This window comes from Hyperolius riggenbachi, chromosome 2 (assembly GCF_040937935.1).
Source record: "Hyperolius riggenbachi isolate aHypRig1 chromosome 2, aHypRig1.pri, whole genome shotgun sequence".
Lineage (NCBI taxonomy): Eukaryota > Metazoa > Chordata > Amphibia > Anura > Hyperoliidae > Hyperolius > Hyperolius riggenbachi.
This window is the reverse complement of record NC_090647.1, coordinates 325311381-325383469: the sequence shown is the minus strand read 5'-3', so window position 1 is coordinate 325383469 and position 72089 is coordinate 325311381. Positions and strand designations below refer to the sequence as shown.

The 72089-nt window shown below is 43.2% G+C and overlaps 1 protein-coding gene across 1 annotated transcript; it reads left to right on the top strand.

The window, feature by feature from the left end:
* The first annotated feature begins 17191 nt into the window (after positions 1-17191).
* LOC137546606 (lysophospholipid acyltransferase 2-like) lies at positions 17192-62529 on the top strand. Its single transcript, XM_068269268.1, has 13 exons — positions 17192-17426; positions 21789-21934; positions 24635-24712; positions 26135-26224; positions 26313-26368; positions 27927-27981; positions 36448-36577; positions 43951-44125; positions 47303-47406; positions 48972-49036; positions 50136-50268; positions 52602-52753; positions 59361-62529. Exons 1-13 carry the CDS (start codon positions 17340-17342, stop codon positions 59500-59502), a joined length of 1413 nt encoding a protein of 470 aa, XP_068125369.1. The 5' UTR covers positions 17192-17339; the 3' UTR covers positions 59503-62529.
* Positions 62530-72089: the final 9560 nt, after the last annotated feature.

Sequence of the window (72089 nt, the reverse complement as noted above, 5' to 3'; positions counted from 1 at the left end):
GTTGTCTCCTCTTGAGCTATATGTACTATGCCAAACCCAATTCCGGGCATGACCCAGTCATGCTTGGCGAAATAAAGAATTCCTGATTCCTGATAAATTTGTCTCTTTGTGGAATCTGCTCACAATCTTCTGCAGTATGGCTGCCTTAAAAAGTTCACCATTCAATAAATATCTAAATAGAGCGCCCCCCCCCCCCCCCCCCACACACACACACACACACACAATAGTGTGAATGAATTGTTTACCCAAACATGACACAGGGCAGAGAGCTTCTAACCTTCTTGGTTGTTGTGCAGAGCAGTCACCCATCCTAGCACCGCATATGTAAGCTTTAATAAACATGACAGTGGTAGTAAAAAAAAAAAAAAAAAAAAATCTATGTGTCATTACTAACTTCCTCCTGCCTACTATAGGGGATCGCAAAAAAGTCAAACTTTAATGGGTTCCTTTAACAGTATGTTTTTGGGATTTGGGAGGAAACTGGAGTGAACGCAGGAAACCAACACAGACACAGGGAGAACATACAAACTCTGTGCAGGCTGGGATTCAAACTGATGACTCAGTGCATGCTAACCTCCACATTGAACTGTATTCCATCCATACACATATATACGTACGTGCATGCATGGTTTTGCTACACCAAGTGCTGGATATATGCTGTACCAAAGTAAAAAAAACAAGGGTACTATGTGCTAGCTAGTGATTAGTTCAGGTAATATCAAATAAAAAAATATGTAGCAAGAACTATCAAAAATATTGAGGCGGGACACACACACACTCACACTCACACACACACACAATCTGAGGGGCAATAGTAAAAAAAAAGCAGATCACACACAGGGATTTCTAAGGGGGGGATTCCTGAAAGGTCTCTCGGTAAGTTGCGCACTACTACGCATGCGCTGGTGCAGCATTTGCCTACAAACTACACACGCTGCACTGTGTTTGCCCGCAAAATACACAGGGTGCCCCCTCAGTAGAGGTTTTCATCTCCCATATATCCCAATATACATTATCCCCAATATACACCCCTATGTACATATCTTTTCACAGTGCACCTGTCCTGCAACTTCATACCGCAGTGCACTGACTACACTGTAGATTCTAAAGCCCTGATCTAGAACTAGCTCACAGAAAAAGAATTGTTTGTATAAACATGGTGGAACACTGATCATGGTTGCTTTTTGGATTTGCCTTGGAATCGGGTCCAACCGGGAATATAATTATGCGTTTTGTAAAATTTTCCAAATATACTAACATGCCCAAATATAGAAATTGTTTTTCATTACCTTGCAGCCTTCCAGTGGGGCACTCATGAACAAGCCCCTCCTGATGCACGATATGGCAATAGGCTAGCAAGAGAAAGGAAGGAACACTCCTGGTGACCTCGCTGCTCTCCTTCTATTGCTCTCCCTCACTTCTCCTCTTCTTCCTGCAGCCCCCCTCCCAGACACTTTTTTCTTTTTCATCTTCCTCCCCCAGGGGAGGACTGGGACCTTTAAGCCTGGGGGGAAAACACAAACTAGAGTCCCTTTATCATGGCAGCCCCAGCCCAAATGACATCACACATGCACCTCACTTTGTATATCCCAATAGTCACATGGGGCACCCATGCGGAAATATAGCAAGAACACTCGAAGGACAGTGTGACACACTTATGTCCTTCCCATCACCACCATCTCTACTAATCCCTCAAATATGTCCCTCTCCCATCTCTGATATCCCCCTCCCCCTTCACCAGACCACCATCTACCTCAGTCAGATAACTTCACTATAGGATGAAACCCTACAGGCCACATACATACTCAGTACAGACAGGTGGAAAAGCCATTATGATTCAATCGTAGTGAAAGAATCTGTCAGTAACAATTGATGCATGTATGGCCAGCTTTAGGTTAGGATAACTAATAAGACTGGAGATAGGAGAGAGAAGGCGAAGCAGTTGGTTAGAAACTAGGAGCTCCATAGCAGCAATAATATGTTGCACGGGTGTTTAAGGTAATTTGGGGCTTCGGTGATCGACCTTGAATTACATCTCCCTCCGAGTTGCCATGAGTCGGAGGGGGAATAGTATTTAACGCCGCCGGGGAGTTTAGCGGCAGCAGGGAGAGCCGTCATTCGGCTCACCCTGCTCCGAACTCACCAGCAGCGTACTATTACTTATGTGGAGGAACAGTGAGGAGGGGAGAAAAGCTGAGAGGGCAGAAGATATTTGCCTCACCAGGATTACACTTTTATTTAGATTTCCTGTATGACAAGAAGACCCAGACACCCAGCACTAGGGGAAGGGGAAATTAAAGGTGAATGAGGGAAGGCTGGTGCACACCAAGTGTTTCTGAGCATTTTTCAAATCGACAATGATTTGAAAAGCGCTTGGCTATTGTTACTCTATGAGGGTGTCCCCACAGCAGGGTTGTGATTTTTCCAATATCGTAAACACGCTGCATGTAGCATTTTTTGGGGGGAGTGATTCATTCACAAATCGCTCAGAAAATTGCTTCATAAAATCGCACTCGCAGATTGCTAGCAATTGCTATTGCAATTTTGGCGAGCACTAGCCCAGAGAGGAGGAGTGGAGAGACTGAGAATAGCCTGACATGGAGCAGAGAGGTTATGTGTATTCCAGTCCCACATCACACAGAGGCTACTTGCCTGTAATATGACTTCTGTCCCGGCAAGTCTCTTCTGGAGTCTAGGAACTGTCAAAAACTTTTCAAACTGTTTAACACCTTATCCGCACATTCAGTCATTATAATGAGGAGAGACCAGACAAATGTTTTCCCATAGACCCTCAATGCAAGCTCTGCTCTGCATCATGCTGTGTATATTTACCAGCGTGCCCCTCCTCTAATTGCTCTGTAATTGCACTTTTATCAGCCAGGCTAGTACTTCACATTGTCTTATACAAAACCAAACCTGAATTCAACAGGCACTGGACTGACCATAAATCACTTTTCCCTTTGATCTCCCTACAACCAGCAGACACTTTCTTTTCATCTCCCCAGAGCGTACCACCTGGCCAGAGGCAAAGTTCCACAAGTGGTACGCGTACCACAGGTTGAAAAGCCCTGTCCTAAGAGAGGGGATAGAGATAATCTGGCAGCCAGTGATTCCCTGGTAAACTGGTAATCAGACTGTACTGCAGCCAGGGGACTCCTATGGGATAGAGGCCACTGGCTGCACTGCAGGAAGGACTCCCTGAGGAGCAAGAGGTCCTTGCAGCTAACTGACACTTGGTGGATAAGTGTCACGGGTAGTACAGACAGACTGAACACTCGAGGGATGAGTGACAGCCAGAAGGGTCGGGCAGGCCAGGTCGGCAACACACGAGCAGATAAGGTACAAAGACAGGAGGCTGATTCGGTAACCGGGTACAGGCAAGGTTGGCAACTGGTAGGCAGATAGGCAGAGGTACCGAATCAGAAAGCAAGAGAGAGGTCAACAGAGCAAATGGTCATAACAGATATAAAGCACAATCCTAGTCTGAGGTGCGAGGTCCTTGGTCTCGACACCCAGGAACTAGTCTAAGGAATAACACAGTATCCTATGCTTGGGTGTGAGGTCCTTGGTCTCAACACCCCGGAACTGGTCTAAGGTATAACACAGCAATGACACAGTAATCCTAAGCTTGGGTGTGAGGTCCTTGGTCTCAACACCCTGGAACTGGTCTAAGGTATAACACAGCAATGACACAGTAATCCTAAGCTTGGGTGTGAGGTCCTTGGTTTCAACACCCTGGAACTGGTCTAAAGTATAACACAGTAAATAACAAGAGCGTAATCTGGCTAAGTGTGAATTCCCAGGTCCACCTGGTTCTAACACACTGTAGGATCTGACTGAGGTCTGAGTGTTCACACGTAAGTATTCGCAACGGCAGACAACCAGCAACTGACCAGCAAGATCTATATATACTACAGCGCTCCTCAGCGCCGGCCCCAGCCATTCAGCCAATCAGGAGTTCTGCTGGAATCAGCTGATCGTCCTGATCAGCTGATACCTCTCCTGCTGGCATAAAGGTCCTGTCTTCTAGCGCGCGCACGCGTTGCTCTCCATCTGTGTGCACTAGAAGGCCCAGGCAAACCAGACGCATGCTGCTGTGCGGAAACCGCCGGACTGAACGCGGAGACAGTCGCCCTGCCGCCAGACCGCGCGGCGGCATCTCCGCTATTCATTACAGTACCCCCCCCCCCCCCCTGAGGATTGGACTCCGGACACTTCCCACCCGGCTTCCCAGGATGTGAGTCATGAAATTCTTTCTTTAATTCTTCCGCATGCATGCGACAATCTGGCACCCAAGTTCTTTCCTCCACACCATATCCTTTCCAGTGGACCAGATACTGCACAGAATTTTGCACTAAGCGAGAGTCCAGAATCTTTTCAATCTCATATTCAGGTTGGTCATCAACCATCACAGGGGGGGGGGGGAGAGGAATCCACGTGCACTGCCGGCTTGAACAGAGACACATGGAATGATCTCACACCTCTCATGCTGGCTGGGAGATCAATCGCATAAGTGACATTATTAGTTTTTCTGGTCACTGGGAATGGTCCTATGAATCTAGAACCCAGTTTGGGTGACAGTTGTTTCAGGGCCAAATGCCGAGTGGATACCCACACCATGTCTCCCGGAGAAAACTTCCACTCTACAGACCGTCTTTTGTCTGCCTGTTTCTTCTGGGTCTGGAAAGCTTTCCCCAAGTTCCTCTTAACCATTCCCCAAATCTCCCTCAAAGCTCTCTGCCAATCCTCCAAGGCTGGGAATGGTGTAGACGCCACAGGTAACGGGGCAAACTTGGGTGATCTGCCCGACACTACCTGGAATGGGGAAAATCCTAAAGAGGATCTTTTCAGGTTGTTGTGCGCAAATTCCGCAAAAGGCAAAAATTTTACCCAATCGGACTGAGCATCTGCGACATAACATCTGAGAAATTGCTCCAGGGACTGGTTAACTCTCTCGGTCTGGCCATTGGTCTGTGGGTGGTAGCCTGATGAGAATGCAAGGTCCATATCCAGCTGATGGCAAAAAGCTTTCGAAAACTTTGATACAAATTGGACTCCCCGATCTGACACTACATTTTCCGGAATGCCATGCAGCTGGAAAACGTGCTGGATGAAGAGATCAGCCAATTCCTGGGCCTAGGGGAGTCCTTTTAATGGAACAAAATGAGCCATCTTACTGAATCTATCTACTACCACCCAAATGACTGTCTTGCCCTCAGACCTAGGGAGTTCTCCTACAAAATCCATGGACAGATGAGTCCATGGTTCACTTGGCACCGGTAAGGATTGCAAAGTACCCACAGGTGCCTGACGAGAAGGTTTACTCCTAGCGCACACTGCACATTCCCTCACAAACTCCTTACAGTCTGTTGCTAATGTAGGCCACCAAGCACATCTGGCCAGTAAATGCTGAGTTCTGGTGGCCCGGGATGACCAGTATTCTTGTGGGAATGAAACAGATGTAGGAGTTGCAGACGGAAAGGTAGTGGTACAAACATCACCCCTTCGGGCTTCCCCTCTGGAACATCCTGTTGGTATGGACTCAGAGTGACTGTCCAATCCTTCCAGGTCTCAGTGGCTGCTAGGACTACCCTCTGGGGTAGAATGGTCTCAGGGGCTGAGGGCTGTACTGTCTCGGGCTCGAATCACCTGGACAAGGCGTCGGCCTTGATGTTTTTACTACCAGGGGTATACGTTATAACAAATCTGAATCTTGAAAAGAACAAAGACCACCGAGCCTGAGGAGGGCTAAGTCTCTTGGCGCCCTCTATGTACTCCAGGTTTTTATGATCTGTATAAACTGTGATAGTATGCTCTGCACCTTCTAGCCAATGTCGCCACTCTTCAAAAGCTAATTTAATAGCTAACAGCTCCCGGTTGCCTATATCGTAGTTTTTCTCTGCGGGTGAAAACCTACGAGAGAAGTAGGCGCATGGGTGGAGTTTGCCCTGCAAACCCGAGTGCTGAGACAATACAGCCCCCACCCCAACCTCTGAGGCATCAACCTCCACGATAAAGGGGAAGGTGGTATCCACATGTCTTAAAATGGGTGCAGAACAGAACAGTTTTTTCAGTGTAGAGAAAGCAGAATGTGCTTCTGCTGACCAGTGGTAAGTATCAGCACCCTTCTTGGTGAGACTGGTGAGAGGCGAGACCACTGAGGAGTACCCCTTTATAAATCTCTTGTAGTAGTTGGCAAAGCCCAAACACAGGCTGAGGCCACTCCAAAACAGCAGAGACTTTTCCTGGATCCATGGAGAGGCCAGACGTAGAGATAATGTACTCCAAGAAGGCAACGGAGGTTACTTCAAAGAGACATTTCTCCAATTTAGCGTGAAGCAAATTCTGTCTTAACTTTCCTAACACAAACTTAATATGTTTTCGATGTTCCAACAGATTGGAAGAGAAGATCAGTATATCGTCCAGATATACTAAGACGAACTTCCCTAACACCTCCCTGAATACCTCATTAATCAATTCCTGGAAGACGGCCGGGGCGTTACACAACCCGAAGGGCATCACCAGATACTCGTAGTGCCCGTCGGGTGTGTTGAAGGCCGTCTTCCATTCGTCACCATCTCTAATTCGAACTAGGTTGTATGCGCCTCTTAAATCTAGTTTAGAGAAAATCTTGGCGTTGGTAACCTGAGTGAATAAATCATCAATCAAGGGTAATGGATAACGATTTTTCACTGTAATCTTGTTTAAGCCTCGATAATCAATGCAGGGACGAAGGCCTCCATCCTTTTTTTTTTTTTACAAAAAAGAATCCTGCCCCAGCTGGTGAACAAGAGGGACGGATGAAACCCTTGGCCAAGTTCTCTTTGATGTATTCCTGCATTGCCAGTTTCTCAGGCCCAGATAGATTATAGAGGTGACCCCTAGGAGGCATACAACCAGATCTTAAATCGATGGGACAGTCGAAGGTACGGTGAGGGGGAAGTTTATCTGCCGATTTGAGACAGAATAAGTCAGCAAACTCTGCGTACTGAGTTGGCACACCTTTAACCTGAATCTTGGTGTTTCCTATGGTTACTTTCGCTAAACAGTGATGATGACAATGGGTAGTTTTTTTAAAAAAAAGATGAGAAAATATAGGTGTGTGGCACATCCCATAGGAAATATATGTACACTTGAGCCGAGCAGTATAAGTGACACTTTGCAATATACTGATTCAGATCCCTGCACCTTGCCTGCTTGCTTTTTCCATCAACTGGCGTAATGGACGTGTGCACAGCTGTGTGTAGTGAAAAACACATCAACATTCAATCTTCAAGAAAAAAGCAGTTAGCGTGCACCTTCCGTCTGAGAATAGGTGATTTAATGACCAAAAATGGACAGTACATTCAAAATTGCAAGCAGGTTATTCATTTCATCATACAATGACATCCCCGGGTGGGGTAAACAAAGTCAGGCAGATCTTACGTGACCATTGGTAGCAGGGGTGTGAGGGTAGGAGGTGGGTGGAGGCTGTAGCGGTGGAGCGACGGCCGTTTCGCGTCTGTCTGACGCTTGGTCACGCGTAACACTGTGAAGTGCGGAAGTGAAGGACCCGATCTATAGCGGGGAAAAGTCCCCGCCTCTTCCGGTAGCATCACTTCCTGGAATCAAAGGCTAGTAGTGTGTGGAACGCAAACGTGACAAGGCGCTGCAAAAGGCGGAAGTAAACCGCCTTGTTGTCAAGGAAACATGCCAAAGCGGCCCTTTGGACGCCTGATTACTGGCATAATTGCCCCGGGCTGCTGACACCAGTGGGGGGACCGCCTAAGCGTACATTTTTTAAAACGCAAATAAGGCGGAACATAAATCTCCACTGGTGGATGTGTTCAGACAAACATTGCAGTGCCATGCCATTGGTGCCGTTCCGTGATGGTGCAAAAGTGTCTTAAAGTGACAGTGCATTTTAAAATTAATAGCTAGGGAAAGCTGAGCGGTTTAATAAATATTATATGGACATGGTAGGGGGCATATAGCTATATGGGGTAGTACATAACATACATAGGACCCAGATTGTACGGGTGGAAAAACAGTAGCATGATACCAACCATGGCTTAGAAGAACAGCGCCCACCAAAAATTCGGAATTTCCACAAGGATCATTACTGGAGAATTACAACTAGGAATTCAAAGGAATTGTATTGGACTATAAACCAGGTTTCCAAGGTGAACGCTGTAAACCCCCACCATGCCTGTGAATCATCTGCAACACGTACCCAGGTCCTGCAGGAAAGAGGTCTTTTAAATTTCATATTGAGTAAATTTCAGTAATTAATTAAAAATGGTTTTAGAAACTAGGGAATAGGGGATGAGGGGGGAAAAAGAAAGAGGGGAGAAACAGGGGAAGTAGAGAGGGAAGTAAGAAAATCCACTAGCCAAAACGTTAATATTTTCATGGGTCAAGCATACAGGATAATTCAATCCTATCATTAAGGCCTAAAGGCCCATTGCTTCTGTTTTCAAAATGATTTTAGTTTCCTTTCTCAGTAATAGTTTTTCCCTATCTCCTCCTCTTCGTGGGACATTTTGTTTGTCTATACCAGCAAAGCGGATGACTGATCCGTCTCCACCATGGATTTCTCTCATGTGTGTTATAAAACGGGTACAGCCTTTGCCTGATTTGATTGAGGCAACATGTTCACCTACCCTGACTTTCATTGGGCGGGTAGTTTGCCCAATATAGAAAAATTCACAAGGACATAACATCACATATACTACAAAATTTGTCTGACATGTAAAAAACTCCTTCACTCTAAACCTTTCTTTGCCGATGCGGATACATTTGTTCAAGTTGATATTATCACACAAATTGCAATGCCCACATTTAAAGTTCCCTACTGGGAGGGACATACTTAACCAGTCTTTAGTTGTCGGAGTAGTAAATTCGCTACTAGTTAGCCAGTTACCTAAAGTGGGTGCTCTTCTAAAAGCCACCCTTGAGGGTACTTTGGAGATGGTGTCTAACCAGCAACCGACCAGCAAGATCTATATATACTACAGCGCTCCTCAGCGCCGCCCCCAGCCATTCAGCCAATCAGGAGTTCCGCTGGAATCAGCTGATCGTCCTGATCAGCTGATACCTCTCCTGCTGGCATAAAGGTCCTGTCTTCTAGCGCGCGCGTAGCTCTCCATCTGTGTGCACTAGAAGGCCCAGGCAAACCAGACGCATGCTGCTGTGCGCAAACCGCCGGACTGAACACGGAGACAGCCGCCCCGCCGCCAGACCGTGCGGCGGCATCTCCGCTATTCATTACTGCTCCCATGTCTTTCCCCACCTAATACTGCTCCTCTGGGGCCCCTGCAGAGTAGCAGCAGCGGAGTAAACTCACCACTCACCTGTTTGGCTGGAGCATGATGGACGTGCACAGGAGGGAGTGCACCGGTTAGACGGACGAGTGCATTCCACTGCCTCTACTCTGCAGGGGCCTGAAACCTTTTAAAGAGTTGGTGCACACCAGAGCGGTTCTGAAACGTTTTTTAAAACGCTTGCAGGGGGAAAACCTCTTGGCTAATGAAAGTAAATGGGATGGCGCACACCAGAGCAGTTCGTTTTTTCCACAGACGCCAACTTGGGGGCTGCAGCATTTTTTAGATTTCGGAGGCGTTTCTGCCTCAATGTTAAAGGGAACCTAAAATGAGAGGGATATGGTATGGATGTTTTCTTTCAAACAATACCAGTTGCCTGACTCTCCTGCTGATCAATTTCCTGCAGTAGTATCTGGATCTCACACCTGAAACAAGCATGCAGCTAATCCAGTCTGACTTCAGTCAGAGCACCTGATCTGCATGCTTGTTGAGGGGCTATGGCCAAAAGTATTAGAGACACAGGATCAGCAGGAGAGTCAGGCAACTGGTATTATTTTAATAGGAAAAATCCATATACTTCTCAGTTTAGGTTCCCTTTAAGTATAGGAAAGTGGAAAACCGCTCTGAAAAACGCTAGATCAGAGCGGTTTTCCAGGCGTTTTTGTTACAGAAGTTGTTCAGTAACAGCTTTTACTGTAACAATATTTGTAATTTGCTACACAAAAACGCTCCAAAAAACGCTAGGAATGTTTAGAAAACGTCTCTAAACATGCCTAGAATCGCTCTAAAATCTGCTTCAAAAACCTCTAGCGTTTCTATTTTTCCTTTAGAACTTATAAACTGCAGTTGTTTAACACACTCCGGGCTTGATTCACAAAGCGTTGCTAACTGTTTAGCACGGGTGTGCTAAACAGTTAGCACGTGAAGTGCCGTTCGCAGACTTTTGCGGGCGCAAAGTGGCGCGACTTGCGCGATCGCGGACCTTTGCGCGCAATTTGCTAATTGCACGCGCAAAAGTCCGCGGTCGCGAGAATCGCAGCACTTTGCATGCGCAAAAGTCCGCGAATGGCACTTCACGTGCTAACTGTTTAGCACACCCGTGCTAAACAGTTAGCAACACTTTGTGAATCAAGCCCTCCATAGCCTGTTGACTCACCCATTTTAATAAGTGAAAAGATAAGAATTGAAATAGGTTATTTGCCATGCAGTTTTAAGAACCTTAGTATTATTTTTAAATAAAAAAATATTATCAGAGTCTGCTTGAAAGTAGCAACTTAATGTTTACAGAAAAGAGGGTTTAAAAAAGCTCATTTATGGAAGGTACAGAAAAGTAAAGTAAAATTTTGATGGCCGAAGCGATTTTTTTTGTGGGGGCATCAGTCATCAGTTTGATGTCTGCTCAAAGAACAATAACAAGTGCCCATGTCAAAATTTTAGTCTAAAATTTTTGGGTGGGGTGTTGCAGTGCAATGTAATGGAGGTGTTGTAAGTCTCTCCGAGGTTCAGAGTGCTTCCAGTGTGATGTGATCGAACAGACTCTGATATCTCAACGTAGCCCATGCAGGGTGTTACAGCATAACTCGTGTTAACAGTGGCAGTGAAACATACTTTTCATTGACTGTATGCTCCACTGCATGTGACGCAACACTCGTGTAACGTGCGATGCAATTTTTCCCCTCCCATGTGTTCCTGTTTTTACAGTGAACACAATGCAGCTCTTACTGTGAAGTTAGACTCTAGGTAAATGCTGAACTCTGCAGGGAGACTTCTGCTCTCCTCACCCTCCCCTCTACATTGGAGAGTATATGCCGCTTAGCTGAATGCATAAACCGAAGCAGGAAATTTGGGTGGCTGCTATCAGAAGAAACTTTATAAATTGCAATTATAAATTGTGGCTACAGTGTGAAATTTGGGCATCCCCCAACAATATCGTAATTGCGGCAGATTGGTGGTGGTGGGGATTTTCTTTGTTTTCAAAAGCATTTCCTGAACGGCAATTGCTCAGTCCAACTGCCAAATTCTTTTAAAATAAAATAAAAAAAGTCCTGAGAATCCCCTTTGAGGAGATGGACTAGTCAAAAACCTGTCGGTTCCATCAGATTTTAACTGCTTACTTTTTTCGCTGTAGTGGTGCTTTAAAGTTAGGTGTGTGTGTGTGGGGGGGGGGGGGTGGTGGTTAAGATTTGGCATTAAGGGGGGTGTGAGGCGGTTAAACTTAGGCGTGGGGGATGTTTCAAAGGGTTATGTGTGGGGGGAAATGGTTAAGGATAAGCATGGGGGGTGTTTTTAAGAGTTAGGAGTGGGGAGGAGCGGTGAATGTCAGGCATTGGTAAGGGAGGGTTCTGTAATGAGAGTAGTCTTAGGTTAACTTGTAGTAAAATATCAGTATTATTTACCAATATTTTACAACAATAATTTATACTTTAACCATTTACTGCAGCTTGTGCAGTATATCTACACCGTGGGAAACTTCATCTGAAGTCCCAGAGATGTAGATCCTCGTCACCGCGCGTTAGAGGGGAGATCAATGAATGGGAGTGCAGTTCCCATTTATTGCTCTAAGTCCCTGTGTCAATGATCATCAGCATCAATAAAATGCCTGTGTTCATTGTAACTAGCTCATGTTCATTAAAAAAAAAAAAAAAAACGTATCACCGTGATGTTGCGCTCAGTCTCTGATATCCTTATTCTCTTTTAATGCCGGCTGCTGACTATATATGAGGACAAGTCTCAGATCATTTTCAACCAGGTTAGCCGCGCCAGACGTCCATACACAGGCAATCCAAATTTAATGACCTTAAAAATATAAACACAGCGAGAGGTATGCTCTCATAGTGAGTACTGCCTGCACAGTTCACCCTTGTGCAAAACACACACCAGGGAATAACTACCACCGTGAGTGAGGGGATTGACACAACCTCCCTTTCATCCCCGCTCACCGGATAATTTCTTTCAACTTTGCATAACACCCTCAATGTCGTTCTCCTGCATCTATAAAAACCATGTAACTTTCATAGTGTAAAACCGTTTTCAGATGCGCCCAAATGGCCCCAAATAAAAACTGCGTACCTAGGTATACTTGAACAATTGCATATAACAATTTTTATTTGGGGCCATTTGGGCGCATATTAAAATGGTTTTACACTATGAAAGTTGCATGGTTTTTATAGATGCTGGAGAACGACGTTGAGAGTGTTATGCAAAGTTGAAAGAAATTATCCGGTGAGCGGGGATGAAAGGGTTGTTTCAGCTCTTCAAAGCTTAAAAACTCATTGCATGTACAAGTCTGAAACTCACCCAATAATACACAGTGTTTTCAATAGTGGAAATGTTTTCAGAAACACTTCAAAATGTATTAGCAAGATGGAAAAAAACAGTACTAAAAAGGGCTGAACTACAAGAGATTTTTAAATGCTACAGATATTAAAAAGCTCTTGTTAAGGCAATGCTATGGTGTGTTTTTACAAAATCACATCGCTCCAGTGTGAACACCCACATAGGATAACATTAGCAGGAGCTTTTAAAATCACAGTGCTTAGAAACGCTCTTGTAGTGTGAATGAGTCTGAAGTGAAAATAAAAATAAAAAACAGATACTCACCTAAGGAGAGGGGAGGCTCTCGGTCCTATAGAGCCTTCCCGGTCTCCTCATGGTCCCCGCATTCCCCCGCAGGTTCCCCAGTTAGCAGTCTACAACTGATCGGTCAGAGACTGCTCTCTTCCGCGTTGGGGGGGCTTCAGTAGTCTTCGGAAACACTCGGGCTTTTAAAGACAGGCTGCTTCATACTGCGCATTCGCAAACACCCTCTCTCGAGCACTCGCGCGTGCGCAGTACAGAGGCACCCATCTTCAGAAGCCCAAGTGCTTCCAAAGACTCTTGAAGTCTCCCGTGATGGAAGATTTGAACGGGGAAGCCTGCGGGGGGGGGGGGGGGGGGGGACGAGGGGACCGTGAGGAGGACAGGAAGGCTCTATAAGACCTGTACAGATATATTTTTTTAATTTTTATTTACACTACAGATTCAATTGCAATAGTTACTAATAGATACTAATTGCAATAGTTAACATAACTAAAAGAATACCTTTATTTATCACTTGCTGAAGTTTTACAGTAAATGGAGCAAGGTAGTATTGAATGGATAACCCACATAACATGCAGATCTCAGCTCATACACAGTATGGGCTGGTGCACACCGAGCGGCTTTTTGGGCGTTTTCAGATCCGCTTGCGGCTGCGGATCTGCTTGGTCAATGTATCTCAATGGGGTGGTGCACACCAGAGCGGGAGGCGTTTTGCAGAAACGAAAAATGCCTGGGTGAGGCATTTTTTGGATTGCGGATGCGTTTCTGCCTCAATGTTAAGTATAGGAAAAACGCAAACCGCTCTGAAAAACGGCACTTCAGAGCGGTTTTGCAGGCGTTTTTGTTACAGAAGCTGTTCAGTAACAGCTTTACTGTAACAATATATGAAATCTACTATACTGAAAACCGCAGCAGCAATCCGCAAAACGCTAGCAAAACGCCTCATAAAAATAAAAAAAAGCGTTTAAAAATCTGCTAGCGTTTTGCGGATCTGCTAGCGGGTTTTGGTGTGCACCAGCCCTATGGAAGCTGCACTGGATACATCAGAAATGCTAGCGTCCAGATAAAGAGCCACACAAAATGCAATGGCTACTCAGTGGCAGCTAGCAGTTTTAAATTTGTAGGTGTGTGCAGCTTCAAGCACAGAGATTTTCATGTTGTATGGATTCTCTGCTCAACACACTGGAGTTATGTGACTACTTGGGAACAGACTAGGCCCCAATGTTGCCTTAATTAGACAGAAATGCTAAAATGCAGGCTGGTAAACAGCACTGTCCACAGTAACTGGTAATGGGCATGCCTGCACTCCCTTGGCTGCATTAATATAAACTGAACTTTGAATTCCAAGGAATAAATACTTTTATTAGGTTGAGAGTTTCCAGCTCTTTTCAGCAAGCCTCTGCAAGTGTAGAACAGAATTAAACAATAATATTTTGTAACTTTCTATTTCAAAATATATATTGGACTGACTGCGCAATCTACTTCCTTTCTTGTATAAGGTGCACTTCTTTGTTACTTCATGTTCCTTTGCATCATCACCATGGTAGCCTTTTAACCTTCCTATAAAAATGACAAAGTACTCTCAAGAAAGCAGCACATTAAATGTATAAACAGATCAGTGAAACCAATATTGCTCAGAAGATTAACGGTACCTCTGCGCACCAAAGGCGGGTAGATGTGTTCAGTGGCGTAACTACAATTCATGCCAACCCAGCTAAATCTTGATGCCTTCCCCATGTTCACATCCCTTCCCTTGCCTCCTCTTGGTGCCCTTCACTTAGCTGTTGGCCAAGCTCACAAGGGTCATAAAACAAGTGAGGCCATCATGATCTTCACAGCCATAACAAGTGTAGGCAGGGCCGGATTTATCATAAGGCACTGTAGGCACGTGCCTACAGGCGCCTGATGATGGAAAGGCGGCTCAGCCCCCTACTGAAGTGCCTTCCTCCTTCCCTATGCAGAGTCCTGATGAGCGTGTAAATGAGAGGTTACGCACCCTGCTCTCGGCATCCCACTGACAACATCTCCCTTCAGTCAGGGGCAGCTCTAGCTACTTAATACTGAGGTTTCTCAAGCCACCTAATACTTGGGGCACCTCTAGTTACTTACTATTGAGGGTATTTCTGGTTACAAAATATGTAGCTACTTATGATGGGCAAGGGAAGTATGGGAGAAGTGACAGCTGGGGCAGCCAGCACACTTGTGGGGCAGTTCTGCGGGGGTTTGTGGGTTCATGGAGGGGGGGAAGTCTAAGGTGCCAGGAGTCAGGACATCTGTGCCTATAGGCTTTTCTGAGGTAAATTTGAGCCTGAGTGTAGACACAAAAACACCTGTTCTAAAGTATAGTCCCCTGTATCTGAGGGAGTGAAGGTTAGTAGTTAGGTAATATATACACCCAAGCAAATTTCAATAATTTTTTTCATAATTGGGGAAAAATTGAACACGTGTGTGGTACATTGGTCAGATTTTTGAAATGTTACAATCAGTCAGAAAACTTTATTGCAATTCTTGAACTGGAAAGATATTTTAAAAATTGTATAGTGTGGCCACCTTATGCAACTGCCAGGAAGAGCAGAAGAGACACGAAAGTACATACTACACTACTCTGCTATGTGGGGAGATGGGGGGGGGGGGGGGGCGGTGTGTGTGTGTCTAACCAGTTACCAGATGGAAGGGCAGGTTGGGGAGTTGGAAAGGGTTTGGATCCAGGAGGGAGCTGATGCTAATTATTTTTTTTTATGGGGGGGTGGTGGGGGGGGGGGGGTTTGCATAAGTTATTGCGGCACCCCGGTTCAAACTGACAATGTTTTAATCACAAACACTGTCACTGTTGTGTTCCTCCAGACAGGGAGGCAGTGTGCTTTTTTTTTTTTGCTCCTTACAATGATGGATCTTGGAAGCGCTAGACAGCCACATAAAATGGCAAGAAGGGCCACATTCAGCCCGAGGGCTTGAGTTTGACACCTGTGCTTTACGGTATTTGACCCTAGAATTGGGGCCAATTTATTTCTCTCTTTGAGGGCCTGAGCACACCGGCGCAGTTGTGTTTGCTTTTCAGTTAAACATCAAAGTTACAGATGCTGAAAAGTGGACAGAAGCCGACACAACTGCGTTAGGGATCGTTTCCATGTATTGCAAAGCCGCACAGCTCTGCGTTGGGCGTCACTACTGGGGGCGGAGCTTGTGATCCCATTCATTATATTGAATGGGATTGCCGTGCAATCGCTCCAAAATGCAGGTAACCATGCACTGCGATTCAAAAGTGAATCGCACCACGTGTATTGGAACAGCAGACAGTGCAGTCTATGCACTGTCTGCTGTCCCTGCGATCATGTTTTCATAAGCGCGGCTGAAAGCGTGCTATATGTAAATGAGACCTTAGTGGGCTCAGGCCCTGACTCTCTTGTAGGAAATCAGTTTCACCGCCTGTGTATTTGTCTTTTTGTATTTCTTTTCAATCTGATAATTCAAATACATTTTTATGATTGATAGTAACATTTGAAAAATTGACAAATTTATCACATACACACACATGTTCATTTTTTACCCAATTGTGAAAAAAAGATTGAAAACTTTGAAAAACGTGCATGGGTCTTTACGTGAAGAAATTGACAATCTACCCTACACCATTCAAAAAAATTTAAAAATATCCACCACTCCCGATCAACTTATATTAAAAAAAAATAATTTGAAATTCAATCAGATTTCTTGCTTGAATAGAAAAAAAAGTTAGATCAACCGATCATTTTTAGCAAATTGGTCTAAAATTATTATTATTGTATGGTATGTGGCCACCTTACTCAGAAATCCACCCTAAAAAGGTGTGCCCCCAATTGTTATGTATAGAGGGCTTGAGAGGCCCCAATGTAAAACTTGCATCGGGGCCCACAGCTCCTTAGCTACACCACTGTAAAATTGTAAAGCATCATTATGGACATACCACTAATTTTCCATATTAAAGACATAAACTATATGTATTATTAATAGAGTAAAGAAAAAAAATTACTTTGAACAGTAGGGTAACATGAAGCAATGTTCTAGAGTGCCCACTTTATGTTTATTATCTGTATGAATAGAGATACATGTTCTGGTTCTCTGTGTTCTATCTTGCTGGATAGTACATTTTAGCAAGCTATAATTGCTCTTTCCCATCCCTGGAAATGCTGTGATCCAGCTGCTGCAGCTAGGAGAGAATGATGGGAATTCCTCGAGTGTCTGTGCGAAGGCTCCGCCGCTCCTTCCTGCGGCTTTCACGTGCCCTCCCTTCCTAAAGTTCCTCCCTCCATTCACATCTCATCGGGTGCCCTCCTAGCAACCTCTGTGTCACTCGCAGCAGTGTACTGTGCGGGTGTGGTATATGGGCGGGTGTAGTAGTAGGTAAAGTGTCAGAAGTCCCTCACGGGGCTGTGTCACTTGTACATCACTGAGGAGGACTGACTGACTGCTGCAGAAGAGAACATGGAGGCTGCAGCAGGGGTGTCTGCTGATGGGGCACCCCTGCATTCTACAGTCTGGTACATGGTGACGAACCTCCCTACAGAACAGGTCTGTACCCAGAAAAGAGAACGCTGCATGACTTGTGTGTGTCTACTCTGTACAGAATGCAGAACGAGGTGTGACTGCCTATTGTTATTACTGGAGCTCTAAACTATTTGTGTGCGCAAATCAGAGCAAGCAAGTTATACTGCCTTCCTCTACAAAGCAGTGGAAGCACTAACTGCCCTGGCTGATTGTTATGCACTACAGTACAGAAGGAAAAGCGGTTCACAGAACGACTTTCTAGCATCCAAAGCCATACAGTTTGCCTGACTGCATTGAAAGGCTATTGAATTGACTTAAAACGGTTTCGTGAATTCTGGTGTGTTTTGCCTGATAACTGCATAGTTAAAAGAAAAAGTTATAGTGCACATGTCAATATGAAAAGCAAATGTCTGTATCTGGATGACAGCCAGCTGATGACGTCATTGCTGATGGAGGAAATCTGCAAGCTGTTGATCAGGGCGGTACATGCTCTCTCTGTACTCAGTAGTGAGCCAGCATGAAGCCAGTAATGAATGGATCAAGAGTGAAACTTGGCATACCCTGTAATCTATTGTAATTGTCCTTTGTATTGCTTAATATTGTTGAAGGGGAACTCTAGACTTTTATACTTTTATTTCTGCCTGTATCTTTTGTCCCTTACTTTCTGTTTCTGTGACTGTTGCCAATGAAAAGAGGAAGTGAAGAAAACATCTTCCATGGAGACACAAACATAAAACTTTAGTCAAGTGAGAAACAGTTAAATACAATTATCCGATTAAGTAACCAATCCAGATAGAAAAATTATATGGACGGTTAATTGAACGAACTATGACCGAAATACTTTAGGCTAACACATGCTAAATTATGTGGAGGGATCATTTGGCTTGGCGGTAATCAACACGAGTATGTGGAGCTTTTAGGTATCTGAAGTTTATTTCTAGTCTGAAAAATTTGACTGTTCAGTTGAAAAATGGTTGGGTGAAATCCATCTTTCTATTATTATCTGTAATTGTTTTAATTAATGCCCAGCAACTGTTTTAAAAGCGCCACAAATATATCTTATTCTATGCTTTCTGACACTAGACTGGCTAGACGGGAAGGATTGGACAGGACGGGTAGGACAGGACAGGCTGGATAGGACGGATGGACAGGACAGGCTGAAGGGGACTGGCTAGATAAGTACCGGAGTACTGGGCAGGGGATGCTAGATAACTACCAAAGTACTGGAAGGGTCAACCTGGAAAGGACAGCCTGAAGGGAACAGACGGGGCTGTGCTGACAGGTCCCAGGCTGGCAGACAAGACAGGGTAGACTGACTGGTAAGACAGGAGACGAGTAGTGACAGGAAAGTGATAGGGCTGATGTAACAGGCAGAACTGACTGGACAGATGGACTGACAAGGCAATGACAGACAAACTAGCGTGGCAGGGATAAACAGGCAGGGAACCAAAGCATAGCTAGAGATGGCGTGGACGCATGCCACGGCTGTATGGTTATGCAACAGCACTGGAATGGCGATAGGTCAGGATTTACATACTCTGACCTTTGCACCAGTGCTTTTGCCACGTGTCCCACTGCCAGGAGAAATAGAGAAGGTGTGTGCGCGCCTAGCTGGACATAGACACCGATCCTGGAAGTCCACCGGATTGGCGTTCCCCCACTAATGAGGAATCTCCACTGGACTCAGGAAGCGGCAAGTAATTAGTGGTGTTACTGGTTCGTAAACGGTGTGGACTTTTAGGAAAGCAGTGAGCATTCATTATATCCCTGCCTATTTATGGGTGTCTGTGTTCTCTGACCCTGCGCCGCAGTACCGCAACTTGAAGCACCCACGGTAATGGCTACTGGTCTGCATTACACCCCGGGAGATGTAATTCATTGATGTGATTAAATTTCCATATCATGTTGTCAATTTTCTGCAGGAAATTTAGATGCGAAAATTCACACAATTCATGTCAAATGCAATGCCATTGACATTAGATGTGTGGCAATTGTGAATTTGCAAAAACAGAAATCGCACAGGAATTCTGTCATGGGTGAAAGGGGCCTATGTTTTCCCAGAAATGTCTTTGCACCTAAAGTACTTGACACATCCCTCACATCTTCCATTGTAATTTGTAACAGACCGTACACACTAGAAAGGTGTATTAAACACTACGGCATTCTCAATTGATAAGCAGTTGAAATATCACTTGAATGTCTGTTTTTTTATGCTGTCATAGATGGCATAAATATGGGGTGGAGCTGTGGAGGCATAAGCAGGTGCAGTATGTGAGTGAGATCTGCACTGTTAGGGCCTGTACACACTGCTGCGCTTATGCAGCATTTTTAAAATCGCATGCGATTTTTAAACCCCAAACCTTCATGATAATAGAAAAAGCGCATCGCACCAGTGTATACAGGTCTTCACGATTTTCATTATTTTTCAAAAGACTTTGCGATTAAAAAAAAGCATGCGATTTGAAAAGCGCAGCGCAAGTGCAGCAGTATGTACAGGCCCTTAACTGCATCAGCTCATAGAACGATAGTGGCTGCTGCAACATGATCATTTTGTAATGTCCTAGTTTAAAAAGGTAGACCAAGTGAACAATCAATACCAGGTAAATAGTGTTCAGTTAACTGATCTGCTGCACATCTACTGCTGTATGGCCAGTTTTACACAAGTACACGTACATCCTGCTTTGTCACAGTCTGCCATACCTGATCTCTTTACATGATATAGCCATTTCTTTGCCCATACACACATATGGTCAACCCTTGATTTGGTTGTCTGGTCTTTACAATTAAACTTCTTCGTCATATAAAGAATGGAGGGTTGCATGAGATCCACATTCTTGTGTCAGGGCTGTCATATTTACAGTTGCTCAATGAGATGCAATTTAATTTAATGCAGATTGGCTTGGAACTGGGCCAATCAAATGCACTTCCTACTGGTTTGAATTAGCCCAGTTCCAAGCTACAAACAGTTTGCATAAGGTTTGCATATTGAGCATCTCTGTTGATAATATGAGTGGATGCTCCATTCACTTTATGCATTTGCATGTTAATCAATTCCTACATGTGTGTTTTGATCCTCTAAACCTTACTCCAGTAATTATGTGATTAAAGGAACAAATGGAACTATCCCACGTATAGCTAGCTTAATACCAGGATATATCCTGAGCACTGATCCTCTAATTAAGGTATAATCCAATAAGACGCTTTGCATTTTAAGTTCAGTAGTGTAACAACTTTGTTAGATGTTGATGGAGGATGTTTGTTCCCAAATGATCATATATGATGGTTATGCAAAGGTTAGGGCTATTACAGTACTTTACACAGCAACTGGCATGGATACTGTATCCTGTGACATTGCACCTATATTTTTGTATGGTTATCTGGACATAACATTGACAGTTGTGCAGTTTACCAGTAGCTGATTCTGCTTTCCATGATGATAACATTGTAGTATCCAAGACAACCTTTACTCTCATGTACTGGATTGCAGTAGGTAACAGGTGGCAAGGTTGCTTTCTAAAAAGTCCATCTCCACAATCAAAGCTTTTGTGAGCATCTTGCTGGTATGGAAGTCCAACCACACTCCCTCCTTCTACCAGAGCAGGATGATGCAGGCAGGTGCCTGGGGCCTAGTGAGTGTCAGTTCTCTCTGACACCTTGCCCATCTGTGATTACCAAAAGGATCATAAGGTGGAGCTAAAGCTACTACCTTGCCTTGAGTCCCATATCTTCTTAATCCATCTCTGCCTTCTACCCGTGTCATAGACTGGGCACAGGATGCAGCGCGCACCTGCAGATAGGTCTGAAGTCAGATGGTTCTCCAGCTTTGGGAACATTCTGGGGGTCAGGAAAGTCTTGTGTAGGCAGACAGGGAGTCAGTTGGTAAGGCTGCATAGTGAAGGATAAAAACACTTTTTCTTGTTTTGCATTTTTAGAAAAACAGCCATCTTTGTAAAGTTTCTTATGATTTCTGGAGGTTCTTGTGATTTCAGGTGTTTCTGATCAGCACAGCATGCTAAACATGGAGAAAGCAGTAGCAGCGCATTTGTATGCAGCAGACACAGACGTCTGTCTGCTACTTGGGTACCACCACATTGTGTAACACATTCAAGGCAGCTGGCAGTAAGAGGATAGCTTTCCATTGAAGCAACACAAACCATAATTGCTGCAATTTTATTGCTGCATGTGCTGCTACTGATGAGAGTCACTTATTTCATGTTACCAGTGACCACAGAAAATGAAATGAAGTGTGTAATAGGGACAGCAGCAATAGAATTCTGGCAGAGGTTCTAACTTTTCCTGCAATATCGAAACCTAAAATGGAAACATTGACTAATGTTCTGCAGTAACACACATCAATGACTATCCCTTTATTATCACCTTTTACAGCGTATCTTCCTATTGGGACAGCTCTCTGCACTGCTGTTGGCCTTCTTGTTCCGATATTGTCTACCTCCGTCTCAGTATGGACCAAGAATCAGACACAGTGTGGCCTCCATATTGGGCATCTGCTTGTCTATCTACTGCTTTGGATGGTGAGAATTCTTCATAAGTACAGTAAATATAATCTTGGCAAGTCAGACAGTCCAGGGATGTTTACAAAGGAATCTGTTATTTTTATAATGTAGGATGAGACTGATAGGACTGCCACTGAATGAATAACTGGTGCATTATGGAACATGCTCACCAGCTGCAATGATGCTGAAGACTAGTCCAGAGAGTAGAGCTGGGCACTGCTCCAATACATGCAAAACCTTTATTCCATCCACTGGGTACAGTATGTTGGGTGAGGCTGTGCAGAGAGGGTAGGCCTGACAGCGGTTTTGTCAGAGGCTACTAAAATGTCAGCTGCTGATGACCGTATCCCCTGTATATAAACAGTACTAACAATCAGCCTTTTGAATGCTGAGGGACTGGACTGTTGCAATCCCACCCATCCTGTCAGCAGAGATTACACCCCTTATCTCTAGACTGCTCTCCACTGGACTCCCATTCAAAGTGAAGCAGCTAACCCTATTCATATGGGTAGTCGTAGACAATCTATGATGAGGGACTGTTGCTAGACAACCTGTCTCTGTGTTGGTTACATGAAACATCCACCCATGCTGTAACCAGTGGTTAGAATAAAGATTTGTACTTATTGGCTCAATACCAACCTTTACTTTCTGGAGTGTTCTTGTGTTTTTTTTAATGTATATAAATCTATATTATTATTATCGATTTATAAAGTGGAAAGAGCAATCGCGTTTCGTTGCGATTGCACAACCCACAATTTACACTCATTGTTTTTGCGCCGTGAAGTCATCAGGAACAGAGCACAATCACACAAAGAATTGTACAAGCTGGGGATTAAGCTTTGTGAAAAAACAAAGCTCCCAAGTGGGAAATGAGCACCACAATTTACATGTAAATAGCGGTGTGGCTGCGATCGGCAACAGGGCCGGGCAGAGGCAAGAGAGGCTCCAGTCTCAGGGCGCAGTGTAGGAGGGGGCGTACAACTCATTCAGCTATCATTCCCCTATTGTGTTTGAAGCAGAAATAAATAAGAAAAGGGGATACATGGCACTGACTGCAAGCCAGATAACTAGAGATTAAGGTGTTTGGAGGGTTGGGGGCCTGGGGCGTCTCTTAGTCTAATTGCAATCAGTGTGTGACTGCTAAGGTTGGAAGGGATGGACCGGTGCACTTTGGTGTCTCAACCTTGGGTGCTGGAGGAATTTTATCCTGGCTCTGATCGGCAAAAGGGCTGCAATCTGCTTTTTGAAATGAATCATAGCTTAATGGAAAAGGGCCCTTACAATGTATGCTTGTCTGAAAATGTGAGTTTGGAGAAAGCGCGTTAAGATTTCAAAGGTTGGAGAGTGATGGATGAACAATGTGCTCATTACTCATCTGGGATCACTAAAGAGCTGGCATTCTGCTGTACACACTCTGATTTCTTTCAAGATTCTCGAGCAAGACGGTCTTAATCATCTGCTATGGCCGAGTTCAAACCAGCATGTGTACGTAGCTTAAGAGACTATGAAACACCTTTCAGAGAGATAGGAAGATATCCAGGAGAGCACGAGGTCCTTTGTACCTACAGATGATAGTATCCGTAGGAGGAAGGTGTAGTCAACAATATCAAATGCTGAGGACAGAGTTAAGCTGAAGACTGCTCTCATGCTTGGGCCGGGCAATTGTTAGCGGTGGTGGACAGGTGGCACTCCATGGAGTCCCATCTGAGTTTGGCCACAGCTGTGCTTAGGCGCATAGTAACACCACTGTCTATCAAGTGCTGAGATGCATGGTGTTACAAACGCTGCCATTCAGCTTCATGTAATTGCAGCCAAATGGCGCTCCTGGGTGATAGACAGGACGCTGAACTGCCTGACAAGCGCGCATTTCAGCCTCCTATCTGAAAGAGGCCTAAGAAGGATGAATATAGAATAATGGCCTTTGGATTTAGCTGTAGGAACATCATTGCCCACATTAGTAAGATCTGTTTCTATGGAGTGGTTTGCGCGAAAACCAGACTGGAAATTATTGGAAATTATCAAGAAGATGTAGTGTGTGTGTAGTTTATTAGATAAATACAAGGGTCATCTAGAATTTAACAACCGTTTTTAACTTTTTAGTTATTTTATTTGTTCTGATTTTTTCTCTACATAATCACCTCCTTTATTTAAGCAAAAAATAAAAAAATATCTTTTTACAAGGTTTTCAATCCCTTGAGTAGCATCACATGCCTCACCTATGAACTTCATGCCAATGCTGCTGAGGAAACAGTTACTGGCATTCTGCAGTCTTGTAATAAGCAGTGCTGGGAGAGAAGGGGTTAGCATGAAGGTGCAAGTTAAATTACACAGAAAGAAAACTTTGCGTGGCAGACAAAAGCAAACAGCTGTTATTTTCTGGAAGACCCTCATACAAAATAAATGAATAAATAAAATGTACTTATTGCACATACAGGCTTTGTTTCATGTTTCACAAGACCACTCAGCACTGTCCTTCTCAATGCCTATCCATCACTACAATAGGCCATAGGTGCTTTGCCGGAGGGGGATCTACCCTCTTGTAGAGTACCCCTGATCTCATGAATCATGTGATTTGGTAAGCAGCAGCATAATTGTATTGTGTTGGACATCTGATATCTGGTGACTTAAAATGCACAGTAGCACACATAATGAGAATAGGCCCTTAAATTCTATCCTAAAAATCATCTGTATGGTAATCTTGTATATTTGTCTTTCCAGGCTTACCTATTTCCTGATTGGAGAAGTCATCATATGCTACCTCATGCTTCTCTTTATTGATCCTAGGAAAATACATGTGTAAGTCCCCAGGCAATTTGTAAAGCTGAATGTTTATATTCTTGAATTTTATTCTTGAATCAGGATGATACCATGAATTTTATTCTATTACCGATATCACTTATCCACTACCTGGCATCCTCTCTTGTGGCATTTCTGCTCTGTGAAGTATAGAGCACATTGGGCTCAATTCTGGTAGCTATGTGAGGTAAATATTTTTTTGTAGGTAAAATACCTTATGAGGTATTTTCCTCTTCTTTTATCAATTCTGAAAGATTTTTCTCCATTACCGAACATGAGGTAAAACATGAGGTAAAACATGAGGTAAATGCATAGAGTGAGGTAAAACATGAGGTATTTCAGTGGTAAGCCTGCAGCAAATAAGTAATAGTCTTTAATTGTCTACCATAAGTTAGGATAGTCTTTGGAAGATGTTTTTTTTTTTGAGGAGGTATGGTATATTTGATTATGTAGCAACCTATGAAAAGTAAATTTATAGGCACTCATAATAAAAAAAAAAAATCCAGCTCATTTACCTTTAGAGGCTGGGGGGAGGGGGGGGAGCACTTTTGGGGGGAAGGGGGGGGGGTCAGAGCACTTTTAGAGGCTGGGGGAGGGGTCAGCACTTTTAGAGACTGGGGGTGTGAGTACTTTTACTTTTAGAGGCTGGGGGTCTGGAGGGGGGGGGGAGTTACAGCACTTTTACTTTTAGAGGCTGCTGGGGGGGGGGGGGGCTCGGAGCACTTTTAACCAGAGGAGGGGGGGGGGGGGAATCGGTGTTTGCTGCAGATTTACTTATTTTTTTTTAAAATAGAGGCTGTGGGTTGGAGCATTTTTACTTTTTTTTCCAACCAGAGGTTGGGGAATGGCAATGTTGAGGGGGGGGTGGAGGCGCGGCAGATAAAGGATTGTACAGGGTTTGGAGCACTTTTTCTTTTTTAAAACAAAATGGAAGCTGGGGGGATTCGTTGGTCAGATCACTTTTACTTATTTCAGCAAAATATGGGGGCCCTGAACACAGAACAAGCTGAAAAGGCTCCATGTTATGTGACAGATATCACAATTCTGTCACAACACTGCATTTATCATGTGGTAGAGGTAGGTCTAATTATGTGAGGTAAAAGACATGCAAACACGCCCTTTATTTCTCTTCAGAATTCAAGTGTGAGGTATTTCACTACTGAATACCACACATTTTTAGTCGAAAATTACCACATGAATTACCTCATGAAATTACATGAGGTAAAACTTTACTTAAACTACCAGAATTCAAAAGTTGATTTCCCTCATGAGGTAAACCCAATTCCATGAGGTAATTATTTACTAAACGCTACCAGAATTGAGCCCATTGGGGCTTAATGATTGTCTTATCTGTTTAAAATTTTGTACAGCATAATCCTACCATGAGCTTCGCTGCACTGAACACTCACTTGCTCTTTACAGGTATACTTTTTTCCTGTCCATGGGATTGCTAACATTTTTCCACATACGAAGATACGCTTACCCTTTTATAGATGATCTGGACTTCACCGTGTAAGTGCTCTGTTTACTCTGTGTAATAGTTTCTGTTTACACTTGTTTTTAGGTGTCTAGTTTTATACATGCATTTATCTACTTTCAGAATGTTGATGATGTTGACCCAAAAAATAAGCAAGGTGGGATTTGAGTACCATGATGGTAAGTCAATAAGAACATTGTTACATTATAAAATGAGATGTGGCAGATAAGAGGAAATCCTCTTCATAAGCAGACCATGGCCCTGTTTTTGTTAACACTAGCACATGCTTATCTATATACTGACTGACTTATAGTACACACTTTCGCTTTATGGACCAAAAGTGAATAATGTCTGTAATAGACCACAAGGGTGGAAGACAATTCTATAACTCACAGTAAAGACTTCGTTATATGTTATTAAGGGCTCAGTGTTTGGGCAGCAGCTCTCAGTATGAGACTGAAAACTAATCCTTACTATAATTCTGAAATCTAGACACTGTGAGCAGTCAGTGATAGGTGACTCAACACACTCAATATAAATAGGATATCCCATTAGGGAATACAGGCACAAGAATATCTTCTAGAGAACAGCAAACGAGGTGACTCCTCTAGCGCCGATCTCCAGTCTGTAGTGCAGCAGCTCTCACTACAAATTTCCCGCTCCCCTCTGAGCCGACTAGTAATGTAGTGCCGGGTGATGCAGTTGGAGTGTGTATCACTCCACATCATCTTAGCACTCAGTATCAGCCAGGCCCAGTGTGGGATCAGATTGCTTTACTGCCGCCCTTCATTCCGCTACCTTGAAGGGGAGAGTGGCATAGCACAGTGGCAGTGCTTTCTTGAGGTGGGCGGGCTGGACACGAGCAGCCAGTTGGACAGCACTGCCTTGGATATCAGGCCCACAGTTTGGCTGCTGCTCTGGGGACTAGAGGGATATGCCAGCATTTCCTGGTCCCTGCTTATCACTAGCAATGCTGGCTTAAAGCTTTATCTTCTACCAACCGTTACTCAATAAAAACAGTGTGTGTGTGTGTGGGGGGGGGGGGGGGGGAGAGGGGGAATTACAGTTATACAAAGCAGGCAACCAGAAATAATTGTTGTTTATTGTAATTACTCTAAATAAAATAGTGATTAATGTCTGTCTGGTTTCCAAGGGTACGGCTACGTTCACAGTGACACGTCGTGGTGCGTGGCATTGTGCAATACAAACGCTTTGCTTACATGATGCAATTATATTGTAATGGTACTTTCATTTCGAGCCGTGCAGTGCGATGGAATCAGTTGGAGCAATGCGATGCATGTAGTGCAATACTGCATAATGTGCGCTTTAATATTTGCAGTGAAGCATGCTTTCTATGTATCACACCAAAGACATAATGAGCAATGTGACTTTCTCCTCCATTGCTATCCTTTTTTAACAGGTCTTGCACCGCAACATGTCACTGGGAACATAACCTTAATGTCTATTGTTTGTACTGTTTTATTATGGACATTGAATGGCATTTTCAGAGGTTATCCACATTCCATAATAAATGGGTGGATATTTGTAATTCAATCCTCTTCATATATCCAGCTGATGTGAGCAAGACTGTAGTGATGTAGCAGCATTGTAATGTCTTCATTTCTTTAATATTAGATGTAGTACAGCTAGGTGGATAGTGTGTTTTGTTTTTGTTTCATGCATTTGTTAGCAGGGTCTGTACACAGTATGTCTCAGATATCCTATACCATGTTACAGGTTCTTTGCTCAATGATCAGTCCCTAAGCCCCTCCCAGAGACGCCTTGCCATCCGGTATGATTTCGTCCTCACCTGTCTCTCTTTCCATATTTCCCTCTTATGTCCTTCCTATCTGCACTCTAAATGATCTTCAATCAAATTGATTCTAAAACTGTCTCTTGCTGTAAGCACTCAGAAAAAGCATTGTGAGCCAAACATGCCAGCTATTTCTCACTGCACAACAGAACTATGGGTCATATTTAGTTATGAAAGTAACATCTCCACCTTATGAGTGGAGGGATGCTAGAAGATAAATATTAGGCCCATTGCATTCTCAAACATTTTAAACTAAGCTGGCCATAGAATTAAGAAACAGGTCATGCTATCAGAAGTTGCGTCCATGTCTATGTGCATATCAGAAATCCAAGCCATCTTATTTATTTTACTCTTTAAATCCATTTTCAAGTTGTATCTGCTGACAGTATACCTGAACTGAGAGGTATATGGAGGCTGCCTTATGCATTTCCTTTTAAACAATACTAGTTGCCTGGCAGTTCTGGTGATCTCTTCGGCTGAATCACACACCTGAAATGAACATGTGGCTAATCCAGTCAGACTTGGGTCAGAAACACCTGATGTGCATGCTTGTTCAGGTTCTGTGGTTAAAGGTATTAGATGTGGCATGTAATTTGCATTGTTTAAAAGGAAATAAATAAGTCAGCCTCCATATCCCTCTCACCTCAGGTGAGGTACAAGGAGAATGATTCTTCTTCAATGAATGGATTCTTATTAATAAGTTAAACATTTAGTTATTATCTGGAACTGTACCAATTCCTTTTACAAAAGTTCCCCATACTTTATAAACAGCTAGTTATAATTTATAATAAGATAATTGTACTTTATAAACAGCTAGCTGACTTCAACTCCTGCCACAGCCCCGCCCCCTTCCCATCCCTCTTTTTCTTGAGTTTAAATATATGGTTTGCCAAATATGACAAACACATAAAGCACCTTCCATTCACTTTCCCTCCTAATAGAAAAGAGACGAGACTGTCCACTCATGTTGGTCATACACTTAACAATTTATGGTAAATTGGGTTAACAATTGATACCTTATTGATGTTGATTGTTTAAGATAGTAGACAAGGTTTTAGCAGCATTTGTCTTAACTGCAGCACCTCTGCTGCTAGCTTAGTACTGCACTGTGCAATACAAAACTATGGGAACCTTGACCACTCACTGCTGCATTTGTGCTAAAGAATGGACAGGTTGGATCAATGCTCAACTGATAAAACAATGACCAAACATCAATCGATATGTTTTTCATTTTTTTTGGGTAGAATCTTTAGATACAGCACATCTATACAAAAGAAATATCAGAGTGTGATCACAATTAAAGGTTCAATATAATTCAAATCTGTGGTTTTAGGGCAAAGCTAGGATTGTGGAGGGTTACATTCTACTTTTACAGCAAGTAATTTTTTTTTTCTATTTTAACTACAGAGTTGGTTAATCTAACTTACTGAGGCTTTGGTGTTGGAGGCCAGTGGCGAATACAAGTAATTTTTCAAATATGGTCTGGACTTATTAAAGTGTACCTGTAGGGAAAAAAGTGCCCTAATTGGATATTTACCTTAGTAGAGTGAAGCCTCTGGATAATTCGGAGGTTTCCCCCTTCCCTCTCCACTTCGCAATTCCAACACTGGGACCCCATCCCATCTGTGAACGAGGGTGGGTGCAATGTGCAGGTGCAGAACGCTTTACACCTGCGCAGTAGTACACGGCTGCTCGGACTCGGCTGTTTCCAATGACCATGAGCGGCTCTGTGCTACTGCGCAGGTGAAGTTTTAGAGAAGCAGTGGTCTAGAGGAGGATGTGGGAAGCCTCTAGAGGAACCAGAGGCTTCCCTCTACCGATGTAAGGATCTTATTTTTCACCAATTTAAAGACCCCGTATACACTGAAAATCGCAAGCGCAATTGCAAATGCAGTGCGATGCGATTGCGTTTTTTAATGAAAATTCTACTTGCAATTTTTGTGTGTTTGCAATGCGATTGCAATTTTGCTGAGGCTTTCTTTTCCCAGTTTTCTGATTGTTTACCTAAAAATGCAATGAAAATCACATGCATTAAGTTTTTCAAGCGTTTTTTAAGCGGCATGCTTAAAAAGCACAGCAGTCACTGCAGTTGCGTGTTTCTGAAAATGCATCACACCACTGTGTACAGGTGATTAGGATTTTCATTATTTTTCAAAAGGCCTTGCATTTTTAAAAATGCAGCACAACAGAGCCAGTGTGTACAGGCTCAAACTCACAGGTTTACTTTAAAAAATACTACAGTCAGGGTATATCCAGGTTGTCTTGGATTTATAAAAGTATAACTTCTCCCAGCAGACACATGCACACTGCTGTGTTAGAACAATTGCTATCTCAGCAGAGTTTCAGCAATACTCGCTTTCTCACCGGTACTTGCTTACTTAGTCAGCACCTTCTGCCTTTTGGTCTTTTTTCAAAGAAGCGTTCTATCTAATTCAATCTGGGACTGACTTCTTTATTCTTCCAGTGTCCATTCTTCTACTTTTCACAAAGTCTTCCATTTCCTCTTCCCACCTTTTTCTTGGGTGTCCTTTTGGCCTCCTGGCCCGCATTCTTGTGTTGAATACAATGTGTAGTAGCCTTTCAGATGTCATCCTTTGTAAAGTGCCCAAGCCAGCACAGATGTCCTTTTTCAACTTCCCTCACAGCTGCTCAGCTTTTCAATATTTCCTGATTCTCTGATTTCTTATCCTGTCTCTTCTTTGGCTTACCTTGATTTTCCTCAGTCCCACAGCCATTGCTGGAAGTTATGATTTACAGTACACATCACATTTCACATTTGCTTCTGTAACTTAAAGGCAAGGTACAAGATGAATAATAAACTAGAAGTTTGAGTCTCTTTATAGCCTTTTTCCCCCCAAGAAAGCCAACTTTAAAAGCACTAAAGATATCTATCTTAATTCCTGTTTTTACCATGCCCAAATCTCCATAGCTCCCAGGTATTTAAATGTGTATAACTACTCCACTGGTGTAACAATAGCCCCGCAACCCCTGCTACTGCGGGGAAGGGGGGGGGGCTTGGGGTTTATAGGAGGCCACACCACCTTGCAGAGTAGCACAGCAAGCCCTATAGCGTTAACCTGCATCAGTTCTCCTCTTCCTCCCAGCAGCCCCACACTCTGTGCTGCTATCTTTTGGCTCCTAATGCATGTCATGTGATCAGGTGCTGAAGGATGGAAGCATAAGTCAAGTGGCAGTTGGGAGGAAAAGGAGACCTGATGCAGCACTGAGCGGGTAAATATTACAGTGCTCTATGCACTACTTTGCAAGTGGGGGTTTTAATGACAATTACGTGCTGGGAGGGGAGCGAGGGGGCAGAATGACTGGCCACTATGTGCAGGGGGGCCCCATTTTGCTTGGGGGGCCAGGGGTCTGTTACGCCCTTCTGGAACCTTTCACTTATCCTTTGTCTTGACTTCCTCACACTTACTCTCCACAAGGCAGTTCTCTACATGTTATTTCTCCCTCTTGTTTTCCCACAGACTTCTGTAGCTATCAGCACACTCCCATAAATGCGTCCTAGCTGCTCTCTTAAAGAACAACTATCAGCCATACTATGCCAGAGAAAAAAACACATATTTAAGCAGTTACTTACTTGCTGTACTTGCTTTAGAGATGTATTTCCCTGTACACGTTTTGATTGCTGTGTATTTTATATCGGGAAATGGACAGAATTCTGTCCATGGCAGGGGCCATCTTGGGTCCTACAGGCTTCGGCATCCCTCGCCCTGCATCTCCTATTCTCTCCTACCCGCACTATTACTCAGCGAAGCGGGTAGGAATAAAAGCAGTGCACACAGACTCACCTCCATATGGTTCCACGCGCTGTAGTTTCCGTCTATACACTCTGCAGTACCTCTGCGGTACCGCCGGCGGTAGTGCAGAGTGGATAGAGGGGAACTCCAGCGCGTGGAACCATATGGAGGCGAGTCTGTGCACACTGCTTTTATTCCTCCCTGCTTCGCTGAGCTTTAGTGCGGGGAGGAGAGGAGATGTCAGGAGGGATGCAGGGCGAGGGGGGGATGTGGGGCGAGGGAGGATGCGGCAGGAGTGCAGAGAGAGGCACACAGCATGAGGGGGGCCGAGATCAGTGACGGAGGATAGCTTCTGGCCCCCCTCTCTGCGCCCTAGCAGCTGCAAGCAGCTAAACAACAGGCGGCCAATCAGAGAAGAGCAGAGGTGAGGGATAGAGGCTTCAGCCTATCAGGCTGAATTAGCATGCATTACAACTTCTCTTTTGCGGCCAGCATTCGACAAAAGAGCCTGGGGACTAATAAACTATTGGAAAAAAAGTGAGTTGATTTTAAACTTTAGAATTGCCTTGCTAGCATCTTTTTTACTTACTTAACAGTTTTTAATAGAGCATTGATTATGAATTTTATGCCTAACAGTTACTCTTTAAACACCAATCTCACCAAGGGGCTGTTGCACTTTTCTCTGACTTTCAATTAAATTAAACTAATTCAATTAAAATTAAAGTTAACTAAATTAGAACTTCTGATATTCTTTTTTTTTTTTCACAATATGCAATTTTATATTCTGTAATTCTTTAGGCCTTGTTCACAGTGGTACGTTACAGCTGCATTGTAACGTGGCTTGCCGCATTGCAGTGCACCACCTACGTGATGCTCACAGTGTGGTGGGTATGTTGCGGTATAACAGAGTGAGGCATAGTAACACACTACCTGCAATGCATCCCATGTCCCATATTTTTATATCCTTCCTTCATGCCACATTGTATCTATTGACTGTGCCCTTTGCTTCTTGGTCACTACGTTTAATGATGAAATAAGTTCAGTTTGCTTACTGTAATGGCCTGGTAGTGTACAGCTCTGCCCACTATGCTTATAAGCCTGCTTATGCTGCTCTTGCAAGCATGGTTACACTGGGTTACCTTTGAAATAGTTGTTTTCTGTCAGGGATTTCCTTCCCTGAGCCTTTTGGGATCCTCTTCCTAACCTACAGAGTCTTTTCTGTAGGGGTTCACCTTGTTTTATCACAAAGGTCTATTAAGATGGTCACCTTTAACCTCCATCATCTGCTAATCCCTGAGCTCTCACTTCAGAATTTATTGTCCAGGTTCAGGGTCTCCACGTCACGTGGAGGACTGATATTCACCTTTCATAGCAGGAAGGCATGCTGATACTTATCGGAGGCAGCCTGTATTGCAGACCATAACAGCCTGATAGCAAGCAGATTTTAATAAATCCAGGCCACGTTTTGCAGGATCACTTATGTTCAGCAGTATTCTTCAGAAGAGAAACTTGGTTAAGAATGCTGTATGTCTAAAGATAGGTTGACAATGTAACTGCATTTTTCCTTCATGAGCTTGGACCACCATGAATGACATAGGTATAGTGATATTGGCTGGATAGGACACTCAGGAAGACCTCACAGAGGCAGCAGACTGACAGCGTGAAAACACTTGCTAAGGGGCGTCATGCAGAGTTTTTAGAACTGGCCACAGAGATTTTCCATCACTCTGGAACATTGGAAGGGCTGCACATAAATAACCGATCAGCTTTTCCAGGGAGGCAGGAAATCATCTGCTCACTGGAAATGTATTACAATTCATCTGCAGAACTCTGCAGGGAAATGAGTCTATCAGTGTTCAAATCCACGAATGATTCTGCAGTATACGTGCTGTTTAATGTCCCAGAAAATATTATTATTAAAATGGCAAATGCACAAGTTTACACGATGCACGATGACCTATCTGTGCAGGACCCATCTTCAGTTACATTCTAATGGCTTATGGTGGGGACACAACATGCAATTTTCACTTGAGATCTGATTCAAGCAAGTGATCAGATCAATATTCAGATCTGACATTAATTGGATGTAGAAGAACTTCAAGCGTAAACATTCATTTTTTTTCTGATAATATTTCCGAATGACTATTGAACGAAAATGGATTGAAAGGACATAAACATGGAACGATGGCCATTATTTTGATCAATATTTCTCAGCATGTTAGATCTGCTTAGTTTCCATCAAGAAAGATATTGATTTTGGGTTGGGAACAGTCACTGGTAGTCAGTAGGCTGTATATGTGTTTGCCCAATCCGATCATTTTTTTCAATTGGAAATAGGGTCTGAAGTGAAAATTGTATGGTGTGTTCCTACCTTTAATAAAATATGGCTAAGGCTGACCAAATACTATTAGGTTTGCAGTAGAACAATTGATATCTGTCAGATTTTAGCACAAATCTATATCAATCACCACTAGCTTTACACTGCTCAACACCCCCCCCCCCCCCCCCCCCCTACACACACACACTGCTGTGATTTATTCTGATAAGAGTAGCCATTTCGGATCAATAGTTCAAACATTCTAAAATTGATTTGGAAATCGATTAAACCTCCAATAGTGGATGCTTAACTCACGGCTAAAACACTGTTTTTGTATTTTTACTTACTTGGCTATGAGACTGATACTTATTTCGTGGGTATAGGGAGAGGAGGCTGAGCCAGCACTGCAGTTAGGGTACTTTATTGTAAAAGGCACTTACAGTTAAACAGCAGCCAGATGTCAAGGCAGGTTAAGTGGGCGCCAGGTCTGTGTCCCTCTGCGGACGTCCGTTTCGCGCTAACAGCGCTTGTTCACCGCAATGGGGAAGGTTGGGGGCGGGCTGCATCAGCGTTGGTTACATACCAACGTCACGGCGGCACTTCCGCCTACGTCAGCAGGCCACGCCCCCCAATTTCAATGTCAACACGTGACGCCCACTCGCCCTGTGTGAAGGACTAAAAGCGTCCATGTAACCTAGCAACAGGGGGTACGCCCACCGGCACGCCCCGTCATACGGCTCAGCGCTCAGCCTCTCAACAGAGGGTGCACAGCAAAAGCCGCTGTAAGTAAACAGCGGTATGCGTGCATACAGAGACACATACTATATTAGAGGTCAATGAGTAAAAGGGGACCCACTGCGAGGGAGGGAAGCGGGAGCCGAGACTAGCGCGCCCGCGGGCGCAACCCAAGGTGCCAGATCAATAAGACATAGAAATAAAAAAAAAATAAAACGAAAAATTCTGCACGTTTTTCTTCTCTCTCTCTGGACTTGGCTGTACCTGTCCTGTGTGCGTCCTGGCGCCTCCCTCTTTCTTCTCCCTCCGTGAGTTTTCAATATATACACCTTAGGTGTTTATGTTTATTTTTATTTCTATGTCTTATTGATCTGGCACCTTGGGTTGCGCCCGCGGGCGCGCTAGTCTCGGCTCCCGCTTCCCTCCCTCGCAGTGGGTCCCCTTTTACTCATTGACCTCTAATATAGTATGTGTCTCTGTATGCACGCATACCGCTGTTTACTTACAGCGGCTTTTGCTGTGCACCCTCTGTTGGGAGGCTGAGCGCTGAGCCGTATGACGGGGCGTGCCGGTGGGCGTACCCCCTGTTGCTAGGTTACATGGACGCTTTTAGTCCTTCACACAGGGCGAGTGGGCGTCACGTGTTGACATTGAAATTGGGGGCGTGGCCTGCTGACGTAGGCGGAAGTGCCGCCGTGACGTTGGTATGTAACCAACGCTGATGCAGCCCGCCCCCAACCTTCCCCATTGCGGTGAACAAGCGCTGTTAGCGCGAAACGGACGTCTGCAGGGGGACACAGACCTGGCGCCCACTTAACCTGCCTTGACATCTGGCTGCTGTTTAACTGTAAGTGCCTTTTACAATAAAGTACCCTAACTGCAGTGCTGGCTCAGCCTCCTCTCCCTATACCCACGAATCCACTGTTTATTCTTGCCGGAGCACGCAGCTCAGAGGGACCTACATCACTACGGTACATCATACAGCATAGCCCAGCCTGGCCTCCTGTAGCAATCCCAGTTGAGTGCTGGAACTTTACTTGCTCTTGCCCATACTGATACTTATTTCTTTGGTGGCTTCAGTTATTTTACGTACAAAGCAGAAACGTAGTGTAGGCAGTCACTATCCTCTTACTAGATGCCATCTCTTCTTTTCAGTGCAACTTGTACTCCCTGTTTATTCTGCCAATCACTAATGGTGGAGAACATGAGAAAACCTAAGTGATCCAGCAAACCTGGACTGGATTTTTTACAAACTGACAACAATTCCAATGTAATGGCAGAGCTCAGCTCAGCTGAGTCATAAAAAACAGAGTGAGGATGGCTGCCCAGCACAACCACGAGTCATTCCAAAAAATGTTCTTGCTGTGGTTATGTACATGTGATGCCAATCATACATCTGCTAATACAGAAACCTTTCAGCAACTCCCACTGTGATCTGATAGGTGGGTTGCAAACTGTCACCACCACATATCGTGTAGCTATTAAAAATCTCATTCCTGGTTTCAATGATAACTTTGGTACTTCTATGTTCTCCTCCTTGTCCAGCTTTTATAAATCTCTTCTTGTTTCATTGCCACCAATGTATTCCAATGCCAATGTATTGCCAATGTATTTCTTCCTCACCTACCATTATTTCTCTAGGTCCCCACCTGGGCTCCTCCCATATTTTAGCTACACCGTGGGATTTTTAGGACTTCTTGCTGGTCCTGTATGTTCCTTCAGGGACTATCAGATTTTTATACATGGGGAGGGGAAGAAAGGAAACCCAAACGTAAGTAAAGCAGAATGATGAGTATTTTCACGGTTAATATTCTGTATGACCAAATACAATTGTTTATTGTGATATAAAAATATGTATAAAATCCAGAAGCAGTAAATAGCATCTGTACTCTATTACCAACACAATAAATAGAATAATGTAGATTTGATGAGTCAGCATGCAGTATTGTACATATGCATACACCTAGACCAGTCTTTCTCAACCAGGGTTCCCTGGAACCCTGGGGTTCCTTAAGTACTCTGCAGGGGTTCCTTGGCATTTTTCTAATCGTGGGGGAAGTATAATAGAGCACACTATAATAGGTGGTACTGTAACAAGAAGCACTGAATTGGGGGGGTCAGGAGACAGTATAATGAGTGGCAGTGTAATAGGGGGTAGTGAAATGAATAGCCACACAGATTTTTAAGACCATGCCTCCTGCAAAACAAATGCAGGGGTTCCTCGAGATCAAAAAGTTATTTTAAGGGTTCCTCCAGAGTAGAAAGGTTGAGAAAGGCTGACCTAGACGCTCTCCCGGGTAGTAAAATCATACACAGTAACCCATTTAAAGAAAAAAAATTGGGACCCTTTGTAAAATGTAAATAAAAATAAAATGTGATGTTTTGAAAACCATATGGGCTTTATTCAATTACTTTACTGTACATCTTTCTCCAGGAGATCATTTTTCAACTTTTTTTTTTAAAATAAGTTTTCAGCACTTTGCAGTTGAAAAAGTACCAAAAAGTAGGTGAAAAAGTGGTGGCTTAAAGGGCATTTTTTTGACAGGGTATTATAATATCACCTAGGAGAAAACTCAGGAGAAAAAGTTAAATGCATACGGGCCTCAGATCCCATAAAAAGACAAGGACAACATAGCAGATGTTGAACCTAAGAAATATTGTTTTTGAAAAAATATATTTTTGTTCTAAATTTGAAGCAACATGTTTCAGATAAGTTAGGACAGGAATATACCACTGTGTTGCATCGCCTACATTCTGTCCAGGGACTTGCATTCGGCAGGTAAATACTCCAGAATGGTCGGCTTTCGCACCACCGCTCTATTACCATATAAAACCAGTATTTTATTTAAATATTTATATTCGCCCTTCCTTGGAATGGTTGGCATTAGCAGCACTGCCCCTTAAACACCAAGACACCAGCCCTTGACCTCTGACATGACCCCTGGGGCCCTTATGCAATTCATTTTTTCTCCTGAGTTTTCTCCTAGGAGATCATTTTCCATTTTCTCTTTAAAATAACTTTTCAGCACTTAGCAATTTAAAATGTACCATAAGGTAGGAGAAACTGTACTATTAAAATTATTTTGAGGGTTTTCTTATTGACTGGTGGTCTAAAAGCCATTTTATCGACAAGGTGTGACAATATCACCTAGGAGAAAACTCAGGAGAAAAAGTTAATTGCATATGGGCCAAGGCGTCATCTAGTTTATGATTTGGGTATCCTCTACTCAGCCTGTCTGGTGGATACGTGTTTCCATCACGGCTGGTTTATACATTTTTTCATATGATGTCATGCATGTCACAGGATTCCAGCTGGCAGAGACTTATTCACCTTTACCACCCTTGTTTTCGACCTTGTATTATCACTGTATATGGGGCTTTTTTGTGTATAGAATTGTTATCAACTATTTACTGTACAAATAACCTCTTCTCTTGTGACATGATTTTATTCTCACATGGTGCCATTATGTTCATATACTTATTCCTGTGGTTGACCACTATGTTAGACAGCACACCAGACCGCTGTCTTAGACCCGTTCCTTTTACTTTATGTAATTGTTTTTAGTGAATTTTGTATTTGGATTATAACAACTTTGATATTAGCTGATATGGTGCAGTGTAACAAAGCACTTTTCCTACCCCTCTGGATATGATTGTTATCACTGAGTTGCACACCTCCTCTTTATTTATTCATTTGATAATTTAAGGTGTTGCTTGTTTGTGTGATTCATGCAGCTAGCCACAGGTGCAGACATTTGTAACATACTGTTTATACTGTATATTTAAACTGTAAGTAGGTAACTGATGTTAAAATGTTGGGTTACAGATTGCCCAGGAAGCTCACGGTGAACCAGAACTCCTATGGTAGGAGTGTGTAAGGGGCTAAAAAGGACCAAAAAGCCCTCTTACTAAAATGCAATGCAAAGCAGAATTTTGCCTTCTTAAAACAGAAGGTATTTATGATTATTCAGGTTGGAATGAGCATATGAGGTCCCCCAAAATGCATCACTGCTATTTATACTAATGTCCCCTTGTTGTCCCTGAAAGCTAAACACGCCTCCATAACTGCTGGAATGCAATGATATGTCAGCTTGTTAATTGCACAGAGCTACACTAATCCAACAAGCATACAGATTGTTTCAGGCTGGTTAGTCATCATCAGTGCATGATATGGATTAATGTGGCTCTGTGGGGTAGAACTTGAAACACCCAGAGTTACAGATTACCCAGCAAGCTAATGGTGAAGAGTTCTGGTTCAACATGAGCATGCGGAGCAATCTGTCCATGCCATGCACTGATGAGGACCAGACAGTCTGAAACAGTCAATATGCATGTTGGATTATTGTGGCTCTGTACAATTAACAAACTTACACATCATTGAATTCCAGCTGTTCTGGAGGTGTGTTTATCTTTCAGGGACAACAAAGGGTCAATTTGCATATTCAGCAGTGATGCACTGTGGGGGACCTCATATGCTCACTCCAACCTAAATAAGCGCAAATGCCTTCTGTTTTAAGTAGGCAAATGTCTGCATTAACATTTTGGCAACCCTCCTATTTAAAATTATTTTAAAATCATGACCTTAAAATGGCTTGTATGTAATATCTAATGTATGTGATGATGAATATTGTAGGTAGTTTATATGAGTTCATGTATACTGCGTATGTAAATGCAGTGTTATGCTTGTGCTATATGTGTATGGGGGCCGTCTACTACGATAGGTCCTCTGTAGCCACATCAGGGGGCAGGTAAACCATCTCTCCTGTCAGTTAGCGAGAACAGGTGCACTGAGCTCTGAACGTTTCACTCATTGTAGCCACATCACTGGAGTGAACCAGGAAGAGCTCAAAAGTGCCTCTCTTGGGTTACAGGTACTATCAAACGTACAAGAGAAGCAAACATGAATTGCTGCACTCACTCATCTCCTCTCCAAAGCTGTCCATTCCAACACCATTCAACTATGCTGAGTGATAGGTAAGCCAACAGAGTAGAGGAGCAGGGAAGCAGGCAACTGCAGCCACTACTGGGTGTCATGAATATTACAGAAACAGCAGTCATGTACAACACTTGCAGTCCCCTTTTTTTATCCTCTATAATAAAACCCTTGTGTCTCTGCCTCCTGTGTCCCTGTGTGTGTGTGTCCCTGCGTTTGCGTTACTGTGCATGTGCCACAGGGACACCCTTTGGACAGGGAGCAGGACAACCAGGGGGCCGCCGGCCGGGCAGACGTGTGCGCGCGGCGAGTGGGTGTGCGCTGGCAGGTGGCGGGGTTGACGGACCTAGCACATTTTTAAACGGGTTAAGGTCACTATCAATATATAAATTACAAAAAAATAAATCATACTGTACAGTGTTCTCCCCAGAGCCTTTCAGCAGGGCGGAGCGCCCACCTGACCCTGCCCTCCCGCCCGGCTGCCGTTTCCCCTGGTCTGTAGCAGAGTTACTTCCTCCTCCTTGAATCATTACAGCAGCAGCGGCTGTGTCTGTGCAGCCAGCTCGCTGTTATTCAGGGTTGCTATCTCCGCCCTCTTCCCCAGCTCCCTTCGTAGTGTAGAGGGGCGGGGAAAGCTCCTGTGAAGTAGTTACACACAGGACAGATAAACTTGCACCGCGGGACTAGAGATGGGAAGTTCGGATCTTTTCAATGATCCGGATGATTCGAATCGGATCATTGAAGAGATCCGGATCTTTGATCCGAATCTCGGATCATTTTACTACCGGAAGCATTCGGGGGTGAAATGAACAGCAGGACAGGTCTGTGGACAGGAGAAGGGGAGGGAGTGGACACACAGAGAAGGGGAGAAGATGGACAGAGGGCAGGGAGTGGACAGAGAAGGGAGGAGGGACGAGCAGAGAGCAGAAATGTTTGCACGTAATACCCACATGCTGAAGTCATATGCTTTACATATATTTCACCTATATGTTCATCTGTACACTTTGAAAGAAAAGGTCGCACAGTGAAAGAAAGCATTCCCAGAAGATAAGTGCAGCTGTTTAGTGCCGAGTGCAGGAGGATTATATTGCCTTTCAATCACAGTGCCTGCAAAGTTACTGAGCTGTGCTGAGCCAAAAGCTTCCAATGTGTTCACTGTGCAGCACTACGGAACAGCCAGCCTATAATGAGCAGCACATTGCAGCCAGTATGTGTGCTCTACACATATCTGGCAGTGGCACCCATGTCCCCTCTCTCTCTCATCTACCTGTCTCGCTGCAAGGCTGCCTCCCATACAACAGAGCGATCCATCTCAGCTCTGCTTCCAGGACCCCGCTGCCCGCTGAGAGGGGGCGTGTCGCTCCTGGCCCCGCCCCTTTTGCGATCCGAATCACTCATTTTGATGATTCGGATGATCGACTCATAAAATAGATTCGGATCAAAGATCCGAATCGTTCATGATCCGGACAACACTACGCGGGACGCCAGGCTCTATTCATTCCGGCAAGTGTCTTGTCACAACGGGGGAGGGGGGCTGTCTTGCAGCCGTTGCTGTGTGGCAAATGCCTTTTATGTGCAGACAGAATTAGTTTAGCGTCACACACTTGTACTACCCTCACTAATGAGTAATGTGGAGAGGAGAGCTGTAACCTTGCAGAAGATTTCTGCTGATTATAAAACGGGACATTACTGACCTTCTAGAAAAAAAAAAAAAAGCAAGTTAGCTGTAATCTTAGCTAAACTTGGAAAATACTTGTGGTTATTGCTGTCTAAACTTCAGAGCACTTTATTCAGCAGCCTCCTTCTTTTGATATTCATAGCACAGTAACTTCATGACAGACTGTGTGTGTGTGTGTGTGTGTGTGTGTGTTATCCTGCGTTGTCCCAACCCATCCAGTAGTACCTGACCTCGGCACGCCGAGGTTTACGCGCATACACCATTACTCCGCATGATAAACAGGGCTGTGGAGTCGGTCCAAAAATCCACCGACTCCGACTCCGACTCCTCAGTTTCGGATTCCACCGACTCCGACTCCGACTCCACGACTCCGACTCCTCTAATTTGCATATTACAATTTTGTTGATTAAAAGTATGTAACATGAAATTCGTCTCTTAACTGCCAACGCTTAAGAATTTTAAAAGACAACTGAAGTGAGAAGGATATGTAGACTACTATATGTATTCCCTTTAGACTAAAACTAGTCCTTGGTAAGAGTACTTGTAAAAGGTACAAACCGGAACAAAGAACATCTATCAGGCCCTAGGCAATGTAAGTGTGGGTACATGTAAGAATGATGTGCAGGTACTCTGCAGGGGAATGAGGAGATTGTAAACAGACAACACCTCTGTATTCAATGTGCACAGCATTCTCAGTGGATTCCCTGCAGCTCTGTGGGGAGTGCATATGTAGAGTATAGTACTACTGTGTAACAAAGTAAACCTGAGACAGATGAAAATAAAGTTTTATACATACCTGGGGCTTCCTCCAGCCGCCTTCAGGATAATCAGTCCCTAGTTGTCCTCCTCCACCACCTGGATCTTCTGCTATGAGTCCAGGTACTTGAGTCAGTCAAGCGTAGTGCGCATGCACACACTCCGCCACCTGGAGCATACTACACCTGTGCAGCACTATTGCGCAGGTGCAGAATGTTCCTGGCTGTGGGAGCGGGGTGCGGCCGGACAGCGCTGACTGGCTGAATTACCAGGATTCATAGCAGAAGATCCGGGTGGTGGAGGACAGTGAGGGACTGATTAGCCTGAAGGGGGCTGGAGGAAGCCCCAGGTATGTATAAAACTTTACTTTTCATCCGTCTCAGTTACCCTTTAATTTGTAGTCACCAAACCAAATTTTAATAACATATCAAATTATTTGATTTTATCAGCAAAGGGAGTGCATACATTTGCATAAATCAGCATCAATGCAGAATTATTTCCATCTCGTTGACCATCTCTATTAGTGACATAGCTACACATCAGGCTTTATTCTTACAGCATAGATGTTATTTAGTATATATAAGAGATTCCTGTGTACACATCATATATACAGTCACAATCAGATATGTATATCTGACCTTAAAAATACGGGGACTGCTTTATTGAAGCAGCACAAGTAACTAATTTTGATTGGTTTATTTCATTTTTGTGGACTAAGCACAGCTATTACTGTATATATACTGTATATATACATTATTTTTAATGACTATTATCTGAGAAATAGAACATTTTATCATATTTTCTATTTTAATTACAGTTACAAATTCATTAGGAGTCGGAGTCGGTGCATTTTTTTCCGACTCCGACTCCAGGCACCCAAAATTGCCCGACTCCACGACTCCGACTCCACGACTCCGACTCCGACTCCACAGCCCTGATGATAAAGGAAGGTTTGCGCGCGAGCAGCCCGCGTGTTTCACAATTTTGAGTCAACCCCCCAGTGTGACCCTCCCCACCCGGCTACTTTTTCATGCCACCCGGCTGGAAAAATATTCTGGGGAGAACACTGCTGTAGTGCAGGTATGCTTTTGCACAACTGACATTTCACTCACCTTTTAATGTGATGTGATATGACCTAGGTGAGAACTGGAAACTTGTCTCCAAGCAGGAGCTATTTCTTTTAATAAAGTCACTCAAGGTTTTTTGGATCTCACAAGCTCTACACTGGTATCCAACCTTAATCAGGCCAAGGTCTCTTCTTCTACCTTGAAGTGTATGCACACTCAGTAAGTTACTCTAGTTATGTATGAATATATTGTATGTGTACACCTCAGTCATAATCTGCCACGCCTCCTATAGTTTAGTATTTATTTCTTAGAGAGTAGCAATTAATCTACCAGTATGTTTTAGGCATGTAGGAGGCGACTGCAGAGGCTGGGGGAAACCCATGTGAGCATGGTTGGAGCAACAGACATAGAGTGGGAAAAGGTTCCAGTCAGGTTTGTAATGCAATTGCATCCTCTGCCCTTAATGTTTTCCCTAGCTTATATTTCTGGTTCCCCACAAGGCTCTTAAAAGCAGAGCCTTGTGGGGAACCAGGAATATAAGCTAGGGAAAACACTTCCAGATGACAAAATATTCACCCCATAAAACATGTTTTGATGCAGTCTTAAACTTGGAGTACAATAACACTATTAATATGGGATGCAATGCACTCTTCAAGTAAAAGAACATAAGATTTACTCAGTGATACTGTTATTTTTTCTTCTAACACTAGGTGGCAGTATGCAAGAAGCTGTTGCTATGCTGTGTTCTGCTAGCTATACATGTTACTGTGTCGGATCTGTTCCCTATATCTATTGACCCAAAGTCTTCAATAATTGGTCAGTTTTCCAATCTGTACCTAGCAGGAGCTTCAAAGAGACCCAAGTACTATTTTGCCTGGACTCTAGGTGAGAATGTTATTTTATTAAAGAAATGTAAAGCCCTTTACATCCATTTGTTTTATCTAATCCTACTAGACTAGATTATCAATAGTATTTTAACTTCACAAAAAAAGTCCTCAAATACCTGTATTTCAAACAGAGCACTGGTGGTCACATGACCGTCACTGAGCTTTGTATGAGGGAAATCCTGGTTTCTCTGAGCTCCCCTACATTGTAAGAAGGGAGGTGTGGCCAAGCTGCTGCTCATCATCCCTACCAATTATCGAACAGGGTGTGGTGGCAAGCCTGAGGGTGGGAGGAGTTTGAACAAGACAGCTTTTTCAGTCTGCGAGGAGAGCAAACCTGTGAATGGGGAACTACAAGGAGCAGCACTGGTCACACAACTGCCAGTACAGAAAAGGATAATTTGGGAGTTTTTTTGTAGAGGTAAACTGCTTTGTAGTTGAGGTAGATATGAACCCTTGCTTAAAGATTGCTAGAGGTGGGCTTTAAAAGAAATTTCAAACTCATAGTTGGTGGACCCAAAATTTGAGAACTACAGGGAACAATAGCCGTCATGCAATTGCTGCTGCTACAATCAGGGTAAAGCTGTCCACACACCATACAATTTTTTACATTTCTTTTCAATTCAAGATGTATAAACTATTTTTTCTGTTCATTGTAACATTTGAAAAATCTGACCAATGTACCACACATTTCAAATTTTCCCCTATTATAAAAAAAAATTGAATGAAAGCTTAAAAAAATGCTTGCTTTTCTACATTACGAAATTGTCAATCTACCACACACAATACAATTTTGAAAAAAAATGTATCAAAATTTTCCACCATTCCCAATATAGAAAAATTGAAAAACATTGTGAAATCCGGTATTGCAAAAAAGAAGTTTAAAAACACGCAAACACTGGTGCACATGACAGGTAGGGGCTTTTTTTTTGCAGCTCCTTATACATTTTAGTTAGGGAGGAGGGTGTTGGGAGGGAAGTTCCTGCATAAGGTACTGGTCATATAGTCTATGACAATGTGCAACTGAACTCTCTCTCCTGTCTGTGGCTGAATTGCTCAGCTCCTGCTTGATTAGGTATTGCAGACTAGGTGCAAGTTATTTGCACTTCTTATTGGCTGACTGGCAGTCTGCAGACTACATAAATGGCAGAGTGCTGTCTGGGAGTGAGCATTTGTTCCTCTTTTGTTTGAAGCCCATAAAATGACCATTTTTCATTCTTAACATCTCATACAATGTTTTGAAACTCTATGGTGCATAATAATTTGGAACAGTGCATTTTACATTTTTTATTTTTTAAAATATACCGTTATCATTAAAGAGACTCTGTAACAACAAAAAAAGTTCCCCTGGGGGGTACTCACCTCAGGAGGGGGAAGCCTCAGGGTCCCAATGAGGCTTCCCCCATCCCTGTAGCTGCAGGCAATCCAGCGCTGGCTCCCCGAAGCGTCCCGCAATCCTGGCTCGACAAGCCTGATAAGGCTTGATATATTTACCTTCCCTGGCTCCAGCGGGTGGCACTGTTGCGGTTCTCAGCAAAGAGATAGGCGGAAATAGCCAATCTCGGTCGAGTCCGCTCTACTGCACAGGAGACTTGCGCCTGCGCAGTAGAGTGGCCTGACAGCGATCGGCTATTTCCACCTATCTCCGAGCGGAGAGCCAATACTGCGCCTGCGCTGGAGCCGGGAAGGTAAATATTTACATCCTCGCTGTTTGGAGGGGCACAGCGAGACCGCTGTGGGACACAGGAGGACAGGGAAGCCTCGATAGGATCCGGAAGCTTCCCCCACCCGAGTTGGGTATCCCCTAGGGGAATTTTTTTAGTTACAGGTTTCCTTTATGAGGTTTATTCAATAACATTCAAATTATACTGTAATGGTTGATTACATCAGGGGAGTGTTCTGTGTGAGAGTAGGGTTAGGTTTAGTCATAGTAAAGTATCGGTAATCATTACTGATATTTTACTGTTGGAATTCAGGAGTAAAATATCGCTAATTGAAGCAATATTCTACTAGCTGCAATCCCCTGCGCCATTTTTTCCAGACACCAGTCTACTGGGAATGCAGCTTATTGAGACAAATATGCGGACAAATAAGGGAAAAAATGGCCTATTGCGAATTCAAAGTAATACTTAACCTTTTTTCCTTTACAAAGACCTCTAGTTATAGCTGAAGTGAAGCATAAGCAACATGTTGAATTGGCTATGAGGAGCACATGCCTATAGCCAGGGCAGTCATAAAAGCCTTCTATAAAAAAACAGAAGTAAGGCCATTCCTTTCCCAAAGCAGGAGATGGATTGATGCAATGAAGGTAGACATGGAGGCTAAGGGCCCGTTTCCATTGCATGCGGTGCGACGTGGCTACATAGCTGCAACGCACCGCAGGTGTCCTGAAACCAATGTACGGCAATGGAACAGTTTCCATTGCGTGTGGAGCAATCTGAGAATCTGCAGCATGCTGCAGATTCTCGCACAGCCGCATCTTGCCGCCGTCCCCTCCATACACTACCACATCGAGAGCTGCGGGAGTGACGCGGAGGTCATCGGAAGTGATGAGATGCGGCTAAGTAGCCGCACTTGCATCACTTCGTAGTGGAAACAGGCCCTAAGGCTTGGTGTGCAACGATAGGGATGGTTGATAAATGTTGGTGGAGCAGGCCAGGGCTCTTCTAAGTCTCATAGAGCAGTAATATAATGTTGGTCATAAAAATCAATCAAAAATCAAAAAATTGATTTTTAAAAGACATTAAAAGGTGTTTTCCTAACATATCTAATTTTGCAGCCCATATGAACCTACCCTAAAGCAATACGTCACATTCCAATCTTTGCTCGCAGATTTACGATAATCTCATGGTGGCAAATGGTTAACATATTTTTAACACTTAATTTCCCTGATTAAAAAAAATCATATTGGTAGAGATTATAATAAAAACACAGCATATTCCTTTCCACTGTGTAAATTGCATTCTGCTTTAATGATACGTTAGAGAAGGTTTATCAAGGAAAACTGGAGTAAAAAAAAGGGCAGTAGTCTAAAGTAACCAGACAAGTTAAGTTTTTATTAAAAGCATGTCTCTTGATAAATAATCCTCTCTAAAGGTTGACTCCAGTACAGGAGCAATCATCGTCAGTTGTGAATAGTGTGAATGCCTATAGATGACATTTATTCATTTATGTCTAGCTGATGCCATAAATAATGCAGCTGGCTTTGGGTTTAATGGTATCTCCGAAGATGGAACTGAGAGATGGGATTCACTTTCCAACCTAAATATATTAAAAATTGAGGTAAGTGCTCTACAGATTTGCCATTTGGTTGTTTAGCAAGGTCTCTGTCAGAGAACAATATTAAGCTTTTCTGCCCAATAGTGATGGCTTCACCCTTCTGCCCCCATTCTCACTCTGCCACACAGACACAGAATACCACATGGACATACATTTCAGGTTGGTTTGATTAGTCATCAATATTAACATTGTTATTACCATTACTAATTTATACAGCGCCAACATAGTGGCACTTTACAGAGAAAAAAACAAGCACAAGGTGCATAATAATACAGACAACGGTATATACAAAATATAGAAATTGGTACATAATACAGAATTGGTAGATATAGTAATTACAGTAACAATGTAAAATGATGAACAAAATATATAGCAAATTCCAAGACACAGAAGGATGAGAGAGCTCTGCCTTTACAAGCTTACAATCTAAAGGGAGGAAACAAGAGGTGGGGTAATATACAATATGTAGTATACAATATGTATACCTAGAGGAAGTGTGTATTTTGGTTATATTTAGTAAGGAGTACAACTTGGCCACAGAAGGTGGGGTAGTATACAGTATGTATACCTAGAAACAATGGGCTTGATTCACTAAGACAAATAGCATGCCTTATCCGAGTTAACACACATTATCAGAGATATCACACCTTATAAAAGTTAACATGCCTTATCAGAGTAGCATAGCGAGCGCTACAAATGTATGCCTGCTAATTGGCAATGACGAGAGCTCCACTCGTCCTGCCCTGATCCCCTGTGGATTCGTAGCACTCGCTATGCTACTCTGATAAGGCGCGATAACTCCGATAAGGCATGCTATTTATCTTAGTGAATCAAGCCCAATGTGTGTTTAAGGTTATATTTAATAAGGAGCACAACTTGGCCAGAAGTTGAAGGGGAATGGCCTAATTTAGAGTTTATGCTTGTTGGAAAAAGTAGGTTTTTAGGGAGCGGTTTCAGATTTCAAAAGCTGGAGAGTGGCAGCTGTGTTTTTGAAGGAGATTCCAAAGGAGGGGTGAGGCATGTGAGAAATCTTGTACACGTGAATGCGAGGATGTGATTCTAGAGGAGGACAGAAGAAGGTCGTATGCAGATCTGAAGTTGCGGTTGGGGTAGTATCTGGAAACTAGTGAAGAGATGTACAGGAGAGATTATAGAGAGCTTTATAGGATAGGGTTAAGAATTTTAAATGGTTCCTCAGGTTAATTGGCAACCAATGAAGAGCATGAACATGAATATAAAGGTTAGTAAGAAGTCATCACATATGAAACAGGAAGGAATGGCTGATGATGGGACTGAAGTATTCCCATTTAGTCTGACTGTGGAAACCTATTTTTTACCACAAGAACTGTAAACTTTATGTGCGTTAAATATGTAACACGATTCGTATATGTAACATTTGCATTACATGTACCTAAAAGTACATACACTATATTACATATATACAGTAATTACATTTTGCAGAGCTCAAATATGTTCTAACTGTTTTAAAGAGATATATATTTTTTCCAAGCCATTTATACCGTACAGTATTTTTCTTATTCTGTTCTGTGTTTGTTCTCCACTTTCAGACGGCTACCAGCTTCAAGATGTATATTGACAACTGGAACATCCAGACAGCAGTCTGGTTAAAAGAGTTAAGTACGGAAGTAGTTCTGAATGGTGAGGCGGTGACAAGATCCACTAGGCCCCAGATACATTATTCCTTCCCAGCTTCTGCACATACAGCCACCACCACAGCCAGCTTCCAGTGCTACAGACATGCACATTGGCTTTATCTATATTGTGTGTCTGTACTTTAGCACACTTGTAATAGACCAAAGTTCCAAATGTCAAATTATAGTGCCAGTTTTCATCTGATTATTGACTGTAGAGTAACAGCTATTATTTGTACTGACACTTTAAAATGCAAGACGTTATAGGAAATCTGTACCAAGGGCTTGAACCTCTATTTTCTATGCCATACATAGCAGATTTAATGACTTCGACTGAACCTTCCACTAATCTTTTGCCCCCAGCATTTCTGACTGTATTTTCCTATTGATTTCAGACACCTTTTCTGTTGAGAAGGTGATTGGGCACAGCAGTAAGGTTTTGTCCGGTGAGGGCAGGAGATGAGTTGGTTTGAACAACAGAAAACGTTGTACTCCATACAGCAGTACAAAGCTAGCAGAGATAGGGTGGGATCATTTTTCCTCTGAAAAGGAAACAGTTGTTAATTCAGGCAAGCTGAGAAGCTCACAGGACGGGGCAATAAATTACACCCAGCAAAAACTGGTTACGTTTTTCTTATGTCCTGATACCTGAGCAAGATTGGGAGGGACATGGTGGTACACTAATCATAACTAATTAGCTGATTTCCAATTGGGAAATGATTAATTGCCAGACAGGGCTGCACTACAGAGAACTTACAGATGATTGTGGGAGTCCACATATTTTGCAAATCGCCAAAACAAGCTTAACGTCTTGTATTTATGAACATTTATGTTAAGTGAAGAGGAAAGATTGTTTTGCTAGAAAGACATAACATTAAGCACCAACTGTCATACCTTTTTTTGTAAAAAAAACAAAGAGCATTCTGTTCACTACACATATAATGGATTGTAGAAACAGAATGAAGGATGCATAAAGCTACTACGTAGACAAGGGGGTACAGATATTTTACATAGTGGTGAGCTCAGCAAATAGCTGATTTACTGCTGGCTCAGCAGACTTACACTGTTTTTTTAATTCAGGGTGTGCTATGACCGGTGTCCATACAACCCTCTGCTTGCCACTTTTGTGCTGTCAGCAGCTTGGCATGGTGTGCACCCAGGATACTACCTCACGTTTCTCACTGCTGCGCCAGTCTCGCTAGCAGCTCGCAGGGTAAGTAGACCCACATAAAGGATGCTTGTTTGATTTATTTCTGTAATGTAGTACTGATGTAAGATGCTGATCATTAGAGATGGCCAATGTGCTGCTATTCTGGCTTACATGCAAATCAGTAAAATATTTAAAGCGGTTGATCTGCACTTGTCCTTTTCCGGCCACTGGGGAGCAGTGGGAGATGATGTCAGGAGGGTGTGCCTGAAGAGAGGGGAGTTTCAAATCCTCCAAATCAACCAATCCTGTGTGTGGCTGAACCGGAAAGACCCATGCCATGGAAGTCAACTCCACCCCCTCTGCACAGCAGGTACGAATCAACCACAATCCCCCCCAAAAATACCCAAACATAAACTCACTTCCAGACCTGTTCTCCAGTCACTGTGAGAAATATGTAAGGAAAAAAAAATCTCTGGTTTTCTGTCTGACCCAACACAAGATGCGTGCATTTTAATTTGCTGCGGCCAAACTTCGGCACAGGGTGAAGCTGAAAGACGGCTCACCCTTCACCTGCTGATAGTCCGGGCCGTTAATGTTATTCCCTCTTTGGGTTGCAGCAACTCAGGGGCGACACTTAATTTGGGCACTGGCAATTGCTGGTAGAGGAATAAACTTGTGTTTTTTTTTCTAATTTGAGCACTGGCGCCCAAATTAGTCACTAATCGACGCTATAGCCGTAATTCTCATTACTGCCTATTGTATGGCGGCACCAAAAAAAGCTGTCTCGCACAAGACATCCACATGCATTACATCACCATATTCTTTGGGAGTACTTAGTGATTAAACCAGCTCCTTAAATGAGGAGATATAACAAATCAGGAAATTCAATTGTTTTTCTCAATAGACAAAAAGATTGATTTAAATTTTTTTGTACAATTAATTATTTTTATCACAAAAACTGGAAAAAAAAACACATTTTGATTGAATCTTGTATAGCCACTTTTAAGGTATCCATACATGCATCAATTTTCCCATGCGATTCCTAACAGATTTGATCACTCTGACTGAATCTGCCTAGAAGCTATCATCCAAAATGTCTTATCGATCTTGACCTAAAATCAATGAAAAGCATTGATCAGACATGAGAGATTATTACTGTCAATTAGTGGCGTGGCAGAAGCAGCAGACAAACAAAAGGTCCCAGCTTTGCAATGCTGCAGCTGGATCAATTTTCAATAGATTTCATGGAGGCGCAGAATGCTCTCGGGCATGAAAATGCGATGGGGTCGCACACGTGGCCACGTATGCGCAATAGATCATGACTGAAGACAACTGGCTGACTTACCAGGCCAGCCAGTGGAAGATTGAGGCAGCCCCTGAGGACGTGGAGGAAGCCAACAGCCTAAAGTGGGATGGAGGAAGCCCCAAATATGTATAAATGTTTTTCATTATCTTTGGCAAGTTGATTACAAACTCATACATATGATGTCTTATCTAAAGGTGGTCATACACTTATAGATTTGCAGCAGATTCAACCATCAGATAGATTTCTGTCAGATGCTTGTCAAGTAGAATCTGACAGGAATCTATCTGATGTGTGCCACACACTAGGAACAGATTTCCAATAGATTTCAAAATTAAATCTATTGGAAAATCGATCTAAATGCATTATTGGACCATTAGATCCAATGCAACTCTATGGGGCATCGATCTGCTGCTGGCACCTAGATTTTCCTTGCTGTCAGATAGATCAAATCAATTGATCGATAGATTTGATAGAATCGAATTCTGATCGATTCCATAGAAAAACATGTGCAAAAAACGGAAAGACAAGTGTGTTCCCTGCCTGAAAGAAAACTGTGCTAGAAGCAGAAGCTTGATATTGTACTGGACATAGAAAGCATATTTGATGTAAGAGACCCGGGTTTCCATGTTGACTGAAGTCAGCATCTGTTCGGTAAGTTTTCTTTTTTTAGCAATGCTCCAGGGTGGCCTACTGAGAGTGCATATAGTACCTTCACTAATGCTTTCTATCCTATCACCCCCATATACAATTACTGCTGTATTCAATATCTATACTCATTCCTACTATTACTATTGCCCATAGCCCTATCTATACTAATCTCCCACACGGCAACCTATCCTATAATCATTGCAATGTCTAGTGGGCATAAACTGCATTTAATTTGCATTACATTTGCCTGAAAGACCGAATTATTAGCCTCTCATTGACCATCTCTTTCATCAGTACTACAGTATACAGTATAAGGTGATACAGCTGTCTTTCTGTATAATATTTCTAACTACATTTCATCTACATAGTTGTCAGCTACAAAATGGAAGAGAAAACCATATACAGTATAGTATTGTTTCTCACAACAATTTCCCTCCCTCAGGTTAGGCAGAATGTACGTCCCTGGTTCCAGCACACTGTATTACACAGGTCCATGTACAGTGTCATCACATGGGCTTGTACACAGATCATGATGACCTACACTGTGGCACCATTCATACTGCTGGAGCTTGGACCATCACTGCAGCTGTACAGGTAACTAGACTGAATAATTCATGTCAGAATTGGAATAAGTTGGGTTTTTTGTTTGTTTGTTTTTGTATAATGTAAATTTACCTATTACTTTGGGTCACCAGCCCTAGCAGCCTTATTTCAACTTAAATTATTATTATTCATATAGCGCCAACATCTTCTGTAGAGCTGTACAGAATATACTGTGTTGTCTCTTAACTGTCGCTTACCTGGGCTCACAATCTAATCCTTACCATAGTCATACATCTACAGTGATGTGAAAAACTATTTGCCCCCTTCCTGATTTCTTATTCTTTTGCATGTTTGTCACACTTAAATGTTTCTGCTCATCAAAAACCGTTAACTATTAGTCAAAGATAACATAATTGAACACAAAATGCAGTTTTAAATGATGGTTTTTATTATTTAGTGAGAAAAAAAAACTCTAAATCTACATGGCCCTGTGTGAAAAAGGGATTGCCCCCCTTGTTAAAAAATAACTTAACTGGTTTATCACACCTGAGTTCAATTTCTGTAGTCACCCCCAGGCCTGATTACTGCTACACCTATTTCAATCAAGAAATGACTTAAATAGGAGCTACAGTATCTGACACAGAAAAGTAGACCAAAAGCACCTCAAAAGCTAGACATCATGCCAAGATCCAAAGAAATTCAGGAACAAATGAGAACAAAAGTAATTGAGATCTATCAGTCTGGTAAAGGTTATAAAGCCATTTCTAAAGCTTTGGGACTCCAGCGAACCACAGTGAGAGCCATTATTCACAAATGGCAAAAACATGGAACCGTGATGAACCTTCCCAGGAGTGGCCGGCCTACCAAAATTACCCCAAAAGCGCAGAGAAAACTCATCCGAGAGGCCACAAAAGGACCCCAGGACAACATCTAAAGAACTGCAGGCCTCACTTGCCTCAATTAAGGTCAGTGTTCATGACTCCACCATAAGAAAGAGACTGGGCAAAAACGGCCTGCATGGCAGATATCCAAGGCGCAAACCACTTTTAAGCAAAAACAACATTAAGGCTCGTCTCAATTTTGCTAAAAAAAATCTTAATGATTGCCAAGACTTTGGGGAAAATACCTTGTGGACCGACGAGACAAAAGTTGAACTTTTTGGAAGGTGCGTGTCCCGTTACATCTGGCGTAGAAGTAACACAGCATTTCAGCAAAAGAACATCATACCAACAGTAAAATATGGTGGTGGTAGTGTGATGGTCTGGGGTTGTTTTGCTGCTTCAGGACCTGCAAGGCTTGCTGTGATAGATGGTACCATGAATTCTACTGTCTACCAAAAAATCCCGAAGGAGAATGTCCGGCCATCTGTTCGTCAACTCAAGCTGAAGCGATCTTGGGTGCTGCAGCAGGACAATGACCCAAAACACACCAACAAATCCACGACTTTGGAGTGGCCTAGTCAAAGTCCTGACCTGAATCCTATTGAGATGTTGTGGCATGACCTTAAAAAGGCGGTTCATGCTAGAAAACCCTCAAATAAAGCTGAATTACAACAATTCTGCAAAGATGAGTGGGCTAAAATTCCTCCAGAGCGCTGTAAGACTCGTTGCAAGTTATCGCAAACGCTTGATTGCAGTTATTGCTGCTAACGGTGGCCCAACCAGTTATTAAGTTCAGGGGGCAATTTCTTTTTCACACAGGGCCATGTAGGTTTTGAGGTTTTTTTTCTCACTAAATAATAAAAACATCATTTAAAACTGCATTTTGTGTTCAATTATGTTATCTTTGACTAATAGTTAAAGTTTTTTGATGAGAAGAAACATTTAAGTGTGACAAACATGCAAAAGAATAGGAAATCAGGAAGGGGGCAAATCGTTTTTCACATCACAGTATGTATATGTTGTGTAGTGCATGTATCATAGTCTAGGGCCAATTTAGGGGAACTTATCTGTATGTTTTTGGGGTGTGAGGAAACTGGAGTGTCTGGAGGAACCCATGCAGACACGGGGAGAACATACAAACTCTGTGCAGATAGTGTCCTGGCTGGGATTCAAACCTGGAACCCAGCACTGCAAGCCCAAAAGAGCCTGGGATACTGTTAGACTTGGGACAGGTGTCATCACTTGTTTTGGTCACTTGAGCCACGGAAAGATTAGCCCTGCACAATGCATAAATGTACAACAGCCACCCCAGACAACTTAGGGACACCTGTCTGGGGACTCCCAATGCTTCTTGCCATTCTTTGTTATGTAAGCTTGAGATATCAATCAAGCACTGCTTCAAATCCAATTGTCTGGTCTACTTGCACTATTGACTCAATACCACATTTTAACCAAACTTTGTCCCCTGCACAGCTCCAGCAAACACTGGTTCTCCCACAATGGGGTGTATGGATTCCAGCTGCGCTGACTAGAGATCTTCTGTAGAATATCCCATACCTTGAGTGCTAGTTTAGCTACTTTGTTCCCTTTGAATGTGTGGAAACCAAACCCATGCTGAATATCTCTGCTGATTCTAATGCTGGGCACACACGGTAAGATTTTCCGTGTGATTTTGCGAACCAATCATTTTTCCCGCACAATTCCGCACTCGATTCTGCGCTTGATTCTCTTATCTTCATTCGTTTTTCTTATCTTTTTCCATTCACCACTATGAGAAATCGAGCGCGGAAACGAGCAATATCGGACATGACGGATTTTATCAATCGGATCCATCTATCGCACGGAAAATTGTACTGTGTTTATTAGGCATTACAAGTCATTTGTTAATTGAGATAACCACATTCCTCTTCTTGACCTAGAAACATGGGATTTTTGACAGGCCAGATAGTAAGATGGGAAGTTGGGAAAGGCGTGTCCTCTGGTAGACCATGAGTTATTTGTTGTCTCATCTTGTGCCTATAACTCCCCTAAACAAATGAAAGTAATAAACAGTATAATCTACCAAATATGCTTCTAGGCAGGTGCACTGGAGAATTAGGCTGTGTTCCCATTTGGTGGAACCAGCAGGAGACGACGGTCTGCCGTGGTCCGGCTGTAGCCCAGGGCAGATACGCTGCCCCATAGGCTATATGGGGGAACGCATCAGTGTGCCCGGGATTATCGCGGACTGCACAGAAATGCGGTCCCCATACTACATCGAATCTCACGGATCAGATGCAGCGTGACAAATGTGTACGGTTCATATTTATAAAATAATAGCCGTTCACTGTGGAGGGGAGAACAGACAACAAATGTCAGTTTCTCCACTCAAATGGGAACAGAGCCTTAGCGAACATATAGGCAACCATGGGGTGGGGATGCGATGCCCCTCCTCATCCCACAGCAATGCTAAAAATATCAAACACTGTGGCAGAGGGCGCCAGTCATATGCATAGTGCTGCCACCCGCTCAGTGACATGCGCTCTATAAGCACATTGCTTGCGGTAACGCGATGTTGACCATGCGTCAGATCAGACACTTCTGGCACACTGCAAGGTACTGCCATAAATGTGAAAGTCTCCATAGACTTTTATTGCTTTTGCATCCCTTGCGGCAAGACGGTAACGCAATGCAGGTTTAGCCTGCTAGTGTAAAAGGGGCTTAAGAGTCTATTCACTAAAATGGTGAATTGAACAGGGTACTAATGCACCTCTGTTGGTATTTTTCAATTTGTGTATGATTGAATGAGGTGTCAGGTTATTGTCAGGGAAGTTGATTTTCACAGGTTTACCTAATGTAGTGCCTTGGTAAAGAAACCAACAGCAGTTTTGAAACATTGGCTTTGAATGAAAACTGGTTTATAGACATCAGTGGCGTAACAACAGGGACTGCAAGGAATGCAGCCGCAGGGGGGGGGGGGGGGGGGGGGTTTGGCGGGTCCCCTCTGTGGCCGGCCCAGGGCCATTTTGGGGAGCAGGTGGGGTGGCAGCGCATGAGGGGTGAGCATTGGCCACCCACAGTGGGCTCACTCACCTCGGGCTCTCCCCTCATCGATCCCCCCCCCCCCCTTCAGCATTAATCGGCGGCAGGAGCACGGAACACGGATATTATTCTGCGTTCCACGCGATGGAAGTTCTTCTCTGCATGCGTCTGACGCTACTTCCTGTTTATCAGGAAGTAGTGTGAGGCACTTACAGAGACCAGACCTCCGATTGCATGGAATGCATGGAAGAGGTATGTCCGTGTTCTGTGTTCCTTCCCGCTGCTGCTGCCACAGATTAATGCTGGTGGGGGAGCGCTGAGGGGAAAGCCCAAGGGGGGGAGTGGCACCCCTCCCCGCCGCTGTGGATGGCCCATGCTCTCCCCTCATGTGCTGCGACCCTGGGCACCCATGTCTGGCTATACTGGGGGCACCCATACCTGGCTATACTAGGGGCACCCATGCCTGGCTATACTGTGGGCACCTGTATCTGGTTATACTCTGGGCACCTGTACCTAGCTATACTGAGGGCACCTATACCTGGCTATACTGGGGCGGCTATATTGAGGGCACCTATACCTCGCTATACTGGGTGCACCTATACCTTGCTGTACTGGGGGCACCTATACCTAGCTATATTGAGAGCAACTATACCTGGCTATACTGGGGGCACCTATACCTAGCTATACTGAGAGCACCTTACTGGGGGCACCTATACCTGGCAATACAGAGAGCACCTATTCCTGGCTATACTGGCGACGGGCACCTATACCTGGCTATACTGGGGGCACCTATACCTAGCTATCTGTACTGGCGGAACCCGGCAGTGAGCTCCATGCGCCAAAACCAATTGCTTCGGCACCTATACCTGAGGTGGGCCCCATCCGAATTCTCGCAGGGGGGCTCAGTGATTTCTAGTTACGCCCCTGATAGACATTGAGTTTCCGGTGGATCAATGTTGTCTGAGTGCTGGCTCCATATACATCATTAAAAATTAAATAGACCCTGATGCAAACCTGAGTCATATAATCAGAGCACATGACCATACAGGACATATTGTGAGGTTACCTCTAGAAACTAAAACTGCATAACAAAATGACCGGTCTGTTTAAGAGCTACACCTCGGACACATACCAATTTTGCCAAGAATATCAGGAGGAAGTTGCTTTGACACTTTAAGGCTTGGATGGATCACTGAGCTAAAGAAAACCTTTCTCTCCTCGCTATATCCATACCAGTGTCAGGAACCACTGCAAATGTACAAATGCTGTTTTAGCCCTGACTGTATAGAGCTTGATCACATGCTCTGTGACTTACTTTACTTCAGGTCTGCTTATATATAAACAAGCATGTTGTGAAAGGAGAATTTCAAACTATATCTTACATAGATATCTGGCATGTTGTCAGTCTTCTCTTCAGTTCTGCTTCCCAGCCTGCACACCGCTCCAGTTCATCTTTCTCCTAGTTTCACAGATGAGGTAATTAGGTGCCCAAAAAGCTAAGATCTGCTGAGGGATCAGAGAATTTATATTTTTAGAGGAACAACAAACAGGAGCGCTCTATGATGCGTTAACATTTAGTTGGACCAACAAAGGATTAAAATTGCACTTACAGGATATAAGTAGTAAAAGAACATGTCACCCATCCAGTGGGTAAGCAAGGAACTCCCTCACGATTACTCCTTCAGGCTGTCATCACTGTGGCCAGTAGCATTGGCGGTTGGTAGATGGACAATTTACTAGGAGAGTGGAGGTAAGAGTCCTGCTATTCTAGTGCCTGCAGCGTTCCTAGGAGCTTGTCCATCTACCAACTGGCTGCCGATGCTGCTGGCCACAGTGATGGAAGCCTGAGGGAGTTCCTTACCCACTGGATGGGTGATGTGCTCTTTTACTACTCATATCCTGTAAGTGTAATTTTAACCCTTTGTTGGTCCAAATAAATGTTCACGCACCATACAGTGTTCTTGTTTGTTGTTTCTCTAGAATCCACTTTTTCCACAAGTTCTGGAACCCAGGATCTATCGCGTGGTGGGACAGTGTCACATTTTTGGAATTGTACAAATGATATTTTTTGCCTGTCTAGAGAGCCACTTTAGTTCCACTTGTAAATTAGTTCATGATTAGTTCTGTAACATTTTACTTTGAATACTTAGATATAAAATAAGAGGCTGTTTTATCAGAACACGTGTAAAGCAAACAGAGACGTGGATCAGAATCCTTCTATCATTTAAATGCTGAACCCTGGCTGGTTGGTGTGGGACACTGTTACAGTTTTGGGTAGTTTTTGTATACTTTTTGCATATTTGTATCTCATAAGCCCCTCAGTATGTTATGTGTGCTTAGTATCATGGTTTCTTCTAAAGCCTCATCTTTTTTCCATTGGATCAACCAGTGATCTGATAAGAAATGGCATCATGTGTAGGCGTCCAAATTGTTTCTGATCAGTTTTGCAATATATTTTGAATTCAGAAGTATCCTAGAAGTATCTATTGCAAAATCTATTGGAATCCGATCTGACCGTTTGGAAATTATCTAATAGATCCCTCTATCTGACGGAAAATTGAACCGTGCAGATGAGGCTTAAGTATTGTACCATGATAACTATCAGTGAAAGCAAAAACTGCAATAAGGATGATACAATCTATTAGCTAACTTAACAGACTGAAAAGCAAGCTTTATAACTCTGAAATGCACATACTGGTACATGAGTCATCAGCTTCCTCTGAGTAATATGAATTTCTTGCATTCCTCCCATGCAGGTCTTTTTACTTCTCATTGCACATTCTTCCTGTCCTACTGCTTGTGGTTTTACCTCAGAGGAAGAGGCCTCCAGCTGCAAAGGAAAGCTCTACAGCGCCATCTTGTGATCGTAATGACAATCACTTGAAGAAGGAAATGTAGAAAGCAGTTTTTTGTAACTGTTAACAGGTGTATATTGTCACACCATTAGGTGATTTATCTTACAGTTCTCATAAACATTAGATGTTATTCAGGGAGCCTGGTGGTTTTTAGGTGAGCTAGGCAATAATCTAATGTCTGTGGGAGCAGCTGGTGACCATGAGGTGACAGCTTTTGGGGGAAGAATTACTTTGTTTCCCAGAAATAAGCAACACTGGCAGAACACTGTGCTGATTGCTTCCAGTTCATTCCTCCTCTGATTTCCATACTCATTAACATGAGTCGCCAGGCTATAGAGACAGACTTAAAGGGTACCTGAAGCGAAAAGAAGAAAGAAAATTGAATACCTCAGTAGCGGGAAGCCACTGGATAGTCCAAAGGCTTCCGCCATCCTCGACCCCACCAATCCAACACTGGGACCCTCGGAACATATTCAACAAGGGCTTGTTGAAAATGTTCTCTCACCCATACTTCTGTCCATGTACGACACATTGCGCAGGCACAAGTACCGCAGCCTGCGCAGTAGCACAAATCTGCTCCTGCACAGATTTTTAGTCTATGCACGAGCAGCTCCATGCTACTACACAGGCATGGGCTGTACTTGCGCCTGCACAGTGTGGACGTGCTTGTATACAGGTTGGAGTACAGCCACGAAGAAGATGAGGTTCCCAGCAAGCAGCGGTGGGAAAAAGAAGGATTGGAGAAGCCTCTGGATCTTATAGACGCTTCCATCTACTGGGGTAAGTATTTAACTCGCCCCCCACATAGGTTTGCTGTGAATAACTCTAAGGAAATAACAGCCCATAACACGCTGTGAGCTTCCTGCTGTTATTAAAGCATCTAATTGGTTAGTCTAGATAACTCCTCCCCTTCTTTACTTTTAGCTATCTCCTTTCTTATGTCCAGTTTTATAAATGTGTGGCATTTATTTTCCTAAATGCACTTATCAAAGCACTTACTATAAGGTCAGGTTCATGCATTCGGAATATCACTGGGCCCTAATATATGATGACCTCTGCTATGCCTGCCCCAAACTCTAAATCTAGAGTGGAAGAAGACTCAAGAAATATTCTTAGTCAGTAAATCATTTTCCAAGAAACACTTTGTTAAAATGCGAAGCTTGCACAAAGTTTGCACACTGTATAGTATACAGTAGATAAAGCATAATGCCAAACAGGTGGGCTATATTTATTGTTTGATTGTTCATTGTATTTACAAAGTAAAAACACAGCCTACCAAACTTGATAAAATTGTCTCACATGCCTAATCGGTAATTACAAAGTATTCATATTTTCTGTATTTTAGCTACTCCTTGGCAGTTATAATGTTTGTATTCAGTATTGCTTTAAGTTATGTATATGTTTATTCAACTATCCCTCCCTCTAGTAATTTAGGTTATTTGTATTTGATTAAATCTGGCTAAATGCCTTAATTTTGAGGGAACAGTGGCAGACTGGTGAGTACAGCTGCATTGGGCTCCATACTTCTGAGTGCAGCTCAGTGTCACTGTCCTCTAAGAGGGGAGGTATGGCCAAGCATCTGCCCACCACTCCTCCAGTTGGGACATGAATTGAAGTTGTGACTGACATGGCACTCAACACGTCTACCGGAGGAACTTATAAAGGGGTGTGACATGTTCAGCAGAGGAGGGAAGGAAAAGGCGGTGTTTAAATGGCAGGCTCTCAAAGTCTGCATACAGGAGACTGCTGACCATTATGGAGCAAGAAAGACCAGTGGCAGTTGTATGACTTCCACTATTTTGTTGTAGATTAAGGCATTTGGCAATATTTTTTATCACTTACACATAGATTATGTGAGTTGAGAAAGTGGGCTGAATGGCTTAGGTGGAGGTGTGTGTGGCTACGCATGTCATACTTACCCAAGTAGAGGCTGACAATGGATTACCAAGGCGTTAGCACAATGTCCAAGCCATCTGCAGCCATTGGGAACATTCCTGCTTCTTTTCTAAATGGTGGCCACCTCTAGTTGCTTGGCTACAGACCCATATGCTGCCTGATCAATTATAATTTACTACCACTTATGTTCATGATTCCTGCAGACTAACTGCCTAAAATGCACCGTAAGTTTATCAGTCAGCAAGGTGACAGTGTATACATTGCAAGCTGATTTGCTAATAGATATTGTATCTGCTGGAAAATAACCCATGTATGGTCACCTAGACAGATTGTTCCCAGGCTGTTCCAGCTTTACCCTTGTACACATCATTGTGAGATAGTATCTATGGTCTTATATTAACAGTTGTAACAACAAACACTGCAGTCATCCATCTGCTGTGATGTTTCACTAGGAAAGCAATTTGAACATAAGTATAAGTATACGGTATGCAGTTATAACAAGAAAAACCTGTTTGATCTGTACCTAGGCAGTTTGAATTTATTACAGGCAGTCTACACACACCTTTGTTATATGTCTGTTTCTTCTGTCATTCTTCATTGCAATGGCTCTTTTGGCTTTATTAACATAGTTTGACTATAAAGACATTTTAAGCAATGCTGAAAAGCAATTAGGAATACATACAGTGCCATGTTGAAGATATTTTTTCTCAACATAATGTGCCAAATAAGATAACCATGCCCATTTGCCAATGATAATAATTCACAATAATATGTGAGACACTAAATGATGAAGAACTTAAAGCTGGTCATACCGTACTCGATTATTTTTTATCGATATTACAATCAGTATTAAGATCAATATTGATACTGTATTAAGGGCTAGAGTAGATTGAGAGATAGATCTGCAATGTTGATTGTTAATAAGATTGCAATATTGATCAAAATCAAAACATCAAGTGATAATTGAATAGTGGATGACCAATCATTGTGACCTACCTGTAAGATAAATGTTTTATACGTGTTAAAATGTTTTATTGATTTACATTTACTGTACTGTATGTTTTATACGTGTTTTATAAAATAAAACTACATTTTTGCAGACCCAACGTTTGCACATTTGTGCTAGCATATTGACCTCTTGAGGACCGCGGTCTTAAACTCCCTAAGTGACCAGGACATTTTTTACAATTCAGGCCACTGCAGCTTTAAGGCCTCGCTGCAGGGCCATACAACTCAGCACACAAGTGACCCCCAATCCTTTTCTGCCCACCAACAAAGCTCTCTGTTGGTGGGCTGTTATTGCTCCCCATTGTTTTTTTTTTTAAAAAATATTTGTTTTAATAAAATAACAATAAATGTCTTCGTTTTTATTATTTAATTCTCTCTCCCCCCACCAGCCAATCAGTGTGATTGGCTGTCATAGACTTCAGCCTATGACAGCGGATCACTGCCCTGCCTCCAGAGGGGACTGCCGTGTCACACGGCTGTCCCCAATACAGCGCTGCCTTAGATCGCAGCGCTGTACAGTGTTATCAGAAAGCTGTTTTGCAGTCTAACAGTCCGTAGCGACGATCCCTGTAATCACCGCTCCAAGCCATTCACGCCAACCGGCGTGGAGTGGTCCTGGGGCTGCCATGCTGCTCATGCCAATCGGCGTGGAGCAGTCGTTAGGCAGTTAAACAGTGTTTGGAGTAGATGCTGATGGGTAAGCAGGTCCAGTGCTGTGTTAGGCCTGGTACACACAGGCAGATCCTTTGCTACAATCAATCATTCAGATCGCTTTCACATTTGGGGATCAAGAAACGGAACATTTAAAGGTGCCCATTAACGATACAATCCAACGGCTAAGCGATCCTTTTGCATTAATCAATCTGAAACGATCGCTCATGTCCATTAATGTCTGAATTCCTGTTAGCCAATTCAATCAGATTAATGGAATTGATCCATTATTTTGGATTGAGCCCATCGATCTGTTTGGATTGGTTAGTGGGAATTTGGACGTTAATTTGCACGATCAATGGTTTCTGATCGATTACTGCTGTGATCGGAAGCAATTGATTAGCTACTGGATTGTCTTGTTCTGGGAGTAATATAAGCGCAGATGTATTAATAATCAATCAGCAGCCAGAGGTTTTCCAATGCACCATGGAACAGTATGTGAAAGATAAAAGATAATCCTCAGTGCTCTCTATTACACTCCTGCACACTATGAAGCCTGCAGACACCTTTGTGTTCAATATTGGAGACAGTGACCGGCACCAAAAAACATATATGCAGGAGTCAGGGCTTAGTTCAAACACGGGGGTGTGGGTGTTGATACAATTCAAAATCATTAAAGAGAAACCGTAACCAAGAATTGAACTTCATCCCGGTCAGTAGCTGATACCCCCTTTCCCATGAGAAATCTATTCCTTTTTACAAGTGGATCATCGAGGGGCTCTGTATGGCTGATATTGTGGTGAAACCCCTCCTACAGTGTGATGTCAGGACCATGGGGCTGACATCACACTGTGGGAACCTTATTGCATTGTGGGAAATAACAGCTGTTTACAGCTGTTTTCAACTGCCAAAAAAGCAAGCAGCATCTCCTTCCAGTGACATCACCTGCCAGCAGTAAAAATGTCACCATATGATAAATGTCAGAATGTAAATCAGGGAGAGGAAAGATTTTACAATGGGCAAAAACTATCTAAATCATTTATATGTAATTATTGTAAAAATAAATCACTTTTGTATTACATTATTTTCACTGGAGTTCCTCTTTAAAAGAAAACACAAACTCACATTGTCTCACAAAATGCACACTGGACCCTTTAGCTTTAAAAGGCATCAATACACTATTGGACAATAACCAGTAAAGTGCAAAGTGCTGAGAAAGTCACCAGATTGTAGTTCAGAGAATGCCCGCTCTCCTTCCTGACCAGGTTTCGACCTTCCACTGTCATCAGAGGATCCGGATTGTATTGTTAATGCTGGAGACACACGGTTCGTTCCCGCATCGAATGCGCTGCTCGAATCCCAACAAATCGATTATTCCCTAACATTTCCAAGCGCATTTCGATGATTTTTAGGTTGATTGCCATGTAAAGTATGGCAAATCGACCTAACAATCCATCGAAACGCGAATCGGACATGTCGGAAATAAACGAATCGATGGGAATTGAGCGGCGCATCGGCGGGAATCGAGTACGGGAACGAACCGTGTGTATCCAGCATTATGGACACCATACTGGTCTTTTATTTCAAGCAACTTCTTTGGATCCCGTGTAAAGATCAGTTGTCAACACACACAAGGAGCGACATGTGCAGCACTGATAGAGCTTATCAGCATGTCTGATCTCACAATGACAGATAAAAGAAACAATTGTTTATTGGTTGTTTCTTATTGATTTGGAGCAAAATTTATTTCCAACTTACAGCCAATCCAATCATTTTGATTTGATCATTGGTTTGTGTGTATTATTATTATTATTTATTGTATTTATAAAGCACCAACATTTTATGCAACACTGGACAATAAATATATAGGGCTCGATTCACAAAGCGTTGCTAACCCAGTTAGAGACTTTATGCATGATAACCATTGCACCACGCTGGTGAAAAGCCAGTTTAGGCGTGATAAGTTTAGATTGCGCGCAAAGTCCCGCGTACAAAGCAGCGCCATTAAACTCTATGCGAAGTGCACCAGACTTTGCTAGCGCAAAACTTTTGATCAGCTGTGCACTGTGGTGCTAACCCAGTTGGTGCTTAAAAGAGGAGCTGTTAGGTAGACAAATAGACAAGAAAAATAACATTTATATTGCGCTTTTCTCCTTGCGGACTCAAAGCGCCAGAGCAGAGCAGCAGCCACTAGGGCGCGCTCTATTGGCAGTAGCAGTGTAAGGGAGACTTGCCAAAGGTCTCCTACTGAATTAGTGCTGGCTTACTGAACAGGCAGAGCCGAGATTTGAACCCTGGTCTCCTGTGTCAGAGGCAGAGCCCTTAACCATTACACCATCAGCCAACTGCGGTATAAGGTATCAGAGAAAAAAAACACATATATCAGTAGCTAAAGATTGGCTGTACTTACATTACATATGCATTTCACTGTCCACGTTTGGATTTCACAGAATTTGTATATAGTATTTGCAGAGAATGATGCTCCTGACAGCTCATGGCAGGTTCCATGTTTGTCTGTCTCCTATGAAGCCAAATGTGTCGTCATGTCCTCCCTGCTTCCTGATGATTCGACTCAGAAAAAAGACAACACTACTGTGCAGTGAATATTAATTAGCCATGTGGCTAGGAACAATAGCGGACTCATGCAGTATAAGGTACTCTGCCCAGAGATTTTTCAGTGCTGTGAGTTACACGCTATTGTAACATGAGCCTGTAACTTCTCACTAGCAGCCGAGGGGAGGACCCAAGGTGGGGAAAAGCAGCCCCAGAATGCTTTGCAGTATGGTATGCGGCCTCTCGTCCTTTTAAGAGCTTGGGTCTATCAGCCTTGCTGTTCAGCACACATCAAAAGTAAGAGAGATTTTTAACTTTAGTATTGCCTTTTTGGCTTCCTTCTAAACTGTTTAACATAGGAGAATAGAGGTTTAAATTAGCTTTTGCAGCCTGACAGTTACTCTTTAAACTTATCACGCCTAAACTTATCACACCTAAACTTATCATGCCTAAACTTATCACGCCTAAACTGAGTTTAGGCATGATAAGGGGCTTTTCACCAGGGTGCTAACTGTTAGCACCGCTTTGTGAATCAAGCCTATACAGTGATACAAGGATGACAGATGTAACAAGGTTATATAACATAGAACAAAGTTATACAAGGCAAACAGTACAAGATACATGATTATGGACTGGTTAGGTAGGCCCAGTAATACAGGCTGTCATAGGAAAGAAGCACACAATCGTGTAGACTACACTAGGGAAGGGAGGACCCTTCCAGATGCTTACAATCTAAAAATCTAAGGGGGGGCAGGGGGGTTTACCAGTCCTTAAAACATCAGGGACAACCATACTATACCAGGAGAAAACAACAACACATATATAAGTAGATAACTGCTTGTTCTACTTACATAACAGGTGCATTGTACTGTTTTGATTTCGGTTAATTCTATTTAGTAAATAAAGAGAATTCTGTTCCTGTCATTTGCCATCTTGATTCCCTCTGACTGATGCCAATCCTGATGTAATTTCCTCCCTTGCTTTTTTGTCCTAGAAACTGCACTGTCGTACCTAGCTTACTTTGTAAACACATGTGAGCACAGCATAGATCAGATTTCAGCAGTTCTATGAACCCTCCTGAGCCTGTCAGTGAGGAGGGGGAGGGGTGACGACAAGCTTCCTTCTCGTTGGCAATGGCAAAAATAGAGCCAGGCTGACTGCAATAAGATTTATTACAGCAGAAACATTTCCGAATAAATTGGAGTGCTTGCAATGCATGTTAATGTTGCAGGCTGCATATTAAACAAAAAGCAGTGGGTAAGTGGAATTTGATTTTGTGACTGACAATCCCTATTTAAGGTTGATATGGTCAACAGGTAGAACCCTAATTATCTGACCAAAGAGGGATCTATCTGCTCAAAACCCTCTTACACACTACACACAGCTTCTCAATCGATTTTAGCATAAAATCTTTGATAACCTGAACGCACCTGCCAGGCCTCCCAGTCCTACCCCCCTCTGGGCCGTGCAGTGCAGCTCATCACTTGTCCATCGCGCATATCGAGGTGCAAGTGTGAAGCATTGCAGAGGTCAAACACTAGTGGCATGTACCTTACATGCCCACTAGAGGCCTCTGATATTTGGCCTCTTGCATTTCGGATGTCACGCAGGTACCCGGGACTCAGAATTGAAGAGAGGAAGAAGCAGCCAGCGAGGATGAAGAGACCAGAACTGCACCGTGGACAATTCGACCATCGAATTGAACGCCGCTAGTGACGCCCACCCAACACACCTTGAATTGCTTGCAAGTTGCAGCATCGGTATCTAGCAGACTCAATTAAATCAGCTGGATATCAATGAAAAAGAACAGTAAGTGTATGTCCACCTTTAGTGGGAACATGATCTAAACAAGAGGCAGGAACTTTACATCAAAAAGCAGAAATTGATAAGTTTGTTATCTTCAGAACTGATCTGACCAACAGGGTTCTAATCTAGAAAAATTGGCGCATTGGCTACAGGCTTTATATGTGAAGATAGTTTACAGTATATAGTATTAGTTTTATATTTTATTTGCTTCTCCATCTTTATGTACTGGTACTTTCAGCATGAAATCTATTGGAAATCGTCTTAGTGCCGCCTGTTTGGCCACCCTGGAAGTGTAGTGTGTCCCCCTCCATGCCTTTGCTTACCTCACCTGCATGACTCCTGGTGTCCGACATCACTGATATTGCCTGTACCATGTGACTCTGTACACGTTTTGATGTCACACATGGCCAATGTCAATAAAGTACATGACCTGCGGGCCTCAGTAACACACACTTCTGTTGGGAGTCAAAGATTGGAAAGAGGGTCCATCAAACCTCCAATGTAAAGTCCAATTTGTGCTACCAGTCCAGACTCAACCAATTCAAGCCAGGAGATGCTCCAAAATATTATCATTTATTTGCAGCGGTTATACAGCATAAACAGACTAGCACGACGCCCTTTCTCAAGAAGCACTTGAGAAAGGGCTCTCCGCCCGAAACGTCGTGCTAGTCTGTTTATGCTGTATAACCGCTGCAAATAAATGATAATATTTTGGAGCATCTCCTGGCTTGAATTGGTTGAGTCTGGACTGGTAGCACAAATTGGACTACACATGGCCAATGTCACATGGTATAAGCACTCGCAATGTATCGGAGGAGCTAGAAGAGAGGTGAGACTTTAAAACGCTGAGCACAGGCATGAGGGGGGGGGGACATTTTGCACTTAGGGGGACACCGGGGTCTGTTGCATCCAACGGTCATCATGATATTAACCACTTGAGGACCACAGTGCTAAACCCCCTAAAGAACAGGCCATTTTTGTGGAGATTGGCCACTGCAGCTTTAAGGCCAAGCTGCAGAGCCGAACAACTCAGCACACAAGTGATTCCCCCCCCCCCCCTTTTCTCCCCATTAACAGAGCTCTCTGTTGGTGGGGTCTGATCGCCCCCTCCCCCCCCCCCCCCCCCCCCCCCTAGTGTTTATTTTTTTAAAATAACTATTTGTTTCTTTATTTTCTATTTTTTACTATTTATTTATATTATTTTTTTTTGTCCCCAGTACAACGATGCTGCAGATCGCAGCGCTGTACACAGTTATTAGATGGCGGTTCCGCCGTCTAACAGTCTCCGAGCGGCGATTGCCACTGGGAGACTGAAGTCGGAGCGGAGCTCCACCTCCCAAGTCCTGCAGTAGCCGGCCCCAGGACTTCACGCCAATTGGCGTTAGGCGGTCCTGGGGCTGCTGCCGCGGTCACGCCCATTGGCGGGACGCTGTCATTACATAGTTACATAGTTATTTGGGTTGAAAAAAGACATACCTCCATCAAGTTCAACCAGATAAAGGTAGTTAAACTTAGTAGTCAAAGGTAAATAAAAAAAGGGAAGATCGTTTGATTTCATTGTATCGTGTATAGCCACCGTAAAATGTATGTGTGTTACATAACACCTGCGTTACAACATGAACATTACACAGTGCACTGTCAGCATGTTATAACGTGCCAGTTATTTTCCTAGCATATAGAATTACTGTACCAAGTAATGTGCTCACTATCGCACAAATTATTATAGTGCAGTAGCTTAGGAAAGGTGTTTGGAGAACGGGGTTGGTTACATTCCTATATGATTGTATGAGCAGTGTGTTTACACAGAGCATCGCAGCACGAAGCAACAGCAACTTGTATAATGTGAACAATCCTATTCCTGCTTAGTGTTCTTGTATAGCTGTGTGATGCATATCAGAAGAAAGTAAGAAAAGAAAATAATTGCTAACGTACAAGCAAGCTGTAGAGCTGATCTGGACAGGCTTGCTTTTTCTTCAACAAAAGAATAGCTTAAATGTAACCAATGGGTTATATTTGTAGAACAAGCTTCACTATTTGGGCCTCTCTAAAGAAGTACAGGTGGACTAATAGCTAGTTTAGGCAGCTACAGCCACTGACTTGGGAAGAGATACTGAGGCCTGAGGACAGGGCTGAGAACAGCTGCTGTAGATGATAAATGGCTTCTCCTTGCTACACAAACATGCAGGTGGACGTCCCTCAGTGTCATATTCATGTAGCCTTGGGTAGGGGGGTTTCCAGGCTCTGCCTCTGGACTCACAACAGTGTTGGTTTTCAGGATCAATGCATACAGGTGCTTCAATTAGAGCATTAAGTCATGCTGACAGTTGAAGCTCACATAGGTCACCTTGAAAACCTAGAATATAAAATGTCATCTCCAGCTGGCACTTGGAACTGCTATACTATATAACAGAAGCTGTTTGGGTTGGTTCACACCCTGCTGAGAACTTTTTTTTGCTGATGTCAAACACTTTTCCGCTACCAAGCAGATCTCCTACCAAGCAGAAAAGCGCTTGGCAACGTTTCCAGTTGGTTCTTCGTTGTGTCGTGTTTTGAGCCCCTAGGAGGATACGGAACAGTGAATGCAGCTTGTTAGCGCTTGGTACCGGCAGCTGACAGGCGCCCCCCATAGAGTCACATCTGACTGACCGTGGCTGTGCTCAGACTCAACATGTTTTTTTGCTGCTGACTCTGAGTAACACCACAGCGTGTCAGACGCTGTTACAACTTCTGCCATTCAGCTGCTTTTAAATTGCAGCCGAATGGTGCTTGTAGGCAGCAGACAGGATGCTGAACTGCTCAACAAGTGCAGTTCAGCCATCTGTCAGACAGAGGCGGCCTTGAGGCTCACACCCACGTTGCAACTTTTTGCCCGATGAGCAATCCACGATCTTGTGATGTAGGTACATGCGTGAGATGAAACGAACAACGTTTTGCAAAATGCGGTGGTTATGACCATTGCGGAGGATCGAATCTTTAAGAACCCCAACGACTCCTGCATAAAGTGCGGCGATCTATTGACCTCCTGTTCGTGCCATGTGCCATCACGTGATGGTTGCGTGTTCCCGCGGGTAGGAAGATGGATAGGGTAGCACCCATTTGTCGGCAGGTGTCGCTGTGAGATTTCCCAATCCATCTTCCAGCATCTTCAGGTGAGTATTCAGCTTTACCTCTGCTGCTGGTAGAAAATGTACCCCAGTTATGGTCTTCCTTTCTTATTTGTGCTAATGTTGGCTTTTTGTGAGTATATGTATATGTAAAAAAAGCAAAGTGTAAAGGACCCCGATGAGTCAGACCTGACTGCTTTGCATCCAGGGGCATAACTACTTCACCTTAATGCTGCAGAACAAATTGTTACTAGCATTCTGCAGTCATGTGACAAGTGGTGCAGGTAGAGAAGAGGTTGACCTGACAGATCTCTTGCTTGGCATATAAAGGCTGGTTGATCGTCGTATTAAACAAATATGGAAAGAAGTGAAGCACCTGGACACTGTTGGAACAGTTTGCATAGGAAGCCAAACCATCTGCAGATCGGTGTAGAAGTCATGTTGTTTGACCTATTTTCCTCCATTGCCATCTTATTTTTATTTTTTTTTCAAAACATAAACAATTATAAGTGGTTCTCATTTTCTGTGGACTAATATAAACATTTTTTTTTTAATTTTTTACATAGGGTATTGGGAGAAAATGGCATTACTCCCTTCTTGTTGTAGCTCCTATAAGCAGCTTTGATCTGTGCTATAGAGTTCTATCTCTAGAAACAGGAAATTGTGTTCTGTGGTCGGTCAGGTGTATTACTCAGAGTAGTTGTTATAAAATGAGGTCTTTAGTTCAAACACTTTCAGTCTTCTGCAGCAATGCCTCAACATGACCAACAGATGGCAGGCTAGGACAGCAACGACTACAGCAGTAAAAAAAACTCCTGCACAACTAGTTACAACCTTTTTGTTTGACGCTCAAATTTCTTCCTAATGGCCATCTTTTTAACACATTGAAATGTTTATATTGTGGCAAATGTCTTGCTCATTAGTTAAGGACTGAAAATTTAAGATTATAATGCAAAGTTAGAATATACTGAAATGTCACAAAATACCAAGAAGTGCGGTATTTGCTTCATCATTTTTCTGCTAATCATAAATATAATACAGTAGTAGTTCAGTGTTGTACGCCAATTGTGAATTCAATCTATTTAGTAGATCTACATAAAAGAAAAAAATTGTTAGAACTTGCGTAGCCAAGTTTCCCTTTTCTCAAAATGATCATCGGCTATTATGTTACCTCTGCTAAGCACTGGTTGTATTTGGATTCACTTTTTCTTCTGCAGCTTTCTATGCAATACTGTGTAATTCATTACATTCATAAAGCAATTTCTCCCATAGGACTCGAAGCGCATCTAGTAATGGAATACCTGCCCAAAGACTGAATTTCTCAGGTGTCATAAGCAATGGAAACATGGACGATCTAAATGATTCTTTACATAGTTGAAAGTGCTGACAACAAATCCACAGAAAAATTATCAGTAGAAATCAAATTCTTCAACCCATGGAGGTCTGGATTTGGAGTCACACTCAAAATTTAAGTGGAAATAAAACACTACAGGCTGATCCAACTTTGATGTAATGTCCTTGAAACAAAACAAAATGAGGCTCAGTAGTGTGTGTGGCCTCCACGTGCCTGTATGACCTCCCTACAATGCCTGGGCATGCTCCTGATGAGGTT

What these genes read in the sequence shown, in the direction of transcription:
- LOC137546606 (XM_068269268.1), top strand. Translation starts at nt 17,340, where the DNA reads ATGGAGGCTGCAGCAGGGGTGTCTGCTGATGGGGCACCCCTGCATTCT. An exon ending in CTATTTTGCCTGGACTCTAG is followed by an intron (nt 44,126 to 47,302) that starts GTGAGAATGTTA and finishes ATTTATGTCTAG; the next exon opens with CTGATGCCATAAATAATGCA. An exon ending in TCTCGCTAGCAGCTCGCAGG is followed by an intron (nt 50,269 to 52,601) that starts GTAAGTAGACCC and finishes TCCCTCCCTCAG; the next exon opens with GTTAGGCAGAATGTACGTCC.